General features: G+C 48.3%; 2 protein-coding genes across 2 annotated transcripts; both read right to left on the bottom strand.

Moving 5' to 3' along the window:
• Positions 1-17,944: 17,944 nt before the first annotated feature.
• On the bottom strand, positions 17,945-19,235 carry LOC125538263 (protein SCARECROW 2-like). The gene is made up of 2 exons (XM_048701541.1): positions 18,486-19,235; positions 17,945-18,236 (listed from the first exon to the last, which is right to left on the bottom strand). The coding sequence occupies exons 1-2, from the start codon at positions 19,098-19,100 to the stop codon at positions 18,168-18,170; spliced, it is 684 nt and encodes a 227-aa protein (XP_048557498.1). The 5' UTR covers positions 19,101-19,235; the 3' UTR covers positions 17,945-18,167.
• Positions 19,236-28,154: 8,919 nt separating this feature from the next.
• On the bottom strand, positions 28,155-29,519 carry LOC125538253. Its single transcript, XM_048701530.1, has 3 exons — positions 28,901-29,519; positions 28,733-28,792; positions 28,155-28,638 (listed from the first exon to the last, which is right to left on the bottom strand). The coding sequence occupies exons 1-3, from the start codon at positions 29,441-29,443 to the stop codon at positions 28,624-28,626; spliced, it is 618 nt and encodes a 205-aa protein (XP_048557487.1). The 5' UTR covers positions 29,444-29,519; the 3' UTR covers positions 28,155-28,623.
• Between the last annotated feature and the right edge of the window lie 42,570 nt (positions 29,520-72,089).

The following is a 72,089-nucleotide window of genomic DNA, read 5'->3' as shown; positions in this document are numbered from 1 at the left end:
TTGGTGATTTACCACGCCATTCTTTTTGACTTTCCAGATGCATGAAATTTCCACTAGGGCGCACCTTTTTACTCTGATGGAATCCACTCGGATGGATGTCACTCGGATGGAATCCACTCGGATGGAATTCACTCAGATGGAATCCACTCAGATGGAATTCAGTCAGATGGAATCTACTTGATCACATTTTTTCACTCGGATAGCTTCCACCAGGGTGCATTCTTACACTCGGATAATTTCCATACGGTCGCATGTTTTGACCAGCCGACCGATAGTTACCGATGTTTAGTCAGCCATTATATGAGTATTCAAGTCGATCCCAAACAGTTTGCCTTTGCTCTTATGGAAACAACGCCTTTGGTCCACTCGGCTTCATATACCGACTGAACATATCATTTGATGGTGACCTTGGTCGTTACAACTGTGATGGCTGGTTAGAGCTAGAACCAACCGACTAATTGGCATACTTGGACAGCAACATATCAAAAGTTGGCTTGATTCGCTTGCGTTGCACTTTAGCTTCATTCCTCTTCCACTTGCCAACTTCTGGACTCTTGGGTTTGACAAATTTAACTCGAGTATTTTCTTGCACTTGCGGTTGCCCCCTGAGTGTAGGATTCTTGATGGTGATTTTGATCACTTCCTTGCCATCGGGCTGCTTATCAAGCACAACATGTCTCCCCAAGACCGTGCTGCCTTCCTTGTCTTTCATGGGTTCACCAACAATAATATTAGCTTTATTAGCAGATTCGGCTACCTCCGGCCGAATGAGTAGCTTCTTCCCCTCCAAACCCATGGTATTCATTGGAAAAGGTTGTTTATCAACTTGCATCTCAGAAAAGTTCAATGGTCCGTCATTAATGGCCGATTGTATATGTCGTCGAAAAACATTGCAATTGTTAGTAGCATGAGAAAAAGAATTATGATACTTGCAATAAGCATGCCATTTTAGCTCTTCAAACGACGGTAAAGTATGATATATTCTAATAATCTTAGCCTGCAGCAAAGCATCAAATATTCTATCACACTTAGCAATGTTAAAAGTAAACTTCATATCTTCATCATGATTCTTATGAATCGGTTTCATATCATTGCAAGTAAAGGGTTTGGCCTTAGATGGCCAAACAAATTCAGTAGCAAAAACATCACCCTCATCGTCCGAGTGATCACTATCATATTTCACCATATTCATCTTTGGAAGATCGGCTTTGTATCTATGCACTTCTTTGAGGTCTTTGCTTCGGCTTTCCTGAGCCAAAGCACTTTGTAAGACTTGGTTGATATTTAAGAACTCGTAGCCTTCTAGCTTTTCTCTAATGGGAGTTCTCAAACCACTCAGCACTAGGTCTGCCAAGTCCCTCTCAGTTATCACCAAACTAAAACACCAGTTTTTTGTTTCTCTGAATCTCTTGACGTAATCGGAGACCGATTCATCATGCTTCTGTTTAATCGATGTTAGATGTGAAAACTTGAGTTCATTGTCGCCGCTATAAAAGTGATCATGAAACTTCTACTCTAGTTGCGACCAAACCCGAATGGAACCATGGGGTAAAGAAGAAAACCATGAAAATGCGGTACCAGTTAATGATAAAGGAAATAAACGCACTTTCAATTCATTCAATGAGCCTGCCTCACCCAATTGTGCTAAATATTGACTAACATGCTCCCATGTGGTTTTAGTGCCTTCTCCATTAAATTTAACAAAATCTGGAATTTTATATCCTGGAGGGCACTGGATGGCATCAAAATACTCGGGGTACGGCTTTTGGTAAATCCGATTCCGAGGCAACTCAACTCCAAAATTCTCTTGAATCATATTAGCCATCTCCTCTCTAAGATTAGCTAGACCATCATCCATAGTGGACGATAAAACTTGTGGCAGTGGCATAGGAGGAGTAGGGTTACTAGCTATAGGTAGGAATTGTGGCATGTATGTCGACCCATAATTTGGTAGTGGTCGAGTGGTTGTAGCTGTAGGTAGAGTTTGGTTCGGTATTGCCACCGAACTAGGCATGCTCATAATAGGGTTGCTGGGTGCAGTCACAATCTGATTTGTTTGGGTAGGATAATAAGCCATCGGCACGGGAGGCGCCGATGCAATAGGTAAAGCCATATTAGGGTTTTGCACACTAGCAGTTACACCATCATTACCACTAGACGATTGAGATATATTCTTCTGAGCATTAGTATTTTCTATGAAAGTTTGATAGACTAGATTATTACCATCAGCAATACAACTTTCAATCTCAGCCCACTGCTCAGGAGAAAAGGCAGTTGTCGGTGTCAAAACCGGCGGATCTCGGGTAGGGGGTCCCGAACTGTGCGTCTAGGCGGATGGTAACAGGAGACAAGGGACACAATGTTTTTACCCAGGTTCGGGCCCTCTCGATGGAGGTACAACCCTACTCCTGCTTGATTAATATTGATGATATGTAGTACAAGAGTAGATCTACCACGAGATCAAAGAGGCTAAACCCTAGAAGCTAGCCTATGGTATGATTGTTGTTCGTCCTATGGACTAAAACCCTCCGGTTTATATAGACACCGGAGAGGGCTAGGGTTACACAGAGTCGGTTACAATGGGAGGAGATCTACATATCCGTATTGCCAAGCTTGCCTTCCACGCCAAGGAAAGTCCCATCCGGACACGGGACGAAGTCTTCAATCTTTTATCTTCATAGTCCGAGAGTCCGACCAAAGGTTATAGTCCGGCTATCCGGACACCCCCTAAGCCAGGACTCCCTCAGTAGCCCCTGAACCAGGCTTTAATGATGACGAGTCCGGCGCGCAGATTGTCTTCGGCATTGCAAGGCGGGTTCCTCCTCCGAATACTTCATAGAAGATTTTGAACACAAGGATAGTGTCCGGCTCTGCAAAATAAGTTCCACATACTGTCGTAGAGAGAATAATATTTACACAAATCTAATCTACTGACGTATTCCGCAACGTGTCATCACACCACAGCCAAGCCTTTATTTGAACCGTTTTTAGTGTCCCACCTTAGCGCGTTTTGCGAGGCGGTTTCCTTGGCACGTCTTGTCGAAGCAGAGATCGTGTTCCCTTATCCCGGGATTCTCATCAATACGGGCGTGGGTAACCCAACCGCACCATTGATTACGGCGCTTGGGAGATAAGCGAGTTTTACCAGGCTGGTGGGGACGCATAGTTTCGTCCGCCCATATAAGGGGATAAGGATCCGCCTTTCCATCCACGCCTTCTTCCTCCTTTGCTCATCCATTTTCGCGCACTCAAGCTCCAGCGCCCAAGTCCGCATTCCCCACCTCAACCTTCTCCAGCCATGTCCGGAGCGAGAGGTAAGTGGATGGTCTCCTCCGTTATGGAGGGACACATCAAGAAGCTGAGGAAAGCCGGATACTTGTCTGACGACATCGCGCACCGGCTCCCAGACGAGGGGCGGCTCATCCCCACCCCCAGGCCCCATGAGAGGGTGGTGTTCCTCACCCATTTCCTCCGCGGACTAGGCTTCCCTCTCCACCCATTTTTCCGGGGACTCATGTTCTACTACGGCCTGGACTTCCACGATCTGGCCCCGAACTTCATCCTCAACATCTCGGCGTTCATCGTCATGTGCGAGGCCTTCCTCTGCATCCAGCCCCACTCCGGCCTATGGCTGAAGACCTTCAATGTCAAGCCGAAGGTAGTGGGCGGCCGCCAGGCGGAGTGCAGAGGCGCCATGGTGGGCAAGATGCCCAACGTCCTATGGCTCGAGGGCTCCTTCGTGGAGACCATAAAGAGGCGGCAATCAGGGTGGTTTTACATCACCGAGCCGTGTGACCCTGAATGGGTCGCAGCCCCCGAGTTCCGATCCGGAATCCCTACGCGGCTCACCTCCTAGAAAGAGAAGGGCCTGCCGTGGGGTAAAAAAGGAGAGCTGACCGGACTCCAAACATGCGTCCAAAACCTGGTGAGCAAGAAGCTCAAACTTGTTAACGTAGTCCAGGTCATGCTCATCCGCCGGATCCTCCCGTGCCAACAATGGGATTTCAGCTTGTGGGAGTTCAACCCGGCCCAGCACTGAACTCTGAGCAGGCTCTTTGACACAACGTACGAAGATGCCTGGAAGGTGCTATTCAAGGGCGCCGAGGCTCCCGCATCCGCTACCGAGGATCGCGGATTCAGCGCGCAGCGTCAAGCCAACGCGGTAAGCTGTTTTTACCTCTTACAGGATAGTTGTCTTTCATAGTTTGACTCTATGCGGGATCTAAGCCCCCATGCCTTTGACAGGACTGGTAGAGGACGGCCAAACAGATCAACTATCCGGCTTCTTTGCCCGAAGACCCAGTGGACGCCCGCTTGGCAGAGCTGCTGGTTTCGGCACCTTACGTTGTGCCGGAGAAGAAGGCCAAGAAGAAGGCCACGGGAACCCGGAAGAGTTCCCGGCGCCCGGTGGAGTCGGACTCATCGTCCGATGACTCCGAGGCGCACTCCTCCCACGAAGACGAGAAGGAGGACAGAGAGGTCTCTTCCCCAGCAGGGGGAGAAAAGAAAAGGAAGGCCGCCCCAACTAAGGAGGCTGGAGGGTCCAAGAAAGGGAGGACCCTCCCTACGGACTACTCCACCAACGCCGACGACAGCGAAGAGGAGTGGCCGCTCAGGGCCAAGCCCCTGGCAAAATCGTAAGTATTCGGATACCTGAGTGACTCATGGCGTTCCTTTATTGCACAGCTTCTCCTGACGTCGAATATAATTATGCAGTCCGCCCAAAGCCCGGCTCGACGTGTCGTCGAGAGGCTCCCTGGATTCGTCGGATGTGAATAGTTTTTCACTTCCGACCGCTACCTCCCCCCCGCCCTACGGACGACGCCGAGGTGTTGTCCCAAAAGGTTCCAAGCTAGGAGGAGGTGGTCCTAGAGGTGCCGCAAGGCGACCTCCCGGACTCCAAGCGCAAAGGGGGAAAACCCAAGGGCTCCAAGTCCGGCCCTGGGCCGGACACCGCACTAGAACCTTCAATGGTTCCGGAGTCCGGCAGGTGGCCCCCTAGTAAGAAGGCCAAGCCTACGACGCCGGTGACCTCCGTCCAACCGGAGGCACCGGATAATTTGCTGGAGGTGCTTAACGGCGCCTCCATCAACGAGGAGCACCGCACTATTATGAGTCCGGTGATCCAGAAGGTTCAGTCCACCAAAAGCGGGCTGACTGAAGCCTGTGCCAGCCTGCTAACAGGCTTTGAGGTATGTGAAAAATATGTGAAAATATTACCGCATAGACAGTAGCCCCTGATGCTCTGTTTGGCGTTCGGAAAGAAAAGCCGAATAGAGGATCTAACAACATTCGCAGGAGTCTAACATAATTAGGTCAATATGCGTATGCAGGCTTCGCTGCTGGCCTCTGCCGCACTAACTGCGAGGTGGATGCGCTGAAGCAGAGCCTCGAGCGGTCCGAGCAAGAGCTCGGCCTTGCTAAAAAGGAGCTCGAGGAAAAAGAAGGTAAGTAATACCTTGTGGAGTATATTTAAAAAGATGCAGTTGCAAAAAATGACAGGATCGCTATTGGTGTCCTAGGGGCCACGACTGAGGTGGCGACCCTTAAGCAAGCGCTTTCCGAGGCCGAAAAGAAGGCGGCCACGGAGCGCACCGAGCGGGAGAAACATGAGGCGCGGGTTGGCGAGGTGCAGCAAGAGCTCCAGGCTCTCATGAAAAAACATGAGAGTTTGGAGCTTGACTCAAAGACGCGAGAGTCCGAGCTCGCGGCGGCCCTTGAAAGCGCCAAGTCTGCCAAGGCCGAAGCCCAGAAAACCCTCCAGGAAGTTGAGGCGATGAAGAAGATAGCGGCGGGTAAGGCATTCTTTATGCAAAGCAAGCATGTGAAAGTGAATTACTTGTTACTTACCTGAATCCGGAGCTCTCCAGGAGCATTCGCAGATTTGCCCCGTAGCGTGTCAGATGCCGCCGCCTTCTACCGGGCCGAGGAGGGCAGCTCGACGGAGAAGGTGTTCTGGTCTCAGTATGCTGAGGCCGGACACTCGGTGCCCTTGAGCGACCACCTGAAGCAACTGGTCGAGCTCCATAAGGTGGCCGAACAGGCCATGTAGGGCCTTATAGTTTGGCTGTGGCCTGGAGAGGCCCTGCCTGGGAGCTACTTCGGGCTGGTGAGGCGGCTGGTGGATGCCTGTCCGTGGCTTGAAGTCGTCAAGCGCTCCGTCTGCATTGAAGGTGCCCGTAGGGCGCTTGCCCGTGCTAAAGTGCACTGGGGCAAGATGGATGCGGAGAAGCTTGTGAAGGACGGGCCACCGCAGGGCAAGGAGCATCGCCACCCCGAGATGTATTATGAGGGCGTCCTGAAGGGCGTCCGCCTTGTGGCGGACGAATGTTCCAAAGATATAATATTTGAGTGAACTTGTTCGTTTTATCCTGTGCGCTGAAAACTTGTTCATATGCGCTATGCAACGCTTGTTTTAATTTAAAATATTACCTTCTATGCGGCCGTTTATCGATTCTGAGAGATGGCAAGTCGTCGGCTTCTGCCCCCATGCCACGAGTGCTAGGGTGTTCGGGATAAACCTGAGCACTCTTTTTCCCATTCTTGGGTCCTTCGAGGGAGGTGCTCAGCACAACGAACAAGGCAATCAGACTATAATGCGTTATCACTCTCACTTAGCCAGAGAATTCTATAATTTTAAATTTCGGCGAAGCCCCTAGTGTTCGGAAGACCGAGTTCGGGGCGCTATACACGCCTAGGCCGGACAAAGCCGACTCCTCGCTCTAAGCGGCATAAGTCTTTAGGGACTCGAAACCTCCCGAACAGCGACCAGCTCTTGCCCTATCATGACAGTCAGTTTTAGCTTTCTCTACTGAGGTGCTTAGCCCGGCTCAACCGGGGCACAATCGCAGTAGTTCTCCCAGCGCTACCTTAGCCGATATAGCGGAACGTAAGGTACCAAAACATGGGAGCCGGGCAAACCCAACTATTGACCAAAGACATGATTCAGAGATGATGCATATAATGCTATATGTTCGGAGGGCCGCACTTTGTGAAAGTGTTTGGACTTCTCACGCCGTATTATGGGGTGCTTGAGCCCCTGGCGTATGGACCGTACCAAAGTGTACGGGTGCTAAATGTCATAACTGAACATATGTATTGAAAAAGAAATGAATAGAGAATGTAATAATAAGCTGAAGCTAAGCATTGTTTATTTTAAAAGGCTGCTGTGAAAGCAGAACGATACAAATAGTGCGATAAGCAAGAGATGGGACTATTTGACATGTCCCCCTCCAGGGGCGAGCTGCGAGACGGTATGTAAGACAGGTATTTTGCTCGTTATAGAGACCACCTGGGAATTCGACGTAGCTTTCTGCCTCCTTGGTTGTTGCATCGTGTGTTCAGCGGTTGTATTGCCGGACAGGCCTTCCGAAGAGTGGAGTCCTGAAAGTAGGAAATAATGACAAAATTGGGAGCCCCTAGTGCGGTTGAGCCGCATTTTTGGGCGTGCCGTGGTCGTGCCCCTCCCCCTGTGCCCATGGTATTTTCAGAGCATAGTTATGTACGCGTAGTACTGATTTCGCAGTTTCCCGAGGGCTGGTGTTGGGGCCGTATTTCTATGCTTGCTCGGAACGTGCGAGGCGGTCTTGTTGTAGGTTACTCCGGGCGCGCTTGACGATGTCCGGACGTTTAATAGCCGAATTGGAGAATTGCCTTGAGAGGCTGCTTTGTACTTCTGCTGCGAGGGCCGCCGTGTGCTCCTCCGTTCGGAGAGAGCGTTCGGTGTTTCCATTGACCATAATGACTCCTCGCGGGCCTGGCATCTTGAGCTTGAGATATGCGTAGTGCGGCACCGAATTGAACTTTGCAAATGTGGTTCGTCCGAGCAGTGCATGATAGCCACTGTGGAAAGGGACAATGTCGAAGATTAACTCCTCGCTTTGGAAATTATCCGGGGATCCGAAGACCACTTCAAGTGTAACTGAGCCTATACAATTGGCCTCTACACCTGGTATGACACCTTTAAAGGTTGTTTTTGTGGGTTTAATCCTTGAGGGATCTATGCCCATTTTCCGCACTGTATCCTGATAAAGCAGGTTCAGACTGCTGCTGACGTCCATAAGGACTCCAGTGAGGTGAAATCCGTCAATGATTGGGTCTAGAACCAATGTGGCGAATCCGCCATGGCGGATGCTAGTGGGGTGGTCTCTTCGATCAAAAGTGATCGGGCAGGAGGACCATGGGTTGAACTTTGGGGCGACTGGCTCCAATGCGTATACGTCCCTGAGTGCACGCTTCCGCTCACTTTTGGGGATGTGGGTTGTGTATATCATGTTCACCGTCCGCACTTGTGGGGGGAAGCCCTTCTGTCCACTATTGTTCGGCGGCCGGGGCTCTTGGTCCTCGTCGCTGTGCAGCCCCTTGTCTCTGTTTTCGGCATTTAACTTGCCGGCCTGCTTGAACACCCAACAATCCCTGTTGGTGTAATTGGCTGGTTTTTCGGGGGTGCCATGTATCTGGCACGAGCGATCGAGTATATGGTCCAAACTGGACAGGCCCGGAGTGTTCCTCTCAAATGGCTTTTTCCGCTGACCGGGCTTAGAGCCTCTGAATCCGGCATTAACTGTCGTATCTTCAGCGTTGTCGCTGTTAATGCGGCGCTTGTGCTTGTTGCGACGCGACCTGCCATTGCTGTCCTTGGTATCCGAATTACCAGGGCTCTTGGTCATGTTATTGCTACGAGCCAGCCAACTGTCTTCTCCCGCGCAAAAGCGGGTCATGAGTGTCGTGAGGGCTGCCATAGATTTCGGCTTTTCCTGTCCAAGGTGCCGGGCAAGCCACTCGTCACGGATGTTATGCTTGAAGGCTGCTAGGGCCTCTGCGTCCGGACAGTCGACGATTTGATTTTTCTTGGTTATGAACCGTGTCCAGAATTGTCTGGCAGATTCTTCTGGCTGCTGAATTATGTGGCTCAGGTCATCGGCGTCTGGTGGTCGCACATAAGTGCCCTGGAAATTGCCGGGGAATGCGGCTTCCAGGTCCTCCCAACAACCAATTGATTCTGCTGGCAGGCTGTTAAGCCAATGCCGAGCTGGTCCTTCAAGCTTGAGTGGGAGGTATTTGATGGCGTGTAGATCATCGCCACGGGCCATGTGGATATGAAGGAGATAGTCCTCGATCCATACCGCAGGATCTGTTGTGCCATCGTATGATTCAATGTTTACGGGTTTGAAACCCTTTGGGATTTGATGATCCATTACTTCATCTGTGAAGCATAGTGGGTGTGCGGCGCCTCTGTACTGGGCTATATCACGACGTAGCTCAAATGAGCTTTGTCTGCTGTGTTCGGCCCGACCGGATTTACTATATCCGGCGTGACGGTTATCGTCTCGTGTCGTGGGGCGCCCGCGCGATTTGTAGATCGATCTTGTTTGCCTTGCCCTGTCTTCCAACATATCTCGCAGGTCTAGCGCATTTCCCCGTGCCTTGGTATTTTTTGGGCGACGTCGGGGTGCGACTTGAGTGGAGGGCCGGGAGGACTCTCTGTCGCGGCCGTGAGGTGGCCGGTCAGCCGCATTATGCGCTGGTGATGTAGGCTTAAGTGCTTCCTCCTCTAAACGGGGTAGCAACCTGCGCTTTGGGTAGCTCTTGGAGGGGCGTTCGAGTTCGTATTCCTCGGCCGCAAGGACTTCCGTCCATCTGTCGGCTAGCAAGTCTTGATCAGCTCTAAGTTGTTGCTGTTTTTTCTTAAGGCTACTCGCCGTGGCCATAAGCCTACGCTTAAAGTGCTCTTGTTTGACGGGATCCTCAGGCACGACAAATTCGTCATCGCCGGGGCTTGCCTCGTCTTCGGAGGGAGGCATGTAATTATCATCCTCTTCTTCTCTGTCTGCCGCTCTCTCAGGGGGGCTGGCTTCTCCATCCTCCTGCGCTGAATCTTGCTGGAGGGAATTGTCTTCAGCACTGTCCGGGGTGTTATTATCTCTCGTGCCGGCATCACCATTTTTGCTTTGGCGGGACTTAGAGCGGCATCGCTGACGCCGGCGCTTGGGTTGCTTCGTGGAGGGTTCGTCCCCCGTTGTTCCGTCGCCATCGCCTTCTTTAGGTGTATCCACCATATATATGTCATATGACGAGGTGGCTTTCCAGTGCCCTATAGGCGCTGGTTCATGTTTGTCTCCTACATCGTCGTCCATACCGTCGATGTCTTCGGAGTCGAAGTCGAGCATGTCGGTTAGATCATCGGCAGTGGCTACGAAGTGGGTGGTGGGTGGGCGTCGAATTTCTTCATCGTCCGCATCCCAATCCTATTGGCCATAGTCCGGCCAGGGCTCTCCTGAAAAAGAGAGAGACCTTAGTGAATTCAGAATGTCGCCGAAGGGCGAGTGCTGAAAGATATCCGCGGCGGTGAATTCCATGATAGGCGCCCAATCGGATTCGATTGGCAAGGGCGCGGAAGGTTCGGAGTCCGGAAAAGAGTCCGGCACCTTGGAGTCACGGGCTTCGCAGAGGATGAGGCTAGTGTTCGGCTTGATCGCCGTTGAGACTGCAGCCCCCGAGGCGGTGTCTAGCCACCCATCCTTGATCGGCGCAGTTGGCTCCGAGCTAAGGGTCGGAGCTGATGCGGACACGGCCTCTAGGGTACTGTTCGGCGGCAGAGCTAGGTCATACCCATCGTGACAGTGCGGCGCGCCCGGCTGTGGCTCGAATCCGTCGAAGATCAAGTCTCCGCGGATGTCGGCCGTGTAGTTCAAACTTCCAAATCTGACCTGATGGCCAGGGGCGTAGCTTTCAATCTGCTCCAGATGGCCAAGCGAATTAGCCTGCAGTGCAAAGCCGCCGAACACGAAGATCTGTCCGGGAAGAAAGGTCTCACCCTGGACCGCATCGTTGTTGATGATCGGAGGAGCCATCGGGCCTAAAGGTGACGACACAGAGGAACTCTCAATGAAAGCACCAATGTCGGTGTTAAAATCGGCGGATCTCGGGTAGGGGGTCCTGAACTGTGCGTCTAGGCGGATGGTAACAGGAGACAAGGGACACAATGTTTTTACCCAGGTTCGGGCCCTCTCGATGGAGGTAAAACCCTACTCCTGCTTGATTAATATTGATGATATGGGTAGTACAAGAGTAGATCTACCACGAGATCAAAGAGGCTAAACCCTAGAAGCTAGCCTATGGTATGATTGTTGTTCGTCCTATGGACTAAAACCCTCCGGTTTATATAGACACCGGAGAGGGCTAGGGTTACATAGAGTCGGTTACAATGGGAGGAGATCTACATATCCGTATTGCCAAGCTTGCCTTCCACGCCAAGGAAAGTCCCATCCGGACACGGGGCGAAGTCTTCAATCTTGTACCTTCATAGTCCGAGAGTCCGGCCAAAGGTTATAGTCCACCTATCCGGACACCCCCTAATCCAGGACTCCCTCAGCAGTACTTACAGAGGGTTTAACCTGTTTAGTTTGAAGAGGAGGGAACTTGATTTCTTCAATCAGAGTGATGTTGCCTTGGCGATCTTTCTTGAATTTTGCAAGGAACTCCTGCAGGTCCTTCTCCTCGCGCGCCTTCTTGTACTCCTCATAGACTTGGCGATGATTGGTCGATATCTCATCAAGACTGGGCTTAATGATGTTATCGGCGTCTACCTCAGATGGCTTGGGAAGATCGGACATGATGGATGATGATGATTGATCTTTGTTCCCCAGCGGAGTCGCCAAAAAGTGTGTTGACACACGAACACGTCACATGTACCCTCAACGCCGGGGGTGATGCACCGCAGCTCACGTCGAAGGAGACCCGGCCGACAGCGCGATACACAAGACAGTCGACGGGCGCTTTTGCAGACCCGAAACCCCACACCCCCGGGAGGGACCCCTTCAGGGAGTGCGGCGGCTATGGGCTGCCCTAGGTTGATTCGCTCGCCCCTAGGGCCTCGGGATTCGCAGCTCTCAAACTCGAGGAACAGCGAAGAACGAGAGAGAAAAAGGTGGGGAGATAAAAAGTAGATGAAAAAGTAGTATATTGATTTGTTCAATTGTGTGTTGTTAATCGTCCATCACCCCCAACATATATAAGAGGCGGCTGGACTTCTCGTACAAGTAAAGGATTCATCTAGGCTTTCCTTACAAGAAAAATTATATCAATTCACGTCCTATAGAGTCCTAGTTCTATTCCAACTCGGATTCAGTCTGAATCTGGCCCAAACTTTGTCTTCCTTCTTGCGCGGGCCGGTAATCTTGCATATGATATCTGATCAAGACGGCCCAAATACCAAACTTGTGCGCCTCGACGATACGAACAACTCTCATGTTGATCACTTTTTCAAATAAGACCTTCTTGAATACTTTTTGAGGTCATCTTTACCTTCCAGTCGTACTCGGTCATGCAGTAGACTGGATTATCCTAGTCTCGTAGTGAATTTGTAGGCCATATACTATCTCTGATGATGATGACTCCAAAACCAAAGTTTACTGTCTTGATGATATGCACAACTTCTATAGTGAACACTTCTTCCTTCGAGGTCATCTTGATAAACTTTCGAGCATATGTTCAGTTTCACTCGGATTCGAGCTCATCCACTCGGATTAGAGTCATTCACTTGGATCGTCCGACTGGACTTTTTCACTTGGATGTTTAGAATCTTTCACTCGGAAGACAATTTTCACTCGGATGACCATATTTTCACTCGAAAGGTAATCTCTTTACTCGATCGGCTAGTTTTTATTCCGACGGTGATCTTTTCACTCGGATGATTATATTTTCACTCGGAAGACAATCTCTTACTCGATCGGCAAGTTTTCATTCCGACGGTAACAGTTTCACTTGGATGATAATAATTTCACTCGGACGGAAAACTTTCACTCGACCGGTAAGTTTTCACTCGGATGGTAAGCTTTCACTCGATCGGTAAGTTTTCACTCGGATGGTAGCTTTTCACTCGGATTTTCCGACTGAAAACATAGCCTCATCTTGTTTTGTTTCTCCAGGCCTCGTACGACCTCGGATTGACATGAATTATATATTAAAATCGATCGGCTCGATGAGACGAAACTTTTGTGTTGAAGGTTTTTCGATTCAAGGCCGTCTTGAGGGCCGAATTACTCACGCATTTTATCAGACACTCATCAACATGTGTCTGGTGTCAAGCGTAATATTTTGGTCTCTGGCCTGTCCAAACTGTATTGACTGTAACTTTTGCATATGAACTCGGATTAAGATGATTTATATATGAAAATCTATTCCCTCGACGAGACGAAGACAATTCCTTTAGAGTGCTCCTTCATCTAAGGTTATATTGATGGCGTAATCGGCCGAAAAGCACTCAGAACACTAAATTTTGTTACTCGGAGTACAGCTTCGGCCACTGAGATGAGGTCGAATGGCGATAGCCTAAACATCAAAGTTGTTCCACTCGACGATGTGAAACTTTCTCATGTTGAAAACCTTTCACTCTGTATCTTGCCAAAATCAGGTGTCAACATGTGCATTGAACACTTTTTCAATATATGTTGAACAATTTTCGAATACACAAAGAATATTTGTGTGATATACACTACTTTAAAAAAATATAGTGAATATTTATATTCGTTGAAAAATTTCTAATATACGATGAACTTTTCTATAAATGAGTGAAATTTTGTAAATATACCTTGAACATTTCCCTAATACTCATATACGCTAAATATTTTTTGTAACGTGCAATGAGCTTTTTATCAATAAAAAGGAAAAAGAAACAACATAAATAAATGAAAAATAAAATGGAAAAAAAGAGAAACAGAAACATACACAGAACAAAAACAGAACAAAAGAAGAAATATGAAGTGACTGTTCGCCGACCGAAAAGTGGGGTGTGGGAGGTCGCCCTTCAGCGAAGCGACGCCCTTTTGACGCTCACGGGTGTTAAATAGGAATTGCCGGGCGCCCGTACAACTTGCTGAAGCGAGACAGAGAGAATCCTCGCCTCAGGGCAGCCCCATATGAGCCGGCGCAGGTGCTCTTGAGGGCAAATCCTCGTTTTATCTGTTTTTTGTTTCTGTTTTTTTTATTTTTTTTAGTTTAATGTACACTTGCCAAAATTATAGACATATGTTTTACAAAAATATACTCTACAAAATGTTATTAAAAAGTTAATCATGCGTTGAAAATATATTAAAATGTGCAAGAATAAATCTTGAGCATGTATACAAAAAATGTATACAATGTGTGACAAAGTTGGTCATTTAAAAAAATTAAATCAATTTTTTGAAAAAAATGTTAAACAAGTATTTGAAATTTGTTAACCTAGGATTTATAAAATATTGAAATATGTATAGAAAAAATATTGATCATGTATTAAAAAATGTTTAACTTCTATTTTAGAAATGAAAAATGTTTTTTGAAAAAAAAAGTTGATCATGTATTAAAAAAAGTGAAACTTGTATTTGAAGAATGTTAGATGTGTATATATTTTTTTGACCATTTATTAAAAAATAACTTGTATTTGATTTTTTTCATAAAGTATTTGAAAAGTAAAATGTTAAATGTGTATAGAAAAAATGTGCATCTTTTATTCAGAAAATGTTATTCTGGTATTTGAAAAATATTAATCAAACATTTGAATAATGTAAAAAATATGTATAGAAAAAAGGTTGCCCATGTATTAAAATATTGTTAAACTTGTATTTGAAAATGTTGAATGTGTATATGAAAAATATATTAGATATAAAAAAATGAGTTTTGGAAAACATCGTAAACACGAGAAATAAAGAAAAACTAGAACCGAAAAAAGAAAATCATAGAAAAACAAATAAAACCAAAGAAAATCAAAGAAAAAAGAAGAAAACATGTATAAAAAGAAATTAATGAAGAAAAACCGTTGGAAAACAAGAAAACCATTGAAAACCTGTTATTTTTTCTTCAAATACTTCATGCCATTCATATCTAACACGAACTCCACCTTGTCTTTGTGGCTACTAGCGCCTCGAAGAACAAGCAGATGTAACATTCGTACCCTGCACCCACCCTTCTTCTCTCTAGTTTATTTATTTTAACAACGCTAATGGGCCGGCCCATTACTGCAGACATCTACGCAAGAGAAGCTAGCTTCTCGCTTAATGTGAGATATAGCTCTGACGACATAGCAACGCCCTTACTCTCTCGCGTCAAGCGAGACATGTCGCCCATAAAGACTTGCACCTTCCCAACAAACCACATAGCAAAAATGGCCCGCCTAACAGCCCACATATCACCACGCATTAGGACCAGTGGACTTTTTCCGGTGAATCGATTATTTCCAACTGACTCATCTCTTCTCGTTGTAATCTACATCGTGTGCGTGACACATACCCCTCTGGGCTCGCCCACCGCTTCCCGTTTATAGCAGCCCAGCCTTATCCCTTCCGCCTCCACACTTCTTCCTCCTTCCTTTCCTTCCCCCCTCCCCAATCTTCTTCGTCGCACTGGGCGAGGAGAGGACTCCCATGGCGACACCGACCACCAATGCTGCAATCCGAAGGAGCGACAACGGCTATCGTGCGTCGTCGGTGCTACAACGCAGCAGGAAGAGGGAGACCGGGTGTCGGTACTAAAACCGGGAGACCTCGGGTAGGGGGTCCCGAGCTATGGATCTCAGATCTACGGGTAACATGAGACGAAGGAGATAATGTTTACCCATGTTCGGGCCCTCTCGAAGAGGTATTACCCTATGTTCCGCTTTGATTGTATTGATGATGATGTATCGAGTACAAGCTTGATCTACCTCGAGATCGTAAGTTGTGTTCTAACCCTAGGGCTAGGCGGTTGTAATTGTGACTGTGGCTTCTATGGACTAAATCCCTCAGCTTATATAGACGCCGGGGGTACCTAGGGTTACACATTGTCGGTTGCCCGTCTCGGGATACACATGCCGGCAGCCAATGTTGTTCTTGGAGTACACGTCAAGTCTTCCGCAGAGCCCATCCTGAACACGCCGAAGTGCGAGGCTTCTAAGATTCCTTCCTTGTGAGAACGGTGGCCATAGGCTCGGCCCATGGACTATACCAAGGCGCGTGTGGTGGTCAGGCGCGATTTTGTTTTGAGGGTTGCGTGCGTATATGCGTTCCGTCACTCCAGTGGCGGTGACAAGCCTCCAACTCCACCCCGGCCACCGGTTGAGCTTAATCCCGTGTAAAACACCCCACATGCGCATTTGGACGGATAATCGACCCTCCCAATAATCACACACACTACTTATACCGCCCGCCAGTGATATGCATATTATGCTGAACCGACCAATCATGGTATGCATGCCATCTTCCATTGGTTCGTAGAATAGTCTCCCCACACCAGGGTTCCAAAGTCTAGCATCTGCCCGCAAGAACAGAAAAGGTTGCATGTAGAAGCTGTTTGGTTACTGCCCAAGTCCGCCCAGCCAAATCACGGGCGCTGTGGGCGCGCCAAAATATCGGCGAGCAAATCGGCCACCCACGTCTCGCCAACGATTTAGCGCAAAAACAAAGCGGAAAAGCTATGGCGGGTTTGGCATGCCAAAATTTAGGTGATCATCCAAACGAGATGTGAAACCTTGGTCAACGCCAATATTTTGGCCGGGCAGACGCGGGCTACGATCCAAACAGTATCTCAAGTACGTACGCCCGATTATTGCTTGCGTGGGTGGCACCACTCACCAGCGATTTGGCTCTACTCGGCCTTCTTCCCCAGCCAAGCGGGCCAGCCCCGCAGAACACGTCCATGCTGGCCATCCATCGGCCCAAGAGCACGTCAAATCCTGTCGTGTCCACGTCCCGACCGTTCGATTCCCCATCAACGGACCAGCCAGCCCTGGAGGCGTCCCGCGCGAGGCAGAGCCACAAACCGAAGCACGGCACGGGGAGCTCCGCCGCGGTTTGAACTGCATGGACGCCCTCCTCGGGATCGGGTGGGCCTGCCGCGCCCGTTACGTACGCTCTCGTGAAGCGGATTAGCGCCTAGCGGGGCTGACGGGTGGGGCCGGAGTTTCAATGCGGCAGGCTGGCCATGAAGAGAAGACGAGGTCGATCCGCCTGGCCCATACGTATCTCCCTCCCTCTCCCCCTGCGCTCCCGGCGGGAACCTGACAGGCGGGGCCCGGCACAGTCGTGCGCAAGTGGCTGATTTGCCCTTAAACTCCCCGCTGAAAAGAAGATCGCCTTTCTTTTAATGCGCGACACATGGCCAGGCCAACCCGACCGACCGTGCACCGGTGCACGCGTACGGGCCCTTGGAGCCGACGTGGTTCGCCTCCCGTGTATACGTACGTGCACGAGGCCGGCCGTATGACCGTATCGCGAGTGGAGATGCTGGTGCTAACTTACGTACGTACTCCGTACACGCGTTTCTCTTCGACATGGCTAAGGAAAACGAAGAACACGTACGTATGCACGGCCGGGCAGGAGGTTGCATGGGTCGTCCCGGCCACAGAATTTATCATGTGACACTTCCTTCCATGCAAACCCGTGCTGCATCTGCACCATCTTGATTAATCATGCCGTGTGCTAGCATTAGCCAGTAGCACTACTAGGTTGGTGATTGGGAGCAAGACGACGCGAAAAGTTCGCGCGGCCTCCCCCATTGGAGCGAGCAACCAAACTGGCATCTCCTGCTGCAATCCCGTCCCGCGTCGGCCCGGGCCCACCGTCGGACAGCACGAGGGCCCAGCCTTAACCCCACCCTACCCAGAGAACGAACGAGCGAATCCAAAACGCCCGACGCGGCCGGGTGGCGAGCCAGCCAGCCGCCCAGCCCCGGAGAAAACGCGACGCAAAGGGGAGGAAACGAAGACCGGATCGGGACCTGACCCGAAAGCCATGCCATCCCTCCTGCGCGCGAGCACGGAAAGCGGGGGCGCGCGCACAGCCACATGCACCAGCACCGCCCGAGCCCGAGACTGACCGAGTAGCACGTACGTACAACCAGGATGGAAGAGGTTGGAAAAAACAAGTATAAATTGGCAGGTAGAGTACTACCAGCAGTAGATTGTACGACCACGCGACTGTACAGACGGCGAAGCAGAAACAGCATGTGACAAGGAAAGTCAGTAGCTGGAGTTTTTCCTTGTTGTAAACTTGATAATAACTGGTGAACACGAGTACATGACCGGCTCGCTCCACGCGACCACGCGTCTACGCCTAGCTACTCCAACTTGCTATGAATTCGGGCTACCTGCGACGCGGGTCCGTCGGAAGCGGTGCCGGCACGTCGCCGTCGCCGGCGGGAGGGAGCGAGCTCGGCTACTCGTCGTCGGGCACCTTGTAGTCGTCGGCGGTGACCTCGGCCAGCCAGAGCCCGGGGAAGAGCGACTGCACAGAAACGAACGGCACGCGTTGGTGCTAGCTGTTGTTAGTTAGGGATCGGAGGATGAGCGTGCCATTCTTGCACACAACACAACAATCATGCTGGGATTACTATACTGGTGCTACGCCGCTACGTTAAGTGAGCGCATAAAGCGTATCGATGGGATGGAGCCAAGGGGCAATTGGGTAAATTCGAGCGTTACTAGTACTAAATGGTTGGGAAAGGCGGGGGTAGTGTGGGGAATTCGCGCTTACATCGAGCTGCCGCTGTACGGCGCGCGGCCGCTTCCTCGGCCGCCGCCGCGGCCGGCCGCCCGTCAGCGCGTAGATGTCCTCCTCGATCTCCTCCGGCGACAGGGAGACGGAGAAAGGGGCGCGCTTGCGCCGCCTCGACGGCGGAGCCGGCGCCGCCGGCCATGACGACGACAGCGCGGCCGGCCGCCGCCGCGTGCGCTCCCGCAGCTTCCACGGCTTGTCCGCCACGTCCGCCTGAGGAGGCTGCGGCTCTTCCGTGGGAGGTGGAGGCGGCGCCATGCGCTCTGGCTGGGGCTCCTTCGGCTTGGCCGGTGGGGGCGGCGGGGGCAGGGGAGGACTTTTCTGGGGCACGCGAAGCCGGTCGGCCGCGTCGCGCAGGTGGCCCATGAGCTTCACCCGGAGCCCCTCGATCCCGCCGTCGTCGCCGGCGGCGTCGGCCCCGCGGTGGGAGTGAGACGACGAGCGGCGGCGATCGCGGGCGCCCGACGCACCCCCCGAGGGCGACTCGACGCGGTGGGGTCGAGGCGGCTGCTGCTGCGGGCGCGCCCACGGCTCGAGGTGGTGCGTGGAGGGCGCGGCCGGCGGCTTCGCCCGCGGATCTGCCGTGGCCGCCATGCCCGACGGCTCCCTCGGCGTGGACGACGGGCCGAGCAGGAGGAGGGAGGCGGGGCGGAGGAGGAGGTCTTGAGGCAGCAGGGGTCTCGCTCGCGTTTGTTTTTGTTACCGGCCGGAACGCAACGCAGCGCAAAAGCAAGGGCGTCGTGGTTGTGGTGCGGTGCGCGGGGGCAGCCCGGTCATTCTCCAACCCTGGACGCGCGCAGCCGTACGTATACAATCACTGACCGGTGGGGCCGCGGCAAGGCATAGACAGCTTCTGCACAAGCTCGCTGACCCGTGGGGCCGCCGTGGAGTACGCCACGGCCTATACTTGTCGTCGTCCCGCTTAGAAAATGCTGTCGCCGACGGGAAAGGCGACTGGGCGGCGGGGCCAATCTGTTATTAGCAGTAGGAGTATATCCACCAAACCAAGGATGTGAAGCTGGCGTGCCGATGTGGCGACGTCCGTGACGGCGAGAGGACGGGGCGGCGGGCGCCGCACGGCAGTGGTACAGGGCGCGGCCATGCAGCGCCGCCTTGGGTTTCTGGCCCCGGGCCCGCGGGCCAGTAGCTTGGCACGCGACTGTACCGCCTTGTGTCTCCCCCCCTAGACCGCCTGGCCAGTCTTCCCGCCGGGCACGGAGGTCCGATCATCGGCCGATCGGGTGACGGCGACGACCGGAGGATCGGAAAATCAAGTGCTGGCTGCTGCTCGGAGATCGGATTTGGTCGGAGTGCGCGAGGAGCAACGAGCGAGCCGGGCGCCGTGCATTTGACCGGAGATTAGAAACTGCTGCCCAAAACGGAGGGGGGTTAATAATAATTTGATTAAAGAAAGAGCAGCGGGGAAAGGTGCATGCGTGCAGCGTACGTACGCGGGGAGGTGTGGTGTGATGTGCGCGCGGCGTGGCGCTGTCGCGTCCGGCCGCACCGCACCCAAGATTCTCTCTCCGCTGCGTGCCGCGCCCGGCCGGTGGAGAGCATCGGCCGGGGCCAGTGGACGCCGTCGTCCCAAACCGGTTCGTTCGATCTCCGGCCGCCTGCCTCTGCCTGCTGCACGCTGTGGTGGATCCTCAACGACCACGGCGCCGCACGTGCGTGCCTCGTTGCCGCGTCGCGGCTGCTCTGCTCAGGCGGTCAGGCCGTGGCCCTTGCCAGACACCTTTCGTCTGACTGTTGGCTCCGGTTTCCAAACGGATTTATAACTTGTATAGGCACGAAATGAGCACCACGATTTCCATGCGCTAGAGTGTTTGTGTCAAAAATGGAGGGGCTATTTGGCAATTGCAGTATTATTAGTTCACGCAAAATAAATGGGCTCTATCTTTATATATTGTCAATGGGCTTATCCATGTCACATCTCACTTTTTTTTAGTTCACAAAAAACGCTTTGATCCGTTCGTGGTCGCTACTCACCCCGACGGAGGCCAGGGAGCATTTGGTTACTGGGTTTTTCCGCTGGGAGATGGTAGCTCGGGATATCTTCAACCGGTTTGGATAACGGTCATGTAATAGGATAAGCATGTAGTTTACCTATCTAGTTCTAGCCAGCCGATTGTGGCGTCTTTTCATGGCTAGTGGGTGTTTCTAGCCTTTTTGGCTCTGTGTGAGCTTTCTTTGCTTCGTTATTACTTGTGGAGACCTTCGAACCATGTTGGCACTACTTTATTTGGTTAATAAGATGACCGTATGCATCTTTCTGATGCAGAGGCCGGGGAATTCCCCCTTTTCGAAAAAAAACAAAAAACGCTTTGAATTATGTAGGCTTGCTATCAGTTGGAAGAATAACGATGCTGTTGTGGACTATGTTAGTGGTGCAATTTAGAGGCTCTACAAAATCAATTCAGGCCTCATAATTTCATTCTATGTCAAGCGGGTACACTTCCAATACCTTGAGGACCAGGTCGCCAGCACGCTCCGCCCTTGGCAGGGGAAACATTGCACGGCGACACGCCACGCCGCCTTGGTCAAATCGTCACCGTTATTGTGATTTACCACATCATGACACTTGTCATTCTAGCGGAGGTCCTAGTGGCCGTTGATAAGATATGTAGAGATGTTCTTTAGGCGGGCTCATACAAGGTCTTTAGTGGCAACAGCAAGATTAACTGGACATTGGTGTGTTGGTCCTTAAACTTCAGCGGCCTTGGGATCTTGAACCTACAGAAGTTTGCCCACACCCTTCGCCTTCGATGGGCATGGCTTGAATGGGAAGTGCCGGAAAGAACTTGGGTGGGCACTGGGAGCTCGTGCGATGTCGAGGATGTGGATTTGTTTCACGCGCTTACGAAGATCACCATTAGTGATGAGAGTAAGGTGAGCTTCTGGGAGTCGGCATGGGTGGATGGCAAAGGTCAAAACACATCGCGCCCCTCATTTTTGATATACGTAAGAGAAAGAAATGGTCGGACGATTTTTGCTCAAAATGACACTTGGGTCTGATCAAATCAATATGACTAATGGGCTCACGGTGTCGCACATACAAGAATTCATCGCACTCTGGGCACATGCATCCCAGGTGGTCCTCCACGATGGCCGTCCAGACTCCATTACCCGGAAGCTCACCACTTCGGGTCGCCACTCCATGACATTGGCCTATAAGGCGCAATTTCTCAGTATCACGGTAACGAGTTTCAAGGGCACTATCTAGAAGAATTGGGCACCGCCAAAGTGCAAGTTTTTTTGCTTGGTTAACCATGCAAAAACACATTTGGACGGCTAACCGTCTGGCGGGTTGTGGATGGCCAAATTATGGGAATTGCCCCCTTTGCAACAAGGTGCCAGAGTTGGTTGCGCACATCCTATTTCAGTGCAGATTCTCCATTAGGTTGTGGTGTGTGGTTAAATATTGGCTACAACTACATGTGTTTCATCCGGATGTGTGGCAAGGCTTCCAGGACATCAAATCATGGTAGTCAACCAGCGGCGGAGCTACGTACAGTCCTGGGGTGGGCACTGCCCCCTAGCCCTAGCCTAATTACTGAAGGGAATTATTTTTTGAGGGTTAAATTAAGGAGAGTTTATGTGTATTTCTTGTATGCCCCCCCCCCCTCCAAAGATCTTCTGCTAGCTCCGCCATTGTGGTCAACCATTGTTCACGACGGGCTTTGGAACGAGCTCACTGCAAGGATCTTCAACAAGTTTGCATCCCCGACCATCATCATGTGTAAAATCAGCTGTGAGGCGAAGAATTGGGGGCTTGCAGGTGCAACTCATTTGTGTAATATCATTTACTTGCCCTCGGGCGCTAAAGAAATATTCTTAACTCTCTCTTAATTAATGAATGCAACAAGTCTTTTGCACTTTTCAAAATAATAATAATTCAGGGGTCTTTTTGGAAAAGAATAAAAATCATCCAGGTGTCATGTTTTTTTCTTTTCAAGGAGGTGTCATGTTTCTTTTTTTTTTAGGGCGTCATGTTTCTTTTATGCAACGTTAGTTTATCCCTCTAGTTTTCAGTTGCCCGTGGAAGGTTTGAGGCCACAGGTTCATCCTCGTGCTTTGTTTACGGCCGCGACGCAACGCACCGCAGCGCAAAGCGTTTGTGTGACGCGAGGGGCACTCTGGCCATTCTCCTGCCAGGCCCCGCGCCTTGGTTCATCGGTTGTAGTCCTGCCCACTGATCTGCGAGTCGGCCCGCGGCCGGCTCGTCAGTTGTCATCGAGAAGTCGTGGAGTGCGCACGCGGCGGCGAGGTGATATCGCCGACGGAAAAGGCATGTCCGTTATCATCCACCACCAAACGGAGGAGGTAAGAAGCTGGCGTGCGGGTGAGGCGACGTCCGTGACGGCGAGAGCTCGAGACAGGGACCCAGATGGAAGGCATCGAGAGCGTCCACGCAGCGCCGACTTGTGTTTCTGGCACCGGGCCCGCGGGGCAGTAACTTGCGCGCCGCCCTGCTCGTGCTGGACCTGGTCTTCCCGCCGGGTCGGGTCGGGCACCGGCCGGCTCCGGTCGGTCCTGGAACTGTTCGAAACCTTTGCCGCCTTTCCTTTGCACTAGCGTGTCCACGATCAATGAATGTACCGGCGATGACTGGAAGATCGGCAAGGAAAAATGTAGTGTCGGCCCCGGGCCTTCCGTCCGGTTTGTAGCGTGCGTGCGTGCGTGGAATAACGAGGTGGCCACCGTGCAGTTGACCCCCCCAAAAAGAATTCTGCCATAGTGCCAAGACGGAGGAGGATGATGATTGACTGACCAAAGAAGCGGGCAGAGCAGGAGCGGGTGCGTGCGCGGCGTGGCGCTGTCGCGCCGGCGTGCTGATCGGGTCTCCCTGCTGCCCATGCCACGCCGGTGGAGAGCGTCGGGCTGGTGGTAACCTGGGTTCTTCGACGACGACCGGCTACGCACGTACGGTCGTAAACACGTGCCGGGCCGGTGGTTCGATTCCGCGACGACCACCCACGACGTGCCCAGGTTTGCCGCGTCCAATGTCAAAAGGGAAGGCTGCCGCAGGTCGACGGGACACTTGGCGCCGTGCTACCACTCCGACACGACACCACGCGTGGAACCACGCAGCCCTTGAGCGCCGGCGGTGCGACGGCCAGAAAGAAACGAGCGCGCGAAGCTCCTGTAGCGTTCGCCGGTTTGCCCACCGTGCGACCGGGCGCGTGCCACTCTTCCAGAGGCCGACGGCCCGATGCGATCTTGGCCCAGGCCCAACAGTTACCGTCAAACCCGTTGGATCAGCTTGCAACGGCGAATGTTTTTCAAAAAAGAAAAGAAAAAGAAGAAGCTTGCAATGGCGAATACGCATACAATCACCTCCTCGCCTCTTCACTAATCAGCCCACTTCACACATTCAGTATTTCTTTGTCTAAACAAAAACACATTCGGTATTTCTGCAGTTGTTCAGTATTTTTGCAGTTATCTACGCTAATACCTGTGGGCTGTGGTAGTACTGTTTGACATTATGGAAACTTGAGAAGATCGACTCCTTTTGTCCGATTGTTATTAATTGCTAAGTAGGGAAATATGCAACTACATATGCTTTGAATCACTAAGATTTTAGTAGTATTTATTTTGGATTTGTGCAATCACCACACTAGATAACACAAGAGATCGAGTTTGAGTCAGTCCACTTCATGTATTCGATATTCTTGCATGCCTCGACGTTAAGATATGTGGTAGTGGCATTTGACTCCCGAAATCTTGAGAAGATCGACTCCTTTTGCCGATTGTTAAATGCTAGACCGGGACATACACAACTAAATATGGTTCAAATCACCTAAGATCTTGGTATTTATTTTCAAAAAATCAAAGTAGATTTTCCTGCATCAATGTACCGAAACAGGGAAAAATAATTTCCACTTTGTTTTCGAAAGCTAGTCTACGAGAGCGGCATCTTGCAATTTGAGGGGCTTTTTAAGAAAATAGCCTTCAAAAAAATACGGGTAACCAAGCAACTATTTTCACTCAATTATATGGTGATTTTCTATTTCCGACTCTCTGCGTTGAAGCGGCAGAGTGGCCCAACCCATTTAGCTAGGTATAATGGCTTTAATTTTGTTGTTCTTCTTTCCCATTTTTCTGAAACTTTTCTTGTTTTGTCAAAAATTGTGCCCATTTTTTCACGAAGCAATTTTCTTAAAATTTTATTTTTTGGGACTTCTACAAAATGTTCACTCGTTGAAAAACAATGTTCACAGACATTTTAAAAGTATTCATGTTTCCAAAAATGTTCTTAGATTTTTAAAACTAACCCTCCGATCATCGCTTGAGTAGTGACTAAATCAAGCTTCACATCTAGCAATGGCGAATATGAAATCACCGCCCGTAGAGAAGATAGAGATCAAGATCGAAACAGTCCACTTCAGAACTCTTTCATGTCTCGCCATTAAGATCTGTGATAGTATCTGAAATCCCGAAATCTCGAGAAGACCGACTCCTTTTGTTCAATAGTTAATTGCAGAGTAGGGAAATATAACTAAATATGTTTCCAAGCACATAAGATCTTAGCATTTATTTTAGAAATTAGAGGAGACTTTCCTCCATCAATGTATCTAAATAGGAAATATTAATTTTCCACTTTGTTTTGGAAAGCTAATCTAAAATACGAGGGCCATATCTTGCAATTTGGGGGGCCTTTAAGAAACGGGCCTTCAATAATAATAATAATAAAATGTGGACAACCAAGCAATTATTTTCACTCAATTATATAGTTGTTCCCTATCTGTCCCTATTTGCAATGAAGTGTCAGGCAATCGCACAAGACCACCGCACCGAGCCACAGAATCAGCCGCCCCATTTAGTCACGTCATGCACTACTACATGACTGTTATTTTTTCTACCGGTTTTCCATGGCTTTGTTTTTTTATTCATTTCCACCTTTTTCTGAATTTTTCCTGTTTCCCCAAATTTCTTCCCAATATACTTTAAAAAATGTTCTCAAAGTTTCAAAAAATTTGTGTGGCCTTTAAAAACTGTTGATATCTTTAAAGACAACGTTGACATACGTTTTAAACACATTCAAGTTCTTCAGAATGTTCTTAATTTTTTTGAACAAACCATTCGATTATCATCAGAGTGGCAACTAAACCATGCTTCACATTTTGCAACGGCGAATATGCAGTCAACCCCCTAGACAACAAAAAGATCGAGATTGAATTAGTCCACTCCAGAATTTTTGCATGTCTCGCCATTAAGATATGTGATATTATTTGATATCCTGAAATCTCGAGAAGATTGACTCCTATTGGTTGATTGTTAATTGGTAAGTAGGGTAATATACAACTAATTGTGCTTTGAAGAACCTAAGATCTTAGTATTTATTTTCAATATCAGAAGAAATTTGCCTCCACCAATGTATTGAAGTAGGAAAAATTAATTTCCCACTTTATTTTGGAAAGGTAATCTAAAATAGAAGGGGCGTATCTTGCAATTTGAGGGCCCCTTAAGAGATGCAATGTGGGCCTCCAAAAAATAAAAAATGCGGAAAGCCAAGCATGTTTTTTCACTCAACCATATGATTTTCTCATCCTAGAAAACATGACGAAAAATGAGGAAAGAAACACATTCTTTTTTGTTTGAGGAACATAGTAAAGATGCAGACCCTCGGTACATGAATTTTATACCTAGCAAAACAACAATAAGAGGAAATAAACGCCATCCTACCGCACGACTTACAATACATTGAATCTAGTTAGGCCAGACTCCATGGCACAAAATTAGAGGACGTTGGGCAGGATCCATCCATCCTTGATTCTTTTGTTAAGTGGATTTGCAGATGCGGAGGCCTGGGTTCAATCATCCTTTATCCAAAGAAAATGTAGGGTTTGAGAATTTGCATTACATGACCGACAGGCCATTTTGATTCGCGTGATTCCAATGGCGAGAGAAAACAAAAGGAGATTGCAAACCATGCTCGCTCATATCCTATAGGATTTTGTTTGCACCAAAGTCTGATTGCAATACACGCAACAAAAAACACTTTCCGAAAGGTTTCAGTAGATAGAAAATTTTCTTATGAAATATAGTACAAAATATCTTAGGACATTTCTTATAGTACTCAATCCTAACAAGCCATGTAGAAAACATTTCCAAGGAACCCAATCCTCCATAATTCATAAAAAAATGCTTTGAATCTAAGAGGCCTAAGATATTAAGACGACCAACTTAGTTGAAAGAATGCTCAAGGTGCCAATCAATCTATTTGCCAAAAAAACGTGCCAATCAATCGAATCCCACAAGTCAAGTGAGATAAAGATGAAAAAAGAACCTAGAAAACAAAACCGAGGAGACTGTAAGAAGAAAGAACATTTTTTTAGGATGAAGAGGTCAAGAAGAGAAAAGTCTTGCCCATAAGAAGCAGGTGTAAAAGTGAACCGTACAACATCTGCGCAGTTACGGTGGCAATTTTTTTCTAATGGAAGCCTGCGTGAGTAAATGCTGGCAAGAAGCATGTCATAAACGGCATTCAGAGGGCCAGTGACGCCTGAGCTCATTGGGCGCACAAGATCGCCAAGTACAATTGTCAGCCATGGGCAGTCTGACCCTGTCACGAAGTTAGGGACACCATAAAAGTCAGCCACTGCCTAGCTTTGCCATGGCGATCATGGAGACGCAGTGCAACAGTGACAGTTTGGTGCCTGAAGGCTGGTGTCCTTGCTAAACCCAAATAAGCAACACATGAGCGTCATACTGTGGCACTTAAATTATACTGTAAGCGCAAAGCTGAACCCAAATACAGATTCTCAAAAAATTGCATTTTAAAATATTTAGCGCTGAGAGAGAGAGAGAGAGAGAGAGAGAGAGAGAGAGAGAGAGATCAGTTGTCAGGTTTAAGCAGTCGCTTTCAGCGATGAGTAGCGAGTAGGCAGACCAGGATAATGATTGGGAGATCATGCGGTTTGGACGCATTACCCAACACAACCTCTTTCTTTGCAAGTCTTTTCTTTCTATTTAACCAGCCTGCGTCATGTGCTAGCCAGGAGCAGGACATCAGCACACCATTCTCTCAAGTTTCAGCATGGATGTCTGAATCACTTACATGGCAGTCAAATGGCCCTGACTTGGGTTTGCTGCTAACCTTACCTTAACCTGGGTTTAGTTTGCTGATAACCTTACCTTTGCTCAACTGAATCTGGAAATATTGGCAAAGTGTTCCTCCTAACTGATTTTGGCCGGCCTATTTCTGCATCTCTGTCTCCATGCTGAGTTTGAGTGTGAGCAGCAGCAGCACGGCCAAATGCTGTTTAGATAAAAAACAAGGGAGATTAGTGTACTCATGCTACCAAACTGATTTTGGCCAGCCCATTTCTCCATCTCTGTCTTCATGCTGAGTTTGAGTGTGAGCAGCAGCACTTCCAAATGATTATCCAAAAGCTGTTTAGATAAAAACAAGGGAGATTAGTGTACTGATGCTACCAAACTGAATAGTTTTTTACTTTCTGTACTGGTGCTACCAAACTGACCTAGGGAGGGGCAGTTTCTTGCTTTCCGTCCGATGGAGACGAGCAAGTGCTGCTGGACATATCTGGAATGTGGTGGTTGTGGCAAGAACTAATCACTGAACAAATAAACAGAGCAGAGTATGCATGGCTCCAAAAAAAGAAAAGAACGCAATGCAGAGAGTTCAGATCAAGATGGAGAAATGCTTCAGGAAAACTAAGGATGCAACAACAAAAAAGGATATAAATTGACGACTGTGACTGACATGAAAAGTTGATGAAGATTCTACAATAGTCCCCATTTCTGCCGGCCTGCAACCAAGATCTGAGGTTCTTCTGCAGCACAACTGGCTTCGACACTCAACAACAGATACAGGAGCAGCACAGGAGAAATCCTTGAACCATATCCCGATGATAAACCAATAAAACACCCCCAACATACACTGTATTAGGGTTTGACTGACTCACATTACATGATACACGATCAATTGCCAAAGCATTGACGAACTGAAACTATTCAACCCTGAATCTATCTATCGACTCTCATGACATGACGCACTTCGACTTCAACCTCAACTCTGATGATGAACCATCTCTTGCTCGACCCACAATTCCCGGCAGGAAATCCATCTCTTGCTCCGGATCGCGACTCCTCAGAATCCCCCTTTCTGCACCAATCCGGCCCCGAATCAGCGTCCGAACATCCAGGAACAAGTGCCAGATAGACCAAAGATTGAATTTTTTTATTTGGAGAATGCTTACCTCGTTCACCTTGTAGCGATCGCGGTTCACCTCCGAGAGAAACTCGCCGGGGGAGATGGACTGCGGGAGAAGAAGACAAGATGAGAGGTGAGTAATCGGGGGAGGGAAAGGGAGGATTTCGCGAGCGCGATCGAGGAGTTTTTTTGGGGGCGTGTCTTGCTTACGCACGTTGATTTGGCGCTGGACGACCTTGGGCCTCCTCTTGTACCGGCGCGGCGGCTTCTTGCCGGTCATCGCGAGGAAGTCCGCCTCGATCTCCTGCTTGGTGAGCTCCACCGAGAACCCGGCGCTGATCCTGCCGCCGGAGGAGGAGCCGCCGCCGTCCATGTTCCAGAGCTTCCTGTGCTCCTGCGCGTCCTCCGCGCCGTCCCGGCCGCCCCTCCGGTCCCTCAGCTGGTAGTACTGCTTCCGGGCAGATTCCTCCGCCGCGGCGCCCTCGTCGGCCGGAGGGGCGTGCTTGGACTCCCCCGGCGCCGCCACGGGGGCAGCTTTCGGCGGAGATCGGGAGCTGTTGCGCAGCGCCTCGTCGCCCGCCGCCGCCGCCGCCGCAGGGGGGCTGGAGTCGGGGTCCTTGCAGAAGGCCATGGGCCGGCGGTAGCCCCAGGAGGCCGGGAGGTCGAAGCCGACGAGGAGGCGATTGTCCCTCGATCGCGACGACGAAGCGGGGGACGGCGCCGACATTGCTGAGGCGGGCGTCGGTGAGGACTCCATCGGCGCGAGACGACAAGGAGGAGGGAGGGAGGGAGGAAGGGGGTTAAAGGGGGCAGCAAATGTGTTGCGGAGGTTCTAGTCTGGCAATTGCTTGCATGCGCCGTCTATATATAGCAAAATTCCGAGGAGCGAACGCTCGCTGTGGTTTTCTTTTCTTGTGGGTTTGGGATCGACGCCGGCGTGTGCCGCCCGCAGGGGTCCGGGCGGGAGAATGCTACACCTACAGGCAGATCCTTACTGGATTGATGTTACGGACTGAGTTGTCAAATCATGTTTGGGGATTAGGAAGGATGGGGTCCATCAGTTAAAAATCAAGGAGAGCAGTTATTGGTGGAAAAAGAGTCCGTAAGCAGCAGTCCGTAGGGGATCCCGTAAGTCTAGCATTTTTGGTCCGGGCGCGTGTGTGTGGGGCATGAGCTCTCCCCCCTCGTGATCGAACCATGAAGGGCCGTTGGATCACAGATCCGACGACGTGTGCGTGGCATGAGTTCCAGATTTACTTGGTGTTTCCATATTTATTGTTTTATTTATTGAAAATAAATAATTTGGAATACATCCGTGTACGTATCTTTGGAAGATATTTAAGGAATGAATAAATGAATGGAAATAGATATCAGAATATCTAACACAACAAGTGTGGTATCACCCCACAACGCCCACCTGTCCGACGGTGTGTTGGAGGGCCGCGTGTTGGGCCAACGGTTGGCTGCTGGCACGCCACGCCAAGCCAGTTGGCTGCCAGGCGATGTGCTGGAGGGCCGCGTGTTGGGCCAACGGCTGGCTGCTGGCATGCCACGCCATCTGTCTGCAAGGCGATGTGTTTGACGGTCACGCATTGGGCCAACAGCTGGCTGCTGGCACGTCACGCCATGCCAGCTGGCTGCCTGACCAGGCGATGTGCTGGAGAGCCGCACGTTGGGCCAACGACTCGTCCCTGACACGTCACGCAACGTCAGCTAGCTGCCTGATCCAGCGATGTGGGTGGCGTGTTTGGCCAACGACTAGCTCCTAACACGTCACGCAACGCTAGCTGGCTGCCTGATCGGGCAATGTGCTGGAGGGTCACGCGTTGGGTTAACGGCTGGCTCATGGCACGTCACACAATGCCAGCTAGCCACACTGATCTGATAATGTACTGGAGGCACGCATGTTGGGCCAACGGATGACTCCACACATGTCATGCCATGCCTAGCCGATCGCTGATCTGGTGATGTGCTGGAGAGAGCTGGCTCAGTGTGCCACATGTTGGGAAAATAGACAACTCCTGGCATGTGTCGCAAAGCCCAAGCGATCACCTAATCTGGTGATGTGCTGGAGGGGAGTTGGCCCAATGCACCGTGTGTTGGGCCAATGGACGGCTTCTCGCACGTCACATAACGCTCAACTGGCCGCCTGATCCGGTGATGTCTTGAAGAGAGCTGGCTCAGTGCACCACACATTGGGCCAATAGACGAATCTAGATGTGTCAAACAACGCTCGATTGATCGTTCGATCCAGCAATGCGAAGCTGTCTCAATACACCGCATGTTGGTCCAATGGACGACTCCTGACACATCACGCAACGCCTAACTAGCTGTATGGTTGGAAATGAGTCGGAGGGATCTGGCTCAATGCACCATGCGTTGGGCCAATAGATGACTCCTGGCATGTCTCACGACTCCTGACTATTCGTTTGATTTAGCAATGCGACCAAGGAAGCTGGATCATGATAATTTGGTAGAAGTTGTTGGAAAGCCCCAAGTGGAAGGGTTGAAATAGTCTAGCAACAAGTATTTCCCCAGTAGATAACCAAGGTTTATTGATGGTAGGAACTACCATACGTAAGTTAATGATAAGTACTTGCACACAACTAACCGACTTTTGCTTGCCCCCAATGGGTCAGATTGGTTGCCAGGCTTCTTGACTAACTAGTTACAAGAATTAAACATACGGTGTGATAGAAATTGATAAATAATGATAATGAACAAACGGTCCAGGCTGTAGGTAATAGTAAATCAAGAGATCGACAATGAAAGCAATGGGTATTGATTGGACTGGGATACATAGTTTGAATAGAGGCATCTCTCCAAACAACATAAACAACTGTTAGTAACAAATTACAATTTTGACGGTATGGGGTAGAGTGACGGACATGGCCGGAAGTACCAGAAGGGAGCTTGCACAAGGGGGTTACCAAGGTTTGTGCCCTCATGGTGAGGCAATTCCCTATGTTCTGCTTTATTTTGGATTGATGGTGGAACACCTCATGTGAGGGGGTTACAAGATGATGGGGATTGCGACTACTGAGAGTATGATCTAGTGAATAGATGGGAATGGCTACCCCTAGCCTCACATTATATAGGGGACGAGAGCTAGGGTTTACAGGGTGCCTAATCGACCTCACGCTGAGATCATCTTGGCTTGCACACCAAGATTATCTTCTCGTTCTGAGCCGTCCCCGGGCCGACTCTTGACGGGCCAACATCAGGCCTTCGGACCCCAAAGCCAGCACAACACCAGGCTTCCTGGCCGATGGGCCACCCCTGGTGTATTACACCATCAGTAACCCCCGAGCATGCCTGGAGTTGGAGTTTTATGCATGTGTTCAGAATGAGAACCCAGATGACCTCTTCCTGCCTTGGTAGGTATGATGGCCTATCCTCACGAGTCCGGCTTCAGTGTTATTCAGGCTTGACGATCGCACGACCTCTTGCCTGTGACTCAACAACCCGTGGTTATGTGGCTTGAGATTTTGCAGCTTCATAGCCTAAAGTGCCACGGGCTCATGGCTTGAAGTTCAAGCCATGAGCCCGTGGCACTGAGCACTAAGTTAATAGGTTAGTCTAAATGCCACGAAACCAAGTCATGAAGTCTAAATTGAAGGTTCACAATTTGAAGTCCAAATGCCACGAAACCAAGTCCAAATGCTCAGGTTCACAACCCGAGGTCATGTGGCTTACACTTTGTGCCGCAGGTACCGATGCGTCGCCAACCCATGTTTCATCACACTCCTTCATTACTGGTGAGAAGACTAGCGAGCTTATCGTTGGTTTCGCCTTGACTGGTGCATCATAATGATAATGCCTGGATTCTCATGATGATATCTCAAGAATTGGGAAACCGTAGAGAAAATGGGACACGCGTCGATCCACCGAGGCCATCACTTCAATTTCTTAGGGGGATATGAAGATGGAGGGCGAGAACGTTTTGCCACTTCTCCACCTCCTGGGTGAACTGCTTCTCCTTCCTATGTTCTCGACGCCATTGCTGCATACCACCTGCTACCCGAGCCCTTCTTTCTTCTTCCCTATTCCCTCCATAGTTCTTACCATTTGCTAGCAGTGAAAGATTGGATTTGAAGTTTCTAGCGACTGCGATGTCGAGGAGAGATAGAGTAACCCCCATCACAAGGAGAGCGCCTTGAACTCCCACGCATCTTCGTCCACAGGAGCGGCCACCGAGAGTGGCGGCGTGGGGAGCCGGCTAGTTTCCACAACCACCTTCGCACGTCTAGAGGACTTGGTCAGGTTGGGGTTCCTTCCTCATTGAAGTGTCCTCCCGTGGAAACCTACATAGCCGATGGATGATATCATGAAGCCCGATCAGTAGAACCGAGTCATAAATACCTCCTTCCTCTATCGTGGCCTCTTGTTGCCTATCCATTGGTTTGTCCAAGGTATTTTGCACTTATACATCTATCAGCTCACTATATTACACACAATTGGGTGCTGCACCTAGCCTGCTTTATCACACTATGCGAGTACATCCTAGGGATTGATGACCCACAAGTATAGGGGATCAATTGTAGCTCTTTTCGATAAGGAAGAGTGTCGAACCCAATGAGGAGCAGAAGGAAATGACAAGTGGTTTTCAACAAGGTAATATGTGCAAGTGCTGAAATTGTAAGTAGCAGAGTAATTTGATAGCAAGATAATTTGTAACGAGCAAGTAACGATAGTAGTAACAAAAGTGTAGCAAGGAAGCCCAATCCTTTTGAGGCAAAGGACAGGCCAAAGTGGTCTCTTATGATAAGAAAAGCGTTCTTGAGGGTACATGGGAATTTCATCTAGTCACTTTCATCATGTTGGCTTAATTCGTGTTCGGTACTTTGATAATTTGATATGTGGGTGGACCGGTGCTTAGGTGCTGTTCTTACTTGAAAAAACCTCCTACTTATGATTAACCCCCCCGCAAGCATCCGCAACTACGAAAAAAGTATTAAGAATAAATTCTAACCATAGCATTAAACTTTTGGATCCAATCGGTCCCGTACGGAATAGCTCATAAACTGGGGTTTAAGCTTCTGTCACTCTCGCAACCCATCATCTAATTGCTACTCCACAATGCATTCCCTTAGGCCCAAATATGGTGAAATTTCATGTAGTAGACATTCACATGACACCACTAAGGGAATCACAACATACATACTATCAAAATATCGAACGCATATCAAGTCACATGATTACTTGCAACATGATTTCTCCCGTGACCTCAAGAACAAAAGTAACTACTCACAAATGATAAACATGCTCATGATCAGAGGAGTATTAAATATCATATTGGATCTGAACATATAATCTTCCACCAAATAAACCATATAGTAATCAACTACAAGATGTAATCAACACTACTAGTCACCCGCAAGCACCAATCTATAGTTTCGGTAACAAGATTGAACACAAGAGATGAACTACGGTTTGAGAGGAGATGGTGTTGTTGAAGATGTTGATGGAGATTGCCCTCCCCAAGATGAGAGAGTTGTTGGTGATGATGATGACGATGATTTCCCCCTCCGGAAGGGACGTTCCCCCGGCGGAATCGCTCCGCCGGAGGGCAAAAGTGCTCCTGCCCAAGTTCCGCCTCGAGGCGGCGGAACTCCGTCCCAAAAGTCCTCTCCTCATTTTTTCTAGGTTAAAATGACTTCTATACCAGAAGATGGGCACCTGAGGTGGGCCTAGGTGAGCACAACCCACCAGGGCGCGCCTGGGCTCCCTAGCGCGCCTAGGTGGGTTGTGCCCACCTGATGGACCCCCTCTGGTACTTATTGGCTCCAATATTCCTCATATATTCCATAAAAATTCTCCATGAAGTTTCAACTCATTCGGAGTTGTGCAGAATAGGTGGCCTGACGTAGCTTTTCCAGGTCCAGATTTCCAGCTGCCGGAATTCTCCCTCTTTGTGTAAACCTTGCATATTATGAGAGAAAAGGCGTTAAAATTACTCCAAAAAGCATTATTATGGATAAAAACATTATAAATAATAGTAAGAAAACATGATGCAAAATGGACGTATCAACTCCCCCAAGTTTAGACCTCGTTTGTCCTCAAGCGAAAACCAAAATCGAAAAACATGTCCACATGCTTTGAGAGAGAGGTGTCGATAAAAACAAAATGCGAGCATAGAAGCATCATGTTGATTATTATAACAGCAACAAGATTAAACATAAGACTTTTATCATAAAACTTTTGTCATATACTTCCCATGAATAAGTAACAATTCATCACACAATCAAAGTATAAAGCAAAAACTCTATTAGAAACCAACAAACTATGTTCTCAGTAACTTTGCAACTACAATTCATTATCTTTTCAGGAAGGGTCACATATCGGAGCCTTTAGGCAAGTCCACATACTCAACCATCATATAGTCTTCTATGATTTCTAACACTCACCGCGTACACATGAGCAAAACATTTCAACCGGACACATAGGAAGATAGGGGCTTATAGTTTCGCCTCCCAACGTACTCACCTCAAGGGTGATGGTCAACAATAATAACTCATGTTATCTATATTTAGATGGATATATGTGCCTACACTACTGCAGGATGCTGCTATCGCGACACTACAATCAGAGACCCTTCGAGAAATTGTGTGCGATGCCATAATTGCAAACGATGCTGTATGAAAACCGTCAGAAATGTGTAAAACATTTGCGATGGAGGATGAATCAAACATGGTTCAGATTTTAGTTGCGTGTGCGATGAAGGGCATACGGTTCAGTTCAATTAACTGTTTGCGGTGAGGAGGAACAAAAGAAACGGGCAGCCAGATGAAGGCGTGTGCGATACACAACATGCGGTTCACTCGGATGAACTGTTTGTGATTAGGCAACACAAAAGAAACGGGCGGTGATACGTCTCCAACGTATCTATAATTTTTTATTGTTCCATGCTATATTATATCCTGCTTTGGACATTATTGGGCTTTATTATACACTTTTATATTATTTTTGGGACTAACCTATTAACCGGAGGCCCAACCTAGAATTGCTGTTTTTGGCCTATTTTAGGGTTTCGCAGAAAAAGAATATCAAACAGAGTCCAAACGGAATGAAACCTTCGGGAACGTGATTTTCGGAACGAACATGATCCAGAGGACTTGGACCCTACGTCAAGCAATCAACGAGGAAGGCACGAGGTAGGGGGCACGCCTACCCCTAGGCGTGCCCTCCACCCTCATGGGGCCCACGTTGCTCCACCGACGTACTCCTTCCTCCTATATATACCTACGTACCCCCAAACTACCAGACATGGAGCCAAAACCCTAATTCCACCGCCGTAACTTTCTGTATCCATGAGATCCCATCTTGGGGCCTTTTCCGGAGCTCTGCCGGAGGGGGTATCGATCACGGAGGGCTTCTACGTCAACACCATAACCTCTCCGATGAAGTGTGAGTAGTTTACTTCAGACCTACGGGTCTATAGTTATTAGCTAGATGGCTTCTTCTCTCTTTTTGGATCTCAATACAAAGTTCTCCCCCTCTCTTGTGGAGATCTATTCGATGTAATCTTCTTTTGCGGGGTGTTTGTTGAGACCGATGAATTGTGGGTTTATGATCAAGTTTATCTATGAACAATATTTGAATCTTCTCTGAATTCTTTTATGCATGATTGGTTATCTTTGCAAGTCTCTTCGAATTATCAGTTTGGTTTGGCCTACTAGATTGATCTTTCTTGCAATGGGAGAAGTGCTTAGCTTTGGGCTCAATCTTGCGGTGTCCTTTCCCAGTGAAAGTAGGGGCAGCAAGGCACGTATTGTATTGTTGCTGAGGGAGTCCTGGATTAGGGGGTGTCCGGATGGCCGGACTATACCTTCAGCCGAACTCCTGGACTATGAAGATACAAGATTGGAGACTTCATCCCATGTCCGGAAGGAACTTTCCTTGGCGTGGAAGGCAAGCTTGGCGATACGGATATGTAGATCTCTTACCATTGTAAATGACTTTGTGTAACCCTAACCCTCTCCGGTGTCTATATAAACCGGAGGGTTTTAGTCCGTAGGACAAGATACAGAACAACAATCATACCATAGGCTAGCTTCTAGGGTTTAGTGTGACGCCCCGAGACCGATGTGCCAGGTGTCCTCCAGTTATTCGCTGTTGTTGCCTTGTCTTTTGCTTGCGTGTTGCATCTTGCCATGTCATCATCCGCATTGCATCATCATGTTTTCAAAACTTGCATCCGTCCCGGTCTCCTCGTTCCGTCCGTTGTCCGTTCTGAGCCCAGCCACACTTGCACGCGCCCGCGGCATGTCCGGTTTATTATTTTATAAGTGGCCGGAAAATGTTCCCGGAATGGGATGAGAGTTGACGTGTGGTCTTATTATAGTGTAGATAGACCGCTTGTCAAGTTTCATCGCATTCGGAGTTCGTTTGATAGCCCAACCGTTAAACTATAGCGACATTATAGTCGGTCTAACGTCGGACGTTTTCGGTCTCCGAAAACGGTTGCCGGGCCTCTCTCTCCTCTCTTCTCAGCCCATCTGTATCTAGCACAGCCCACTAGCCCACCTATCTAACCCCCCCTCCGCTCTGGGTCGTCTAATCGAGATCGAACGGCTCCGAAACGGTCTCAAACCCCCTAACCCTAGCCCCCTTGCCTTATATTGACCCCCTCCATGCCATTTTTGGCATCCCTAGCCCTCCACCTACCTCTAGCCCCCTCCCCTCAATTTCAGCGCTGAACCCCTCCCTGGCCTCCACTTGTCGCCGCCGCCCTTGGTCCCTTCCCGCACCGCCACCTCGCCGGCACCACATGGCGCGCTCCTAGTGGCCAACCGCCACCGCATGGTCACCCGCAACCAATGGGACGATGCCACGTCGCCCCTGGCCTCCTCCCACCTCCCGCGGCCCTGCCAGGCCCGAGAGGGGCCCGCGGAGCCCATCTGCCGCCGCCGTCGCAGCCCACGCGCGCCCTCGCGAGCCTGTATCCTGTTTTTTCACATAGAACGTTTTTTTTCTATTTTCCAGAGTCAGCAGTTTTTACAGAAAAACCCTCCTGTTTCATGCATATAATAACTCATCATCTATGCACCGGATTAAAATGATTTATATATGAAAGTTGCTTAGAATTTCATATAGTTTCATAATATGTCTTTTTCATCCATGTTTAAAATGTTTAATATGTTGTTCGTTTAAATTTGCTTAGATAGCTTGCTAAAATGCTTTATTTCATAACTAAATAACCGTAACTCGAATTTTAATAAACTTTATATGTAAATGGGGTAGAAAAAATGCCTAGTTTAACATGATGACTTTACTTTGCATGTTTAATAACTCTAAAATTGTGTTTTGGGCAGAACAGTACCAAATCTATAATATGCTCATGAGGAGTTTTCCGGAATTGTTGTTCGTTGCTTCCGGCCTCATTTAAACTTGCCTAGATTAGATAGTTTCATCATGCTTCACCTATTGCCATGCTAACAACATTTAATATTGTTGGCTACATAAACGAGAGAGAACTAAATAAGTCATGTGGTGTTTTTTTCAATATGCAACTCCGTTGCATAATGAGCTCCACTTAATTTGTAGGATTGTTTGTGCACTTTGCCATGCCATGCTTCATTAAACCGGACATGCATCATACTCGATTGTGCATCATGCCATGTTGATGTGTTGGTCGTTTACTATGTTGTTTGCTTCTTTTCGGTGTTGCTTCTTCGGCTTGGTTCTGATAACGTCGTGTGTGTGAGGATCCGTTCGACTACGTCCGTTTGTCTTCTTCTTGGACTCGTTCTTCTTCCTTGCGGGATTTCAGGCAAGATGACCATACCCTCGAAATCACTTCTATCTTTGCTTGCTAGTTGCTTGCTCTTTTGCTATGCCTATGCTGCGATACCTACCACTTGCTTATCATGCCTCCCATATTGTTGAACCAAGCCTCTAACCCACCTTGTCCTAGCAAACCGTTGTTTGGCCATGTTACCGCTTTGCTCAGCCCCTCTTATAGCGTTGTTAGTTGCAGGTGGAGATTGAAGTTTGTTCCTTGTTGGAACATGGAGATGTTGTTCCTTGTTGGAACATGTTTACTTGTTGGGATATCACAATATCTCTTATTTAATTAATGCATCTATATACTTGGTAAAGGGTGGAAGGCTCGGCCTTATGCCTGGTATTTTGTTCCACTCTTGCCGCCCTAGTTTCCGTCATATCGGTGTTATGTTCCCGGATTTTGCGTTCCTTACGCGGTTGGGTAATAATGGGAACCCCTTGACAGTTCGCCTTGAATAAAACTCCTCCAGCAATGCCCAACATTGGTTTTACCATTCGCCACCTAGCCTTTTCTTTTCCCTTGGGAGTCGCGCTCCTGAGGGTCATCATTATTTTAACCCCCCCGGGCCAGTGCTCCTCTGAGTGTTGGTCCAAACTGAGCTGCCTGCGGGGCCACCTCGGGGAAACTTGAGGTTTGGTTTTACTCGTAGCTAGTCTCATCTGAGTGTGCCCTGAGAACGAGATATGTGCAGCTCCTATCGGGATTTGTCGGCACATTCGGGCGGTGTTGCTGGATTTGTTTTACCTTGTCGAAATTGTCTTGTAGAACCGGGATGCCGAGTCTGATCGGAATGTCTCGGGAGAAGGTTTATCCTTCATTGACCGTGAGAGCTTGTGATGGGCTAAGTTGGGACACCCCTGCAGGGATTGAACTTTCGAAAGCCGTGCCCGCGGTTATGGGCAGATGGGAATTTGTTAATGTCCGGTTGTAGAAAACCTGAAGTTGATCTTAATTAAAATACATCAACCGCGTGTGTAACCGTGATGGTCTCTTTCCGGCGGAGTCCGGGAAGTGAACACGGTGTTGGAGTTATGCTTGACGTAGGTTGTTCTAGGATCACTTCTTGATCATAGTCTCTCGACCGTGCTTTGCCTTCTCTTCTCGCTCTCATTTGCGTATGTTAGCCACCATATATGCTAGTCGCTTGCTGCAGCTCCACCTCATACCTTTTACCTTACCCATAAGCTTAAATAGTCTTGATCGCGAGGGTGTGAGATTGCTGAGTCCCCATGACTCACAGATTACTTCCAAACCAGCTTGCAGGTGCCGAGGTTACCGTGCAGATGATGCAACCCAGCTCAAGGAGGAGCTCGATGGAGATCTTGTCCTTTGTGTTGTTTCGTGTTAGTTGATCAGTAGTGGAGCCCAGTCGGGACGATCGGGGATCTATGTAGCATTTGGGGTAGTCTTCTTTTATTTTGGCTCCATAGTCGGGCCTTGATTGTATTTGTATGATGTAATGCTTTATTCATGTAATTGTGTGAAGTGGCGATTTTAAGCCAACTATGTATCTCTTTCCCTTATGTATTACATGGGTTGTTTGCGAAGATTACCTCACTTGCGACATTGCTTTCAATGCGGTTATGCCTCTAAGTCATGCTTCGACACGTGGGAGATATAGCCGCATCGAGGGCGTTACATTTTGCCTCTCCGATCTCGTGGTAGATCTACTCTTGTACTACCCATATCATCAATATTAATCAAGCAGGACGTAGGGTTTTACCTCCATGAAGAGGGCCCGAACCTGGGTAAAACTTCATGTCCCTTGCCTCCTGTTACCATCCGGCCTAGACGCACAGTTTGGGACCCCCTACCCGAGAACCGCCGGTTTTGACACTGACATTGGTGCTTTCATTGAGAGTTCCTCTATGTCGTCGCCGTCAGGCTTGATGGATCCTACGATCATCAATAGCGATGCAGTCCAGGGTGAGACCTTCCTCCCCGGACAGATCTTCGTCTTTGGCGGCTTCGCACTGCGGGCCAATTCACTTGGCCATCTGGAGCAGATCGAAAGCTATGCCCCTGGCCGTCAGGTCAGATTTGGAAGTTTAAACTAGACGGCTGACATCCGCGGGGACTTGATCTTCGACGGATTCGAGCCACTGCCGAGCACGCCGCACTGTCACGACGAGCATGATCTAGCTCTGCCGCCGAACAGTGCCCTGGAGGCCGCACCCGCACCGGCTTCGACCCTTAATTCAGAGCCAACTGCGTCGATCGAGGATGGGTGGTTGGACGCCGCCTCGGGGGCTGCGATCCCAACGGCGATCGAGCCGAACACCAGCCCCGCACTCCGCGAGACTCATGACTCCAAGGAGCCGGACTCCTCTCCGGACTCCGGACCCTCCGCGCCCCTATCGATCGAATCCGATTGGGCACCAATCATGGAGTTTACTACCGCGGACATCGTTTAGCACTCGCCTTTTGGCGACATTCTGAAGACACTAAAGTCTATCTCTTTATCAGGAGAGCCCTGGCCGGACTACGGTCGGCAAGGTTGGGATATGGATGATGAAGAAATTCAAAGCCCACCCAACACCCACTTTGTAGCCACTGTCGACGATTTAACCGACATGCTCGACTTCGAATCCGAAGACATCAACGGTATGGACGCCGATGAAGGAGACGATGAAGAACCAGTGCCTATTGGGCCCTAGAAAGCCACCTCGTCATATGACGTATACATGGTGGACGCACCAAAAGATGACTACGAGGAGCGGAAGGACGCACCAAAGGCTTGTTCCCTCAAGAAGCAGTCAAAGCGGCGACGCAAGCACCGCCCCAAATCCCGCCTCGACAGAAATAACGATCACACAGACCCAGCGCTGGAGCAGGGCGAACCGCTGCCGGACAATGGCAATTCGGATAATCAAACCGAACAAACAAATTCTATCAAGGATAATGGTCCGGACGACATAATGCCGGACAGGCACCCGGAGCAGCAGAATGCCCATAAAAGGCTTGTTGCTACCGCGAGGAGTCTTAAAAAGCAGAAGCAAAGGCTCAAAGCTGCGCAAGACACACTCCAAATCAAATGGAGTAAAATACTCAACACAACAACGAGGTACGGCGACAATCGCCCCTCCAAGAGCTACCCAAAGCGGAAGCTGCTACTTGAATTCGATGAGGAGGCCTCAGACTCCCCACAACCAAATATCAAAGCAGCCACCTGGCCGGATAGACGACCCCTCTACCAACACAGAGCGGCATACAACGCCACTCACAATACAACACGCGACCCATGCAAGGGCTCGCACCCAAAGGACGGCGCAACAAGATCCATCTATGGACCACGCAAGCGCGCCCCAGCATACAATGCAACACAACAAACATCCGAACAACGCGGTACACCCAGCTACAGGGGTGCCGCACACCCCGTATGTTTCACCGATGAGGTGCTGGACCATGAATTTCCAGAGGGATTCAAACCCGTAAACATAGAGACATACGACGGAACAACAGACCCTGGGGTCTGGATTGAGGACTACATCCTTCATATCCATATGGCTCGAGGAGATGATCTCCACGCCATCAAGTACTTACCCCTCAAGCTCAAAGGGCCAGCTCGTCACTAGCTTAAAGGCCTCCTCGAAAGCTCCATTGGAAGTTGGGAAGAGCTTGAAGATGCCTTTCGGGCAAATTTTCAAGGGACTTATGTCCGACCTCCGGACGCGGACGATTTGAGTCATATAACTCAACAGCCCGGAGAGTCAGCCCGAAAGCTTTGGAACAAGTTTCTTACTAAAAAGAACCAGATTGTCGACTGTCCGGACGCGGAAGCCTTGGCAGCTTTTAAGCATAGCGTCCGTGACGAATGGCTCGCCAGACACCTCGGCCAAAACAAGCCGAGAACGATGGACGCATTAACAAGCCTCATGACCCGCTTTTGCGCGGGTGAGGACAGCTGGCTAGCCAAATGCAGCACCAGCGACCTCAGTACATCTGAAGTTAGAGATGGAAACGGGAAATCACGGCGCAACAACAATAACAAACACCGGAATAAAGAAGACAACACGAAGGGCACGGCAGTAAACGCCGGATTCAAAAGCTCTCGGCCAGGTCAAAAGCTGCCCTCTAAAGGCACCAGGGATGAACTGTCCAGCCTCAACAAAATTCTAGACCAAGTATGTCAGATCCATAGTACCCCTGGTAAACCTGCTAATCATACCCATAGAGAATGTTGGGTCTTCAAGCAGTCCGGCAAGCTCAACGCCATACACAAGGGGGAGGATACACCAAGTGAAGACGAGGACGAGCCTCCCAAGCAAGACACTGGGGAACAAAATAAATTTCCACCAGAAGTCAAAACAGTAAACGTGTTACATGTGATCAAGGGAAAAAACAACGCGGCACTCCCAGGAAAATATACCCAAGTGCCTGTCATCACGAAGTCCTGCCACTGGTCGTCTCAACCGACCACTTTCGACCATCGCGATTACTCAGCAAGTATCCGACGCGCAGGATGGGCTGCCCTGGTATTAGACCCAGTAATTGGCGGATATCACTTCACGCGAGTCTTGATGGACGGTGGCAACAATCTAAACCTAATATATCAGGATACAATCCGCGGGATGGGGTTAGACCCAACAAAAATTTGCCATAGCAATACTACCTTTAAAGGAGTAACGCCAGGCCCAGGGGCTCATTGTACGGGCTCCCTCCTACTACAAGTTATATTCGGCTCCCCCGATAACTTCCGTCGCGAGCATTTAACCTTCCACATCGCTCCGTTCCAAAGTGGCTATCAAGCACTGCTCAGACGTGAAGCTTTCGCTCGCTTTAATGCAATACCACACTATGCCTCCCTCACACTCAAGATGCCCGGTCCACGTGGCATCATTTTAGTGAACGGAAATATCAAGCGATCTCTGCGCGCCGAAGAGAGTGCGGCTGCCTTGGCAGCCGCACACTAAAGGCGCTCGGACCAGCGAAAGCATCCAATAGGTCGTCAAGACCTCAGACACAACTAATCAAGTCCGGCGCCGCTATTTATACCGAATAAACGGTCACACATAAAAGGGGCTCAACACGCGCAGACAAGTGTCAATTTCTTCTCATCTTGAATTATACATGGTTTCTTTAAAAACTATCTTTTTGCACGACAACTTTTTCACCTAAATTCCTCTCTTTTACAGACGATCATCATGCTACACTCGTCCAGGATACGGAACAACGGAGACACACGCGCAGACGTGCAGCAGGGACCCGCTCCAAGGATTCTTTTTAGACTAAGACCCTGCGTAAACCTTTTTTACTGTCTCTTGTTGATACATATCCACCATTGAGAAGGATGCTGACGTCTTGGCATGTGTCCACGCCAGAACAATGCATGTACCTGGACACAAGGGGCTTCTTACAAAGGCCATTATTTAGGCCCGATTTATACCACAAAGACCGAATACCTTAGGGAGTGTTTGACGTCGCGAGTTTGGCCTTATATGCATCAGCTCCGAATCATTGTCTTTGGTCAAATGTTGGGTTTGCCCGGCTCCTGTGTTTTGGTGCCTTACGTTCCGCTTTACCGGCTAAGGTAGCACCAGGAGAACTACTGCGATTGTGCCCTGGTTCATCCGGACGAGCACCTCAGTAGAGAAAGCCGAAAACTGACTGTCATGATATAACGTGAGACTGGTCAACCACTCGATGACCTGTTGGAATGTTAGAATTCCTCCGCCTTAATGAAGGGCCGTTTTCCGGCCAGGCATGTACGCACCCCGGGATCGGGAGAGTGCGGAGCCACCAGGGGCTATCTAGTAGCCCCAATGTCAAACTCCTATGGCTAAGTGAAAGTGCTAAAGCATTATAGTCCGGTTGCCTCGCTCGCTCCGCTATCACCTCCTTAATAGGACCAAGACGTTGGGTTAAGTGTGAACGCGTGTTTTTTGCGAGCACCTCCGCATTATATGCGTGAGGGTTGAAGCCGACGACTGCAATCTTTCAGGTTATACACATGTATACATAAAACGGCCGCCCAGGAGGCATCATATTACTTTCAGGAAAAAGTATAAAAATAGCCTTATAAAAATTTATAAAAGCATTTCGCTTACAATGAGATTACATATCACTCAAACATAATACTTTTTGAGCACTGGGTCTCTATCAAACGAGTACCCTCAAGAACTTCTTCAAAGTAGTGCTCAACAGCCATTCGACCTATGGCCGAATCCCGCGCTGCAACAGTGGTAGCATCCATCTCCACCCAGTATGCTTTAACACGGGCAAAGGCCATCCGTGCGCCCTCTATGCACGCCGAGCTCTTCATCGCATTAATGCGCGGCACCACGTCAAGGAACTGCTGCAACAAGCTGAAATAGCTATTCGGTTTTGGCCTTTCCGGCCATAGTTGATCCACAACAGACCTCATGGCGAGTCCGGACAACCTATTCAGTTCGGCCCATTTGGCTAATTGGTCAGTCAATGAAAGCGGATGCTCGGGAGAATGGAATTGTGTCCAAAACAGCTGGTCCACTTCACGGTCCGTTTGACCCTGGAAGTACTTGGCCGCATCGGCAGCGCTCGCCGCCAAATCCATATACACATCCTCCGAACTCCACAGCCGATCCAGAGAGGCATACCGTGGATCTCCGAACTTCCTCCGCAACATAAAGGATTTCCCAGCTACAATATCCCCAGCTTCCCGCAGCTCCTCCTTCTTCACCCTCATAGCAGAGCGGATGTCTTTCCTCGTCGCAGCAGCCTTCTCAAGGTCCGATGCCTTCGCTAGGTTTTCCTTTTCAAGAACCCGGCAACGGTCGGCGGCGGCTTTTAATTCTATGGCCATCTTGGCCATCTTATCTCGGCTCTCGCCATGCGCGGCCTTCTCGGCTTTCAACTCTTCGGCCGCCTTCAAAGCAGCCGCATTACCAAACCTCGCTTGTTACTTGGCTCGGGCAAGTTCAGCCCGCAAGGCTTCAACAGTGGCAGCTCCATCTGCAGTCACAACATAATAAAGATACTGGCATCATGCTGCTCTTACTATGTGACGTTTACCAGATAATGACACTTACCCTGTGCCTTGTCAAGCCTTTTGTTAACAAGCTCGATGTCGGCGTCTGCCGCATCCAACTGCCGTTTTAAATGGGCAAACTCGCTAGTCCGGCTAGCCACCAGAGCTTCCATCACCTGCACATAGAGGCAGTATGGTTATTACCTGGGAATATGATCCTCTGTTCGTCGTCGTTTCTGACGACAATCAGAGTCTCAGGGGCTACTATCTACACAGGGCACACCTAGCATGTGCAGGACTATCATACATTATTTTTACATACCTCAAAGCCTGTCAGTAGACTCATAAAAGCTTCATGCAATCCGCTTTTGGCGGACGAGATTCTCTCCATCACCGTATTCATCAGCACACGGTGCTCATTTGAGATGGCCGCTCGCCCCATCAACTCCCTCAGAACATCCCATCGCACACCAGACGGTGCTGGACTCTTTTGTCCGCTCTCTTTTGGAGCCGGACACTGGGAGCTTCGGGGGTCAATGGGATTATCTTATGGCCTCACCGGACTCGGAGAGGCCCTCCGCGATGACACTTCGGGGTCGCCCGCTTCCGGAGCGGAGGAGTCCGGAGGAGGCGTTTCGCTCTCCATCATCTCTCGAAGAAGATCCCCCGAAGACGAGCTCATTTGAGAGGGGCTAAGGCCCGAATTGCAAAGATATATGCGGTGGTTATCTTCTTAGAAGAAAAAAATGGCATACCTGTACTATTAAAGTATTTGGGGTCACTTACGACTCGCTGGAGAATTGACCCCCCCGCGGACTTTGTGCGGCAAAAGCACCCCCCAAGGTAGGACCCTCTGTGGGAGACTTCTTCTCCTGTTTGGAAGCTTCGGCTTCCGAATCCCCGGGCGCAGTCCTTTTCCTCCTCCGGTCGTCTTCCTTCATGGAGACGCTCGCTCCCTCGGTTAGAATGGGCAGCATTGGGGGCCCGCGTCCGCCCGTATTATCCTCCCCAGTATCTTCCTTCAAGGGCTCCGGGCAAGGTGCGACTTGGAGCATCTTTTCCAATACTGGATTATCCAAACCCTCAGGGAGGGGGGCCAAACACCGAATCAACTTTGCCTTTGTTAGCCAGTCCTGGTCAAAAAGCGAACTCTCAGAAATAACTTCGTAACAAATGAGAGATAGTATGTTCGACTGGAAGATTCCTTACCTGTTCGGTGGCGCGGTTACTACTCAGGCCCACGTCCTCGGTGATTTCCGGACACTCTACCTGAGGTCCGAAGAATGACTTGTACATCTCCTCGTGCGTCAGGCCAAGGAAATTTTGAATGACACACGGTCCCTCGGGATTGAACTCCCACAAGCGTAGGGGCCAGCATCTGCAAGGCTGGACTTGACGAACCAACATAACTTGTATTACCACAACCAAACTAAAATCTCCATCGAAGAGATCTCAAATGCGGCTTTGCAGTATAGGCATATCCTTGGCTGGACCCCAGCTCAGACCTCTGCTGATCCATGACATCAATTGTGGTGGAGGGCCTGAGCGGAAAACAGGGGCGGCCGCCCACTTGGCACTTCTAGGAGCCGTGATGTAGAACCACTCCTGTTGCCACAATTCAGACACCTCTGGAATAGAACCTTTGGGCCATGGAGCTCCCGTCATCTTGCATATTGAGGCACCTCCACACGCTGCATGTTGCCCCTCGATCATCTTCGGCTTTACTTCAAAGGTCTTGAGCCACAGGCCAAAGTGAGGGGTAACCCGGAGGAAGGCCTCACACACGACAATAAATGTCGTGATATGGAGAAAGGAGTCCGGAGCTAGATCATGGAAATCTAGCCCATAATAAAACATCAAACCCCTGACGAAAGGATCCAGAGCAAGGCCTAGACCTCGGAGGAAGTGGGAGACGAACACGACGTTCTCGTTGGGTTCGGGGGAGGGGACGGCCTGCCCTCGGGCAGGCAGCCGATGCAAAATCTCGGCGATCAGATATCTGGCCTCCCTCAACTTTTTGATGTCTTCTTCCGTGACGGAGGAAGGCACCCATCGGCCTTGAAGGCTAGATCCGGACATGACTGAAGGTTCGGAGCACCTGACCTGAACTTTGGGCGTTTGAGCTTGAGGTGGGGGAAGGTTTCAATTGAGCACGGGAGGAAAAAAATAAAAGCCTTATCCCTTTATAAAGAGGGTGAATATCAAGCGTCCTCTCCGTGGCCGTTTGGACTTGCCTATAATCTAGGAGTCCTAGAAGCAGTTGGGTTACCCACACCCGTATTGATGAGAATCCCAGAATAAGGGGACACGATCTCAGCTTTAACAAAGACGTGCCAAGGAAACCGCCTCGCATGACGCGCTGAGGTGGGATAATAAAACGATTCAGATAAAGGCTTGGCCGTGGTGTGTCACGCTATGGAATGCGTCAACAGATTAGATTTGTGTAAATATTATTCTCTCTATGGCAATATGTGGAAACTTATTTTGCAGAGCCGGACACTATCTTTGTGTTCAAAATCTTCTATGAAGTACTTGGAGGAGGAACCCGCCTTGCAATGCCGAAGACAATCTGCGCGCCGGACTCGTCGTCATTGGAGCCTGGTTCAGGGGCTACTGAGGGAGTCCTAGATTAGGGGGTGTCCGGATGGCCGGACTATACCTTCAGCCGGACTCCTGGACTATGTAGATACAAGATTGAAGACTTCGTCCCGTGTCCGGAAGGAACTTTCCTTGGCGTGGAAGGCAAGCTTGGCGATACGGATATGTAGATCTCCTACCATTGTAACCGACTTTGTGTAACCCTAACCCTCTCCAGTGTCTATATAAACCGGAGGGTTTTAGTCCGTAGGAAAAGATACAGAACAACAATCATACCATAGGCTAGCTTCTAGGGTTTAGCCTCTCCGATCTCGTGGTAGATCTACTCTTGTACTACCCATATCATCAATATTAATCAAGCAGGACATAGGGTTTTACCTCCATCAAGAGGGCCCGAACCTGAGTAAAACTTCGTGTCCCTTGCCTCCTGTTACCATCCGGCCTAGACGCACAGTTCGGGACCCCCTACCCGAGATCCGCCGGTTTTGACACCGACAGTTGCCATCGAGGATAACAAGATGGGGTTTATATCATATTGCATGAGTTTATCCCTCTACATCATGTCATCTTTCTTAAAGCGTTACTCTATTCTCTTGAACTTAATACTCTAGATGCATGCTGGATAGCGGTTGATGTGTGGAGTAATAGTAGTAGATGCAGGCAGGAGTCGGTCTACTTGTCTCGGACGTGATTCCTATATACATGATCATACCTAGATATTCTCATAACTATGCTCAATTCTGTCAATTGCTCAACAGTAATTTGTTCACCCACCGTAATACTTATGCTCTCGAGAGAAGCCTCTAGTGAAACCTGTGGTCCCCGGGTCTATTTTCCATCATATTAATCTTCCAATACTTAGTTATTTCTTTTGCCATTTATTTTACTTGCATCTTTATTTCTCTTTATCATAAAAATACCAAAAATATTATCTTATCATATCTATCAGATATCACTCTCGTAGGTGACCGTGAAGGGATTGACAAGCCCTTTATCACATTGGTTGCGATGAGTTTATTTGTTTGTGTAGGTGCGAGGGACTCGTGCGTGGCCTCCTACTGGATTGATACCTTGGTTCTCAAAAACTGAGGGAAATACTTACGCTGCTCTACTGCATCACCCTTTCCTCTTCAAGGGAAAACCAACGCAGTGCTCAAGAGGTAGCAAGAAGGATTTCTGGCGCTCTTGCCGGGGAGTCTACGCAAAAGTCATCATACCAAGTACCCATCACAAATCCTTATCTCCCGCATTACATTATTTGCCATTTTCCTCTCGTTTTACTCTCCCCCACTTCACCCTTGCCGTTTTATTCGCCCTCTCTCTCTCCATCCTCCCTCTCTTTCTCTATTCGCCTCTTTTTGCTCGTTTCTTGTTTGCTTGTGTGTCGGATTGCTTGCTTGTCGTGATGGCTCAAGATAATACCAAATTATGTGACTTTACCAATACCAACAATGATGATTTTATTAGCACTCCGATTGCTCCTCTTACCGATGCTGAATCTTGTGAAATTAATGCTGCTTTGCTGAATCTTGTCATGAAAGATCCGTTTTCCGGCCTTCCTAGTGAAGATGTCGCTACCCATCTAAACAACTTCGTTGATTTGTGTGATATGCAAAAGAAGAAAGATGTGGACAATGATAATGTTAAATTGAAGCTATTTCCTTTTTCGCTTAGAGATCGTGCTAAATCTTGGTTTTCTTCTTTGCCTAAAAATAGTATTGATTCGTGGAATAAGTGCAAAGATGCTTTTATCTCTAAGTATTTTCATCCCGCTAAGATCATCTCTCTTAGAAATGATATTATGAATTTTAAGCAACTTGATCATGAACATGTTGCACAAGCTTGTGAGAGGATGAAATTAATGATACGTAATTGCCCTACACATGGTTTGAATTTGTGGATGATTATACAAAAATTTTATGCCGGATTGAATTTTGCTTCTAGAAATCTTTTAGATTCGGCCGCGGGAGGCACTTTTTTGGAAATCACCTTAGGAGAAGCTACTAAACTCCTAGATAATATTATGGTTAATTATTCTCAATGGCACACTGAAAAATCTACTAATAAGAAAGTGCACGCGATAGAAGAAATTAATGTTTTGAGTGGTAAGATGGATGAACTTATGAAATTATTTGCTAATAAAGGTGTTTCTTCTGATCCTAATGATAAGCCTTTGTCTACTTTGATTGAGAATAATAATGAATCTTTGGATGTGAATTTTGTTGGTAGGAATAATTTTGGTAACAACGCGTATAGAGGAAACTATAATCCTAGGCCATATCCTAGTAATTCCTCTAATAATTATGGTAATTCCTACAACAATTATTATGGAAATTTTAATAAGATACCCTCTTATTTTGAATCTAATATTAAAGAATTTATTACCTCGCAAAAGAATTTCAATGCTTTAATTGAAGAAAAATTGCTTAAGATTGATGAGTTGGCTAGGAACGTTGATAGAATTTCTCTTGATGTTGATTCTTTGAAACTTAGATCTATTCCTCCTAAGCATTATATCGACGAGTCTCTCAAAGCCATGAGAATTTCCATTGATGAGTGCAAAGAAAGAACCGCTAGGATGCATGCTAAGAAAGATTGCTTTGGAAAAGCGTGTTCTTCTAGTTTCCATGATAATAAAGATGAAGATCTAAAAGTTATTGATGTGTCCCCTATTAAATCTTTGTTTTGTAATATGAATCTTGATAATGATGTGACTGAATATGATCCACCTTTACCTACAAGGCGTTCCAAAAATTCAGAGTCTTTAGATCTTGATGCTAAAATTGTTAAAAGTGGGATTGAAGAAGTCAAGACTTTAAATATTAATGAACCCACTATTTTGGATTCCAAGGAATTTAATTATGATAATTGATCTTTGATAGATTGTATTTCCTTGTTGCAATCCGTGCTTAATTCTCCTCATGCTTATAGTCAAAATAAAGCCTTTACCAAACATATCGTTGATGTTTTGATGCAATCTTATGAAGAAAAACTTGAGTTGGAAGTTTCTATCCATAGAAAACTTTATGATGAGTGGGAACCTACTATTAAAATTAATATTAAAGATCATGAATGCTATGCTTTGTGTGATTTGGGTGCTAGTGTTTCCATGATTCCAAAGACTTTGTGTGATTTGCTAGGTTTCCGTGATTTTGATGATTGCTCTTTAAACTTGCACCTTGCGGATTCCACTATTAAGAAACCTATGGGAAGAATTAATGATATTCTTATTGTTGCAAATAGGAATTATGTGCCCGTGGATTTTATTGTTCTTGACATAGATTGCAATCCTTCATGTCCTATTATTCTTGGTAGACCTTTCCTTAGAACGATTGGTGCAATTATTGATATGAAGGAAGGGAATATTAGATTCCAATTTCCGTTAAGGAAAGGCATGGAACACTTCCCTAGAAATAAAATTAAATTACTTATGAATCTATTATGAGAGCCACTTATGGATTGCCTTCCAAAGATGGCAATACCTAGATCTATCTTCGCTTTTATGCCTAGCTAGGGGCATTAAACGATAGCGCTTGTTGGGAGGCAACCAAATTTTATTTTTATTCCTTGATTTTTGCTCCTGTTTAGTAATAAATAAATTATCTAGCCTCTGTTTTGGTTGTGTTTTTTGTGTTTAATTAGTGTTTGTGCCAAGTAGAACCGTTGGGAAGACTTTGGGAAAGTCTTTTTAATCTTGCTGTAAAAAACAGAAACTTTAGCACTGCTGCTATTTTTATTTGGAAAGTTCTATTTAGTTAATTATTTTTGCAGATGATTAATAGATAAATTCCTCACGTCCAGCAATTTATTTTAGAATTTTTGGGGTTCCAGATCTTGCGTTAGCTACAGATTGCTACAGACTGTTCTGTTTTTGATAGATTCTGTTTTTCGTGTGTTGTTTGCTTATTTTGATGAATCTATGGATAGTAAAATAGTCTATAAACCATAGATAAGTTGGAATACAGTAGGTTTAACACCAATATAAATAAAGAATGAGTTCATTACAGTACTTTGAAGTGGTGTTTTGTTTTGTTTCGCTAACGGAGCTCACGAGATTTTCTACTTTAAGTTTTGTGTTGTGAAGTTTTCAAGTTTTGGGTAAAGATTTGATGGATTATGGAACAAGGAGTGGCAAGAGCCTAAGCTTGGGGATGCCCATGGCACCCCCAAGATAATCTAAGGACACCTAAAAGCCAAAGCTTGGGGATGCCCCGGAAGGCATCCCCTCTTTCGTCTACTTCTATCGATAACTTTACTTGGAGCTATATTTTTATTTGGCACACGATATGTGTTTTGCTTGGAGCGTCTTGTATTATTTGAGTCTTTGCTTGTTAGTTTACCACAATCATCCTTTATGTACACACCTTTTGAGAGAGCCATACATGATTTGGAATTTGTTAGAATACTCTATGTGCTTCGCTTATATCTTTTGAGTTATATAGTTTTGCTCTAGTACTACACTTATATCTTTTAGAGCACGGTGGTGGATTTGTTTTATAGAAACTATTGATCTCTCATGCTTCACTTAGATTATTTTGAGAGTCCTGATAGCATGTTAATTTGCTTAAAATCCTAATATGCTAGGTATTCAAGATTAGTAAAATTTTCTTAAGAGTGTTTTGAATACTAAGAGAAGTTTGATGCTTGATGATTGTTTTGAGATATGGAGGTAATAATATGAAAGTCGTGCTAGTTGAGTAGTTGTGAAATTGATAAATGCTTGTGTTAAAGTTTGCAAGTCCCATAGCATGCACGTATGGTAAACGTTATGCAACAAATTTGAAACATGAGGTGTTATTTGATTGTTTTCCTTATGAGTGGCGGTCGGGGACGAGCGATGGTCTTTTCCTACCAATCTATCCCCCTAGGAGCATGCGCGTAGTACCGAGGTTTTTGATGACTTGTAGATTTTTGCAATAAGTATGTGAGTTCTTTATGACTAATGTTGAGTCCATGGATTATACGCACTCTCACCCTTCCATCCTTGCTAGCCTCTTCGGTACCGTGCATTGCCCTTTCTCACATTGAGAGTTGGCGCAAACTTCGCCGGTGCATCCAAACCCCGTGATATGATACGCTCTTTCACACATAAACCTCCTTATATCTTCCTCAAAACAGCCACCATACCTACCTATTATGGCATTTCCATAGCCATTCCGAGATATATTGCCATGCAACTTTCCACCATTCCGTTCATCATGACACATTCATCATTGTCATATTGCTTAGCATGATCATGTAGTTGACATAGTATTTGTGGCAAAGCCACCGTTCATAATTCTTTCATACATGTCACTCTTGGTCCATTGCATATCCCGGTACACCGCCGGAGGCATTCATATAGAGTCATACTTTGTTCTAGTATCGAGTTGTAATCATTGAGTTGTAAATAAATAGAAGTGTGATGATCATCATTTTCTAGAGCATTGTCCCAAATGAGGAATAAAAAAAGAGAAAGGCCGTAAAAAAGAAAAAAGAGAAAGGCCATAAAAAAGGCCCAAAAAAGAGAGAAAAAGAGAGAAGGGACAATGTTACTATCCTTTGCCACACTTGTGCTTCAAAGTAGCACCATAATCTTCATGTTAGAGAGTCTCTTGTTTTGTCACTTTCATATACTAGTGGGAATTTTCATTATAGAACTTGGCTTGTATATTCCAACAATGGGCCTCCTCAAGTGCCCTAGGTCTACGTGAGCAAGCAAGTTGGATGCACATCCACTAGTTTCTTTTGTTGAGCTTTCATACATTTATAGCTCTAGTGCACCCGTTGCATGGCAATCCCTACTCCTTGCATTAACATCAATCGGTGGGCATCTCCATAGCCCATTGATTAGCCTCGTTGATGTGAGACTTTCTCCTCTTTTGTCTTCTCCACATAACCCCCCCTCATTATATTCTATTCCACCTATAGTGTTATGTCCATGGCTCGCGCTCATATATTGTGTGAAAGTTTATAGGTTTGAGATAACTAAAGTATGAAACAATTGCTTGGCTTGTCATCGGGGTTGTGCATGATGAGAGCATTCTTGTGTGACGAAAATGAAACATGACTAAACCATATGATTTTGTAGGGTTGAACTTTCTTTGGCCATGTTATTTTGAGAAGACATAATTGCTTTGTTAGTATGCTTGAAGTATTATTATTTTTATGTCAATATGAACTTCTGTCTTGAATCTTTCTGTAACGCCCTCGATGCGGCTATAGCTCCCACATGTCGAGGCACGACTTAGAGGCATAACCGCATTGAAAGCAATGTCGCAAGTTAGGCAATCTTCACAACATCCCATATAATATAGATATTAAAAGGGGAGATACATAGTTGGCTTACACTCGCCACGTCAATCAAAGTACATAAATAGCATTACATCAATCAAACACTCATGGCCCGACTACGGCGCCAAAATAAAAGATAAACCCAACATGCGACACGGTCCCGATCACCCCAACTGGGCACCACTACTGATCATCAGGGAAAGACACGTAGTAACGGCGTGAGTCCTCATCGAACTCCCACTTGAGCTCAAGCGCGTCATCTGGAACGGAATCATCAGGCCCTGCATCTGGTTTGGAAGTAATCTGTGAGCCACAGGGACTCAGCAATCTCGCACCCTCGCGATCAAGACTATTTAAGCTTATAGGTAAGGCAAGGTATAAATATATGTGGAGCTGCGGCAAGCGACTAGCATATATGGTGGCTATCCTGTTCGCAAAAGAGAGCGATAAGAGAGGGCAAAGTGCGAACGAATAACTAGAGAGCAACCTGCGACAAGCATTACTCCAACATCGTGTTCACTTCCCGGACTCCGCCGAGAAGAGACCATCACGGCAACTCACACAGTTGATTCATTTTAATTAAGTTAAGGTTCAAGTTATCTACAACCGGACATTAACAAATTCCCATCTGCCCATAACCACGGGCACGGCTTTCGAAAGTTCAAATCCCTGCAGGGGAGTCCCAACTTAGCCCATGACAAGCTCTCACGGTCAATGAAGGAATATACCTTCTCCCGAGACATTCCGATCAGACTCGGTATCCCGGTTCTACAAGACACTTCGACAAGTTAAAACAAATCCAGCAACACCACCCGAATGTGCCGACAAATCCCGATAGGAGCTGCACATATCTCGTTCTCAGGGCACACTCAGATGAGCCAGACATCGGGTAGGCCACCCCAGAGTTTCCCCTGGTAGCCCCGGACATCGCTCAGTTGGACCAACACTCAGAGGAGCACTGGCCCGGGGGGGTTTAAATAAGATGACCCTCGGGCTCCGAAAACCCAAGGGAAAAAGAGGCTAGGTGGCAAATGGTAAAACCAAGGTTGGGCATTGCTGGAAAAGCTTTAATCAAGGCGAACTATCAAGGGGTTCCATTATCACCCAACCACGCAAGGAATGCAAAAATCCGGGAACATAACACCGATATGACGGAAACTAGGGCGGCAAGAGTGGAACAAAACACTAGGCGAGAGGCCGAGCCTTCCACCCTTTACCAAGTATATAGATTCATTAAGATAACATGGCAACATAATGGTATCCCAACAAGTAAATAATGTTCCGATAAGGAACGGTCTCCAATCTTCACCTGCAACTAGCAACGCTATAAGAGGGGCTGAGCAAAGCGGTAACATAGCCAATCAACGGTTTGCTAGGACATGATGGGTTAGAGGTTTGACATGGAAATTTGGGAGGCATGATAAGAAAGTGGTAGGCTTCGTAGCATAGGCATAGCAAAAGAGCGAGCATCTAGCAAAGCAAAGATAATAGTGATTTCGAGGGTATGATCATCTTGCCTGCAAAGTTGTCAGAGTTGCCTGGATCCTCAAAAGAAAACTCAATGGGCTCCTCGTTAGCGAACTCGTCTCCCGGCTCTACCCAAACAAGACAAACAAGCAACAAGGACACAATCAACCACGTGCAAGGCTCAAAAAATATGATGCAAAGATGGTATGCTATGCGGGATGCAATATGTGATGCATATACAAGATTTGACAAGGAATGCATGAACCCTGCATCAACTTGGAAATCCAAGTGTGCCACTGGAAAGATGAGATGAAATCGCTTGAAAACGATATAAAGAACGCCGGAATCGGAGTTACGGTTTGGAAATGGCAAGCAATTCAAATATGACCACGTTCTGCGATTTACAGCAAGTAGCCATCTAAATGCCACAAGAAGAACATGCTACAGCACCCAAACATGACAACAAAATACATGGCAGGGATCGACTCATAATGCTTAACAAAATATTATCACTGAGCTACAGACAATTCATCCATTAACAGGTTCAAACAAACATGGCAAAAATGCATTTGGTAAACAGATTTCAGACTTAGTGAAATTAACACTTGTCTGGAATTTCAGATCAGATAGCACTTTTGGAGCATGAAAACTATATGCTACAGGACCTGAACATGGCAAAGTAAAGCATGGCATGGAGCTACTCAAAGAGCTTAACAAAAGTGCCTTAGTGACCTTGAGCCAAAAGGGATCAGAAAATACATTTGCAAGCATGTGAACATGGCAAAAACATAATCAGTTCTCAGACTTAGTGAAAACTGGAGCATGCTGAAACAGATATCAAGTAGGCATGTTTACGAGCTCGATGCACTCACTACAGAGCATATCATGACAATCTAAGCATAGACCCATCAAGAATACACAAAATACAAGCTAGACATGGCAAGAACAATAACATAGCATGCACGGATCAACTACAACATCCTCGGCAAAATTGCTAACAAGTAGACAATCTGCCCAGATACGCGAAATGACAAAAGTAGAGCTCGATTGACTCAAGCTAGAGTGCTCCATAATTGCAAACAAAGACATGGATGGATAGAGCACTACAAGATTAACAAAACATCCTTACTGATCATTCTCAAAAGAGGCACGGATCACTAGGAAACAACATGAACATATGGCATAATAAGATAAACAGGTCAAGGACTTAGTGGAAATGATAAGTCCCTGAAATCAGCATTAACGAATGCTCCACTTTGCAAGCTTGTGCTAGTCACCACACACATCACAAAAATACATGGGTTGCACCTCTGGATAGATGGAAAAACATATAACAAAACACATGAAGAGCTCAGGGGCATATCATGCACACAATAATCATGGTAAAAATGACAAATATCTAATTGGAGCAGCAGATCTGACAATTATCTCAAATAGCCTACTTCTAATAGCATTTCGGGCATCAATATGAACTCAAATGAAAATGATGCAATGAGATGAAATGATGTGCTCTCTGAGACGAACATTTTTATATGCTATATGCCCAAAACGGAGTTACGGATGAGGAGTTACGATGCGATGAACATAGACAAAAAGTTAGGGTTTCGGGGCAAAAGTCAACCGAGGTGGATCTCAGATCCAGATCTGGCGCGTTTTACGAGGATGGCCGGATTCGAGCTCCTGTTCGTCAGAAACGTCGTGGATCACCGGAGCTTGGGGTCGCCGCGGCCGGAACCGGGCCGGAGGTGAACGGGGACGGCGGAGGAGGTCGTCGGGCGGCGGCGGAGGAGGTCGCCAGCGCAGGGCGGCGCGGCGAGATTGCTGTGGCGGCGGGGCGAGATCCGGCCGGCGAGCGGTCGGCGCGGTGGCGGTGGAGCTCGGCGCCGGCGTGGGGGAAGACGGGCGGCGCGCGGGCAGAGAGGATCGGCGCGGGGCGCGGCCCGGTGGCACAGTGGAGAGGGCCGGCCGCGGGCTTCCGCGGGCCGCGGCGGCGGCGGGCGCCGGTTGCCACGTGTCGGCTCCCGGTTGGCGGCGGTGGAGGAGGTGGACGTGTCCGGCGGCTGGATTTTTGTCCGGCACGCGAGGAGAGGGAGTGATCTAGGGTTTGCTCGAAAATTTCGAGGAGTGGCCTTTATATAGGCATAGGAGGAGCTAGGAGAGTCCAAATGAGGTGCGGTTTTCGGCCACGCGATCGTGATCGAACGCTCTAGATGATGGAGAGGGTTTTGGTGGGTTTTGGGCCAAATTGGAAGGGTGTTGGGCTGCAACACACACGAGGCCTTTTCGGTCCCTCGGTTAACCGTTGGAGCATCAAACGAAGTCCAAATGGTACGAAACTTGACAGGCGGTCTACCGGTAGTAAACCAAGGCCGCTTGGCAAGTCTCGGTCCAATCCGGAAATGTTTAATCCCCACACACAAAAGAAAGGTAGAAATGACCACCGGAGGAGAACGAAGCGCCGGAATGCAAAACTGACAACGGGGAAAATGCCCGAATGCATGAGATGAACACGTATGCAAATGCAATGCACATGATGACATGATATGAGATGCATGACAACGATAACAACACACGGAGACAAAACCCGAACCCGAGAAAATAAAATAACTTAACGCCGGAAACGGCAAGAGTTGGAGTACATATTGGGTAAATCATATCCGGGGTGTTACACTTTCGGATCTGAATATTCATACCAAAATTAAGAATAATTACATTAAAATTATGCCAAGTCGCACTCCGCATCAAAAATTCTGTTTATATCATTTACCTACTCGAGGACGAGAAGGAATTAAACTTGGGGATGCTTGATACGTCTCCAATGTATCTATAATTTTTGATTGCTCCATGCTATATTATCTACTATTTTGGACATTATTGGGCTTTATTATCCACTTTTATATTATTTTTGGGACTAACCTATTAACCGGAGGGCCAGCCCAGAATTGCTGTTTTTTCCTGTTTTAGGGTTTCGAATATCAAACGGAGTCCAAACGGAATGAAACCTTCGGGAACGTGATTTTCTCAACGAACAAGACCCGGGAGACTTGGACCCTACGTCAAGAAAAGAAAGAGGAGGCCACGAGATAGGGGGGGCGCGGCCACCCCCACCAGGCGTGCCCTCCACCCTCGTGGGCCCCCTATTGCTCCACCGACGTACTCCTTCCTCATATATATATACGTACCCCCCAAACGATCAGAACAGGAGCCAAAACCCTAATTCCACCGCCGTAACTTTCTGTATCCACGAGATCCCATCTTGGGGCCTGTTTCGGAGCTCCGCCAGAGGGGGCATTGATCACGGAGGGCTTCTACATCAACACCATAGCCCCTCCGATGAAGTGTGAGTAGTTTACCTCAAACCTACAGGTCCATAGTTAGTAGCTAGATGGCTTCTGCTCTCTTTTTGGATCTCAATACAATGTTCTCCCCCTCTCTCGTGGAGATCTATTCGATGTAATCTTCTTTTTGCGGTGTGTTTGTTGAGACCGATGAATTGTGGGTTTATGATCAAGTCTATCTATGAATAATATTTGACTCTTCTCTGAATTCTTTTATGTATGATTGGTTATGTTTGCAAGTCTCTTCGAATTATCAGTGTGGTTTGGCCTACTAGATTGATCTTTCCTGTAATGGGAGAAGTGCTTAGCTTTGGGTTCAATCTTGCGGTGTCCTTTCCCGGTGATAGTAAGGGCAGCAAGGCACGTATTGTATTGTTGCCATCGAGGATAACAAGATGGGGTTTTATTCATATTGCATGAGTCTATCCCTCTACATCATGTCATTTTGCTTAAGGTGTTACTCTGTTTTTAACTTAATACTATAGATGCATGCTGGATAGCGGTCGATGAGTGGAGTAATAGTAGTAGATGCAGGCAGGAGTCGGTCTACTTGTCTCGGACGTGATGCCTATATACATGATCATACCTAGATATTCTTATAACTATGCTCAATTCTGTCAATTGCTCAACAGTAATTTGTTCATCCACCATAGAATATTTATGCTCTTGAGAGAAGCCACTAGTGAAACATATGGCCCCCGGGTCTATCTTTATCATATTGATCTCCTACTACTTATTTATTTCCTTTGCTATTTACTTTGCCTTTCTTTTACTTTGCATCTTTATCATGAAAATACCAAAAATATTATCTTATCATATATATCATATCTCACTCTCGTAAGTGGCCCTATAGGGATTGCCAACCCCTATTAGCGTTGGTTGCGAGGATTTATTTGTTTGTTGCAGGTGCGAGGGACTCGCGCGTAGCCTCCTACTGGGTTGATACCTTGGTTCTCAAAAACTGAGGAAATACTTATGCTACTTTGCTGCATCATACCTTCCTCTTCGGGGAAAACCAACGCAGTGCTCAAGAGGTATCAGAGGGCTGATTCCCCTGCGGACACTGTGCGGCAAGAGTACCTCCCAAGGCAGGACCCTTTGGCGAAGATTTCTTCCCCCGTTTGGAAACCTTGTTTCCGGATCTTCAGAGGTGGTCCTCTTCCTTCCTCGGGGAGAGGGAATGTCAGATTCTTCTCCCTCGTTATCCTCCTTCGCGGAGGCGCTTATTCCCCCGGTTGAGGCGAGTGGCGAGTGAGGCTCGCTTTCGGCCTCTCTATTCCCCCCTTTAGCTTCCTTTGAGGGCACCTGATAAGGCGCCGGTTCCAGCATTCTGTCTAGTACTGGATTGGCCAAGCCCTCGGGAAGGGGGGCCGAACACCTGATCAGCTTCGCCTTTGTTATCCAGTCCATAGTCAAAAAGCGACTTTTCAGAATGATGTTGTGATAAATAAGAGAAACAGTGTGTTTGGCCATGTGATTACTTACTTGGGTATTCGGGCGATTACAGCTCAGACCCGCATCCTCAGTGGTGTGCGGACACTTTATTTGTGGTCCGAAGAACAACTGGTACATCTCCTCGAGCGTCATGCCGAGGAAGTGCTGAATGATTCGCGGTCCCTCCGGGTTGAACACCCACAAAGGGAGAGGTCTACGTTTGCAGGGCGGGACCTGGCGAACTAGCATGACCTGCACCACCGTGACCAGATTGACGTCTCTCTCAATGAGCTCTCGGATGCGACTCTGCAATACCGACACATCCTTTACGGGACCCCAGTTTAGCCCCTTGCCGATCCATGACGTCTGTTGTGGTGGGGGGCCCGAGCGAAAGGCAGGGGCGGCTACCCACTTGGTACTTCTGGGAGCGGTGATATAGAACCACTCTCGCTGCCATAAACTGGACACCTCTAGAAAGGAACCCTCTGGCCATGGGACATCAGTATTCCTACTTATTATAGTGCCTCCACAGTCTGCGTGTCGCCCCTCAATCATCTTCGGCTATACATTGAAGGTCTTGAGCCACAGGCCGAAGTGTGGGGTAATGCGGAGGAAGGCCTCACATACGACGATAAACTACGAGATGTCAAGGAGGGAATCTGGGGCCAGATCATGGAAATCCAGTCCATAATAGAATATGAGCCCCCTAACAAAGGGGTCCAGAGCGAGGCCTAACCCTCGGAGGACGTGAGAGATGAACACAACACTCTCGTTGGATTCAGGAGTGGGGATGACCTGCCCGCGGGCGGGCAGCCTGTGCGAGATTTCGGCGACAGATATCTGGCCTCTCTCAGCTTCTTGATGTCCTCCTCTGTGACAGAGGAAGGCATCCACTGACCCTGGAGGTTGGATCCAGACATGGTTGAAGGTCCGAAGCGCCTAACCTAAGCTTTGGGTGTTGGAACTCGAGGTGGGGGAAGGATTCGATTGGGCACGAGAGGAAGAAAGGGCAGGCCTTGGCCTCCTTATAAAGAGGGTGAATATCAGGCGTCCTCCTCGCGGCCGTTTTGGACTTGCCTAAAATCGAGGAGTCATACCAACGGGCACGAGTGGGTTACCCACGTACGTATTGATGAGAATCCCATAATAAGGGGGACACGATCTCTGCTTCGACAAGACATGTCGAGAAAACCGCCTCGCAATATGTGCAGTGCTGGTTGGGAAAAACGGTTCGAATAAAGACCGGGCCACAACATGACGTCGTGCTGTCAGAACACATCAGCAGATTAGATTTGTGGAAATATTACTCTCTACGGTAGTATGTGGAACTTTTTTTGCAGAGCCGGACACTATTCTGGTGTTCAAAATCTTCTATGGATAATTCGGAGGAGGAACCCGCCTTGCAATGCCGAAGACAATATTGCGCGCCGGACTCGTCGTCATTGAAGCCTGGTTCAGGGGCTACTGAGGGAGTCTTGGATTAGGGGGTCTCCGGACAGCTGGATTATATCCTTTGGCCGGACTGTTGGACTATGAAGATACAAGATTGAATACTTCGTCCCGTGTCCAGATGGGACTTTCCTTGGCGTGGAAGGCAAGCTAGGAAATGCAGATGTGTAGATCTCCTCCCTTGTAACCGACTCTATGTAACCCTAGCCCCCTTCGGTGTCTATATAAACCGGAGGGTTTAGTCCGTAGGACAACATACAATCATACCATAGGCTAGCTTCTAGGGTTTAGCCTCTACGATCTCGTGGTAGATCAACTCTTGTAATACTCATATCATCAGCAGGACGTAGGGTATTACCTCCTTCAAGAGGGCCCGAACCTGGGTAAACATCGTGTCCCTTGCCTCCTGTTACCATCCGCCTTAGACGCACAGTTCAGGACCCCCTACCCGAGATCCGCCGGTTTTGACACCGACATCGGCTTCTGCCCTCGCGTAGGTAGTACGGAGGTGTTCAGGATGGAATCTAAACAATCTTGATCCAAATTATATGGTCCTTGAAGGAGTTGTTTAGCGCAACAAACAAGGCAATCAGACTATATGGCTTAAACGCCCTCACTTAGCCATAGGAGTTTTATAATAAAGCGTAGGTGCAGCCCCTGGTTCGAACCAGGATGCTGTCAGCATCTGATCGGGAAGTGCCGATCTTTCGCATAATGAGGAAGAAATCTCCAGTGATTTGTGACCCTCGAATAGCTGACCGGCTCTCGCCGTACCATGACAGTCAGTTTTCGGCTTTCTCTACTGAGGTGGTCATCTGGTCAAGGCCAGGGCACAATCGCAGTGGTTCTCCCTTTACTACCCTAGCCGATTTAGTGGAACGTAGGGTAGCAAGCGCAGGAGCCGGGCAACCCAACTATTGACCAAAGACATGATTCGGAGCCAATGCATATAATGCTAAATTCAGGGTGCCGAACTTATCTTTAGGGATTGTTCGGACTTTGTTGCCATATCGTGGCGCGATGGGGAGCCCCTAGCAAATATGAAACGTACCAGAGTGTATGGCCGCTAAGTAATATAAAAAGGAAAACAGAGGAAGAACAGAGATAGGGTTCGGAGCCCTTGAACTTGGATCATGAATTGTTTCCCTTATAGTTGGGTTAATGCGTCCAAGCGCATTGGTACAAAATAATGCAATAAGGAACCGGCTATTTGACATGCCATACCCGAACGCGGACTGCGCGTGGGTCCCGAAAAACGGTTAGCCTCTAGGGCTTCCCATGTACGCCTGTGCTTCGCGTCAATCTGATGTGATTGTCCTTTGATGGGATCGTTAATCAGGCCGCTGAAGGAGGCCCCCATAGGAGAAACCTGAAACAAGGGAAGAGAAGATAGTAAAGTTATATGTGTGTCCGGGATCGGTCTGGCCAAACCGTGGATCCGGGATAGCTTGTGCCTCCATCAATGCCCATGGAATTTTGAGTGCGTAGTTATGGATGCATGGTATGAATGCCACTACCTCGTCGGGATTGGGATGGAGGCCGAATTGCTAATCGAGCTCTTGACGAGCCGCGTTGTCCTGTTATAGTGTAGTCCAGACCCTCTTAATGATGTCGAGGGGCTCGGGAGCCAGACTATGATGCTGCTTGAGAAGGCCGCTTTGTACCTCTGCTGCTAGGGCGGCAATGTGCTCCTCTGTCCGAAGGGAGCGTTCTGTGTTTTCGTTGACCGTTATGACGCCACGCGGACCTGGCATCTTCAGCTTGCGATAAGCATAGTGTGGCACCGCGTTGAATCTAGAAAACACGGTTCGTCCGAGTAGTGCATGGTAGCCGCTGCGGAAGGGGATGATATCAAAGGTTAACTCCTCGCTTCAGAAGTTGTCCGGGGAACCAAAGACCACCTCCAGCATGATTGAGCCCGTGCAGCGGGCCTCAACGCCTGGCATGACTCCTTTAAAGATAGTCTTTGTTGGTTTGATTCGCGAGGGATTAATGCCCATCTTCCGCACTGTATCCTGATAGAGCAGGTTGAGGCTGCTACCTCTGTCCATTAGGACTCGTGTTAGGTGAAATCCGTCGATCATTGGGTCGAGGACCAGTGCGGCTGAACCGCCATGCCGGATACTAGTTGGATGATCTCGACGATCGAAGGTGATCGGGAACGACGACCACGGATTGAATTTTGGGGCGACCGGCTCTACCACGTATACGTCCCTAAGTGCTCGCTTGCGCTCCCTTTTGGGGATGTGCGTAGAGTATATCATGTTCACTGTTTTGACTTGAGGGGGAAATTTCTTCTGCCCTCCAGTGTTCAGCTGTCGGGGCTCTTCGTCCTCGTCCTCACTTTGTGATCCCTTTTCTTTGTTTTCAACATTTAGCTTGCCATCCTGTTTGAAAACCCAACATTCTCTGTTGGTGTAATTGGCTTGTTTGTCTGGGGTACCATGTATCTGGCATGGACGATCGAGTATGCAATCCAGGCTTGATGGTCCCTCGCTACTCCTTTTGTAGGGCTTCTTTCGCTGTCCGGACTTGGAGCCACTGAATCCGGCGTTAACGGTGGTGTCATCGGTGTTGTCGCCATTCCTTCGGCGTCTGTGCCTATTGCGCTGGATCATTCCAGAGCAGTTCTTGGCCTCAGAGGGGCATATCTCGTGATACGTCTCCAACGTATCTATAATTTTGTTTGTTCCATGCTATTAAATTATCAACATTGGATGTTTATGGGCTTTATTATACACTTTTATATTATTTTTGGGACTAACCTATTAACCCAGAGCCCAGTGCCAGTTTCTGTTTTTCCCTTGTTTTAGAGTATCCCAGAAAAGGAAAATCAAACGGAGTCCAATTGACCTGAAACTTTACGTAACTTATTTTTGAAACGGAAGCAACCCAGAAGACTTGGAGTGTACGCAAGGGAAGCAACAAGGAAGCCACAAGGTAGGAGGGCGTGCCAACCCTCGTGGGCCCCTCGTGGCTCCCCTGATGTACCTCTTCCTCCTATATATACCCATATACCCTAAAACGATCGGGGAACACAATAGATCGGGAGTTCCGCCGCCAGAAGCCTCCGTAGCCATCGAAAGCCAATCTAGACCCGTTCCGGCACCCTACCGGAGGGGGAATCCCTCTCTGATAGCCATCTTCATCATCCCGGTGCTCTCCATGACGAGGAGGGAGTAGTTCTCCCTCGGGGCTGAGGGTATGTACCAGTAGCTATGTGTTTGATCTCTCTCTCTCTCACTCTCGTGTTCTTGATTTGGCACGATCTTGATGTATCGCGAGCTTTGCTATTATAGTTGGATTTTATGTTTCTCCTCCCCCTCTACTCTCTTGTAATGGATTGAGTTTGCCCTTTAAAGTTATCTTATCGGATTGAGTCTTTAAAGATTTAAGAACACTTGATGTATGTCTTGCCGTGCATATCTGTGGTGACAATGGGATATCACGTGATTCACTTGATGTATGTTTTGGTGACCAGCTTGCGGGTTCCGCCCATGAACTTATGCATAGGGGTTGGCACACGTTTTCGTCGTGATTCTCCGGTAGAAACTTAGGGGCACTCTTTGAGGTTCTATGTGTTGGTTGAATAAATGAATCTGAGATTGTGTGACGCATATCGTATAATCATACCCACGAATACTTGAGGTAACATTAGAGTATCTAGGTGACATTAGGGTTTTGGTTGATTTGTGTCTTAAGGTGTTATTCTAGTATGAACTCTATGGTTGTTTGTGACACTTATAGGAATAGCCCAACAGATTGATTGGAAAGAATAACTTTGAGGTGGTTTCGTACCCTACCATAATCTCTTCGTTTGTTCTCCGCTATTAGTGACTTTGGAGTGACTCTTTGTTGCATGTTGAGGGATAGTTATGTGATCCAATTATGTTATTATTGTTGAGAGAACTTGCACTAGTGAAAGTATGAACCCTAGGCCTTGTTTCAAGGCATTGCAATATCGTTTGTCCACACTTTTATCATTGTCGGAGTAAATGACCACGGGTAGCCTAGCCGGCACCCCCTGGCTCTTCTGAAAAATTACAAGCCGATCCGGCCCTCAAGAATCCAAGACGTGGGGCCGCCTTCTCCTTGCCGGCTGTCTCCCAGGCCGGCTATCGGAAGGCGACCCGACTTTATCCCTCATGAAGAAAACCGCGGGAGGGCCGGCTTCGAGAAGCCGGGCGCGAGAAGGCCGACTCCCAGAAGCCGGCTCCCACAAAGCGGTCAAGATCGTACCCTCGAAGTCTGCATCCACATAACGGCGATGTGACGGGGCGTGGCTACAGTAAAGCCTGCCACCCCCGAATCCTGGAGCACGCCTGGCACAGTGCGTCATACGGGTGGCCATGGCCCGTCCGGTGCGGCACTGTTGCCATGTTGACCCTGATGTCATCCACGACGGGCTGCCAGTGCGGCCCACGGGCGGTGGGCCCCTTCGGGCGGAGAGACACCCGAAGGCGGCCAGGCCTCCCGCAATCGGCCCAAGACAGAGCTGGCTCTCCGCAGCCGGCTTGCCACCTCCCTCGAAGGAGATGCCCCATTAAGGAGACAAGACGCGGTGAGGCTACAGCGATCACCCGCCGGACGGCGGCACTGTAGCCACGCCCACCTCGGCGAAGCCCTCGTCACCAGGATTGAGCAACAGTAACCAACCACCGACAAGGCCCTGGACAGTGGGGCCTACCTGTCGACCAAGGAGCCGGCAGCCGGCGGGACCCACCTGCCGGCGGGCCCCAGCAGCCGGCGCAGAAGCCGGCGAGTGTAGTCACAGACGGCTGGGCCCCACGCCCAGCCGGATTACCATTGTACCCCCGGGGGGTAGGCCTATATAAACCCCCGGGACACCCATGCAAAGGGTTGATCCAAGCTAGTTCTAGACACCACATAGAGAGGGGAGGAGGGCTAGCCGTGCTCTTCTTCTTCTCACAAAACAGCTCAAGGAGCATCATGTAGCTACTTGTTCATCTAGTGATCATGCGGAGACCCCGCGGAGCAGCATTAGGGGTGTTATCTCCACGGAGAGCCCCGAAGCTGGGTAAGATTCACCGGCGTGCATGTCTTCGCCTCATCCCGCTTCCAGGCACCGGCGATGTCTTACTAGCTCCCACAATGATAAGCCACCCGTTGGCATATGTCGCACCTACCACCCGACAATCATTAGTTACCTTGCTGTTTTTATATTTTCAGATTACAAATACCTTTATCTACCATCCATATACCACTTGTATCACCATCTCTTCGCCGAACTAGTGCACATATACAATTTACCATTGTATTGGGTGTGCTGGGGACACAAGAGACTCTTTGTTATTTGGTTGCAGGGTTGTTTGAGAAAGACCATCTTCATCCTACGCCTCCTACGGATTGATAAACCTTAGCACTTGAGGGAAATTTGCTACCGTCCTACAAACCTCTGCACTTGGAGGCCCAACAAACGTCTACAAGAAGAAGGTTGTGTAGTAGACATCATCTCGCTGGCTGTGTTTTTGCTACGAGACAGCCAGTTGTCCTCACCCGCACAAAAGCGGGTCATGAGTACCGTAAGGGCTGCCATGGACTTCAGCTTTTCTTGTCTGAGATGGCATGCTAGCCATTCGTCATGGATGATGTGTTTAAAGCCCGCTAGGGCTTCGGCATCCGAACAGTCAACGATCTGGTTCTTTTTAGTTAGGAACCTAGTCCAGAATTTTCTGGCTAATTCCCCAGGTTGTTGAACTATGTGGCTTAAGTCGTCGGCATCAGGTGGCCGGACATATGTACCTTGGAAGTTGTCAAGAAAGGCCTCTTCCAAGTCCTCCCAGCTGCCGATGGAATTCTCGGGTAGGCTATTCAGCCAGTGTCTGGCTGGCCCTTTGAGTTTCAGTGGGAGGTATTTGATGGTGTGGATGTCGTCTCCACGGGCCATGTGGATGTGGAGGATAAAGTCCTCAATCCATACTGCGAGGTCAGTTGTTCCATTGTATGATTCAATATTGACTGGTTTCAACCCCTCGAGGAATTCGTGATCCAACACCTCACCTGTGAAGCAGAGAGGGTGTGTGGTGCCTCTATATCGGGACGCATCACGGCGCATCTCTGATGGAGTGTGACGGTGTCCTGGACTAGGGGGTACTCAACACGTTATCTCCCGATATGTTAGATTGGGCCGAGGACCCCCGTGGCCGTATACTCATGGGCCAGTTCGTACAGCTGCCGCATACAAGGAAGATTCCACAAGACTTGGCGATCAAGACAAGGACTCCTCCCCACCGGCTTATTTGGCTAGGACTTTTGTTATCCTAGGCCTCTGGTGCATTATATAAACCGAGGCCAGGCTAGTTGATAGATCATATACAACATACAATCATACCATAGGCTAGCTTTTAGGGTTTAGCCTCTCCGATCTCGTGGTGGATCAACTCTTGTACTACTCACATCATCAATAATAAATCAAGCAGGACGTAGGGTTTTACCTCCATCAAGAGGGCCCGAACCTGGGTAAAACATCATGTCCCCTGCCTCTTGTTACCATCCGCCTTAGACGCACAGTTCGGGACCCCCTACCCGAGATCCGCCGGTTTTGACACCGACATTGGTGCTTTCATTGAGAGTTCCGCTGTGTGATCGGCAAAAGGATCGATGGCTCGCCTGCAGATCAGCTGCAACTTCGGCATCTTCGTCAGCAGCTCGGCTGGTCACCTTGGTTCGACCAAGAACTGCTCCCCGTGTTTGGATCACCATGTTCGGACGAGGGCCTTCATCAAATATCAACTCTGATCTCTATCAAGATTAGGGAGGAATCATCCATGGAGCTCGAGGGCTCAACGTCAACATTGCCCTCGGGCGGCCGTGCTGTTTTTATGGACAGCGAACTTGTATTCGCCGTCACCGCCTCCTTGAGCGTCGGTTTGACGATTTCTTCGGTGGAATAGTACGGAATTACATCTACAACAGCCACGAAAAATTTCGTCGAGTTCTGATGGAGGAATTTCCGACAATATACAATATACCGGAGCCCTGTCAAATCTGGACGGGAATCTGGATGAGTTTAGGGCGTGGTCTCCAGAGCCCATCTCAGAGGTCCTATGGAAGATCCAACCATTCATCTACTGAGGAATTCTCATATCTACCACCCATCCAAATTTCAGCTTGATTCGACGGCTCAAACTCCGGGAACCTTCCGATGAGTGGACCAATTTTCGGATCCGTTTTCTGCGCGAATACGGATCCGACCCGAATTCATGTTTCTTTATGAACGTGATATTGGACAACCTTTTTAAGGAATTTTCTTCTATGTTATTGTGCGTTGTTTTTAAACATGTACCCATAAAATTTTAAGCCTCCTCCGAGGTAATCTTCACCATCACGCTGGTGTCAAACTAGTACGGCAGTATTGCTCCGTGGCTGCCGATCTGCGCTAGACATGTCGCCGCTTTATTGAGCCGAGCTCAACCCCTTCGATCATCATCTCGGCAAGCCGAACAAGAGTTCGTCATTGCGAAGGATAAATCATCATCAACATCTCTGCCCCATGGACTACACGGAGCGGGCACACCGGCATCGCCACGCGGTAGCTGCATCAAGCAGCGTCGATCGCGTCACAAGTCTTGACCTGCGTCGGCATCACCATGCTGCCTCTTCTTCGAATCATCATCAAACACGCCGACCTATTTCAAAACATCGGCTGACAGCCGACCAGCTCCGTCACGTTCGCTGGACTGAGGGCTTCACCTCGGCAAGCCAACCTTCGCCAGCATCACCAGGCCATCGCTTTATCGCCCATCAGGCAATGGGTGTGCGAATCGATTCCCGATTTTGGTAGTCGCTTCTCTTCGGAATGCTACAACAAATAAACCAGGTGCTATTAATCCTAACAAATTTTGCTTGTTGGGTTTATTTTTCTTAAGGAATTATTACTCTGGTTTGTTCCATCATCTGTACACATGTCTATCAAATGGCGGCCACATTAAAAACGGTCACGTGGTGGTTCGGTCAGTTTCCGTACATAGTTCGGCGAACGCCGCATCCGGAGCCCGGACCGCCCTGCAAATTCAGGATTTGTCACGCCTTCACCGTGTCATGCTGACGCCCTGCATTGACATTGACTTCAGTGCCAGGCCATATTTCTTTTATTACTCACTTTGCATAAATTATTTATTATGCAACGCTTTTTAATTATTATTATTACTATTATCTCCGGTTTGCACTATTTTTTGTGCACAGGAAAATGATCCAGGGACTTCGGTGTCACTCTACCGGTCTGCATTGACCGTGCTATGTCACCACTTCGGCGTGTCGAGCTCTCCGCTCCGCCACCTCGGGACCAGCTTGGGGGATGGAACCTTGTCCCGCATCAAGCTCGGACCGCGTCATCAATGTTGAACACATTAACCAGCTAAGTCGCTTTCATGCTCAAAGTTTTAATTTTTAACTTGTGTTCGGTTCGACCAAGCATTATACTTTTTTGGAAAAAAGTTGCTTGTAAAAAATCTCCTTGTCAAAACTTTGTTTGTGGCATGCAAATTCAAATACCCCGTTTACTTGGGGGCTTCCTTCATGAAGCTTTTTCCTCTTGCATATGATTACACTTGTACGGCTTCGTTCCTTGTTCGTGTATTACGCCACAATATGCACCATATTGACTTAAGCGATTTGCAAGATGGTTTGCCTGGCTCCTGTGCTTACCCCTACGTTCCCGATTGTTCGGCTAGGGAGTAAAGGGAGCACCTCTGCGGTTGTCACGACCGGGTCCTCCGAGCTCTGACCTCAGACTATGTGAAGCCGAAAACTAGCGCTCTTATTGTTCTCAATCATGGTCGGCACAAAACGGAGCTCGTGAGTACAAAAAATCTATTGCACAAGTCTCATAGTAACAATGAGCACCAAAGAAAGGTATCGACGGGGGTACTATTTTCTTCAAAGATGCTTCTTACACTTCGTCAGTAATATAGCATAAGTTCCCTGAGCGCGCTTTGTCTGTTACAGCCTTATGGCCTGATTGCTTGGTCATCGGAAACACTGTCGATACTCTCGACAGGCGGAGTACATGACACTTTTCGGCCCTTGGCCGAAGAGGGAGAAGCCAACGGTCGGTTAAGACGCGTTTAAAGTTCGGGTGAACACAAATATGATGTAAGTACTTCGGTACATACAATCATTATACATAAAATTCTTTTACTCAAGTCACTTGGGGGCTCTTAAAATTTATATGAGCCATTTTATAGTAAATGTGTTTTCTTCTTGGACGTTGCAAAGTCTTTTTCTATCGCTCCTTTTTCGACGTGAGTGTGTGGTCAATAGCCAGATAACCCATTTTCTCTCTAGTGACCGCTCGAGTTTAGTCCGCTAAACTGGTCTAACGAGAAGCACTCCACCTTCAGGATAGGAGGCTGCAGCCGTAGGCTGACCCGCTTGAAGTCTTGAGATCGGATATGTAATATTAATGCACGACAAAAGCACAATTTTTTCCCCAATTATCGGATTGGCACCGAACACTTGATCTTGTTCGGACGTCAAGTTTTTACTGACGTTTTTTGGTTTTCCAAGCTTATGGCACTTTTAAACTATTTGTGTGTTTTCAGCACAAGTCTCGCAGTGCAATGCCAGACACCTTTAGAGATTCGGCAACAACATTCTCGGATATTGCTATATATGCATCGGTGTCGAATTGTGTCTTCGGTCAATAGTTGGGTTGCCCGGCTCCTGCGCTTGCCCCCTACGTTCCGCTCTGTTCGGCTAGGTGTGCAAAGGGAGAACCACTGCGATTGTGCTTCCAACACACTTGGTTAAGCACCTCAGTGGAGAAAGCCGAAAACTGACTGTCACAATAAGCGTAAACTGGTCAGCGATCCGATGACTGTGTTAAATGACGGGCCATTCATAACATTGGCCGAAGTGTTTGCGGCTTGACCTTGACTGTCGCCGAACACTACCGAGGGCTAGTAACTGGCCTCCCAAACTAAAATCCTCAATATTTTGCTCTTACATTAGAGCTAAGGTTTCATAATCATACTTAGCATGACAACCCAAAGAAAGGAACCTATAGCGGGACTATTTTCTTTGGAAGACATTTATTATGTTAAATAGTAATATAATATATCTCTTTGCGTACCTTTTTTTATAAAACCGT

Source organism: Triticum urartu, chromosome 1 (genome assembly GCF_003073215.2).
Source record: "Triticum urartu cultivar G1812 chromosome 1, Tu2.1, whole genome shotgun sequence".
In the NCBI taxonomy this organism is placed as follows: Eukaryota; Viridiplantae; Streptophyta; class Magnoliopsida; order Poales; family Poaceae; genus Triticum; species Triticum urartu.
This window is presented reverse-complemented; position numbering and strand designations above follow the sequence as displayed.

Excerpts from the sequence above, each read along its gene's own strand:
- LOC125538263 (XM_048701541.1), bottom strand. The coding sequence starts at position 19,100 with ATGGCGGCCACGGCAGATCCGCGGGCGAAGCCGCCGGCCGCGCCCTCC. Across the intron at positions 18,237-18,485 it reads CCGTACAGCGGCAGCTCGAT|TCGCTCTTCCCCGGGCTCTG; the intron begins GTAAGCGCGAAT and ends GTTTCTGTGCAG.
- LOC125538253 (XM_048701530.1), bottom strand. The coding sequence starts at position 29,443 with ATGGAGTCCTCACCGACGCCCGCCTCAGCAATGTCGGCGCCGTCCCCC. Across the intron at positions 28,793-28,900 it reads TCGTCCAGCGCCAAATCAAC|TCCATCTCCCCCGGCGAGTT; the intron begins GTGCGTAAGCAA and ends CTTCTCCCGCAG.